Consider the following 72089-nt stretch of genomic DNA (forward strand, 5'->3'; position numbering starts at 1 on the left):
AAAAGCAATGCTAAAGCGCATTGTAGCATCATCAGATAAGACAATTACAAATTTTCGAACGTCTGGATTAATCTAGATCCAAACGCCGTCCGACATATAACGGCGGCCTGCGAGTACTGTGGCGCTCGACAGTTCCTTCAGTAAGCACTGCAGGGCTCTGAAAAAAGGCACTTCCTTGTGCAACCAATTAAGAGGCTACTGATTCCAGGAATAGAAATGTACAGTCTTCGTCAAAAGTGTAGAGCCCAGGGGGTCCGCTTCTGATTCACTTCGTGCGGCTTGTAATGAATTTCCACTGTTCGTAATTTTTTAGTGGTAAGAAAATTTTTTGTCCCACCTTCTACAATATGGAAGACCTCCACTAGTGCTAAATCGGCGTCACTGCACGGCTCAGAAGCAGGCCCCCCGGGCTGTACACTTTTGACAAAGGCTGTACATATTGAAGGTTGAGTTTAACGTCTCGAAACACCTGAGCTATGACAGACGCCGTTGAGGGCTTCGAATAGGTTTCCACCAACTCACATTCTTTAGCGCGTGCTCCCTTCGTGCAATGCAGAGGTGCATTTTCTTGCGTCTCGTGGTGGGTAAAATCCAGTGTACAAGAGCGCAACTCGCATCTGCAGAACTTATGAACGTGTATCACTAATAAAGACGTTCAAAAAAATTAAGGTTTCAATACAAATGTAGGCGTCTGTCACGTAACTCGGTGTAACACACAAGGCATCAGAAGTCTTCCAGATGGCTGGCTTTCTTATTGCTTGTCGGCGTGCGTTCACTCCCTCGCCGTCAAAGGTACGGTATGTATGTCGATGTCCAGAAACCAGAAACTGCGATCACTGATTAGATTAGACGAAGATTAGAAGTCCGCCACATAGCATTAGGGTCAGCATGAGTTTAAGTCGCAGTTTTGCAGTTTGCCTTCTAATATCATCGCTGCCGCCTTGCTGCCAATCATCATGGCCGGTGCGTGTGTGTTGGCGCTCACAATGTCGGGCATCACAGAGGTGTCGGCAACTCGTAGGTTCTTCACACCACCTCGGACCCTGCGTGTAAGAAAAGAGAACCGTACACTGTTTTCTGCGTACACTAAACGGGACATAAGGCGCAGCGTGGAAAGATTACGGTTATCACGGTTATTTCAACGAAGTGTCTGCTCATGTCAACGTGATCAGGTCGCACTCTGCTCCAATAAAAGGCCTCACTTGTGTACAAAACTATAGGGTCTGTGCTTTAATATAGGGCCGGCAATATAATTTATAGGGCAGGTAATTTAAATACCCGTGACTGCGATGAGATCTACGTTATTTGCAGTGCTGTGAGCCGCAATGACCTCTGATCAAACGTGAATTTACGCCAAATTTCATTATTCCCATTTTGTATTCGAAGGCTTTTATCAGCTTCAGATCAAATGGCCTCGGGTAGGACATATTAAGTCCAGGAAGTAAGCCATAAAGTCTACCCAAGATCATTTGCCAACTAGATCATTTGAGCAGTGCGTTCAATTACTCAAACTTTGCCTTGTTCGACCTCTACTTACCTAAGCCGCTCATCTACAACTGCCTCGGGATGGGAGCCCATGGGTGCTGTGCAGCACACATGCCAGGAGGGTTGTGCCCAGTGCCGGAGCACACACTCGATATACTCCAGGCTCCAGAGGGGCCCTTCTTTAGCGCACGGAGGAAACGTGATGTTCCATGGCTTGGCGCCGATGCTCTTCATTGCTTCTGTGTTCAGCATCTTGTCGATGAATATCTTCGCTCCTGCGGGGAGGTGCATGAGTTTGTTTACGTTGAGCTGCTCTGAGTTTTGACTACATTCTGTCGCTACAATTTTCGTGCTTTAGCACATCGGCGTACGCAATGGTTAAAATAAATATAAATCCTATTTCGCCGCATTTTTGACAGGTAGTAGATTTAAACTCACAGCCAATATTATTTCATCGATCTCGAAATGATCATACAGTACTCACCAGACCACTAAAGCTGCACTGACATAAAGAGGGGCCCACTGGTGCACTAGCTTATTGATTTCGTCCCTCAGAAAAAAATCTTGGCCCAGTAAGTAGTATTTCCTTTCACTGAGTGGACATAGCAGCACAATCGTCTGTCGATTTATAGTTACTTATATGTTCCTGCTACAATGTTTATTTTATAGTTTAGACCCACACGGAAACTAAAGAATAAGTGTATCGACGCGCAAGAGGTTGAAGCTTGCTTTGATGGCCTAACTTTTGTGACTGCCCTGGAATTCATTTTTTGCATAACACGGCGACACCCGACGCAGGCTATTCATGATTGCCACTGTGAGAAAGTAAGCCATAGCCAATATTGACTGCCCATTATTCAACCAAAATGTATATACTGTCTTGCCGCCCGGAGCAGGCTATTTGTGACATAGTATCTAGGCGTATCTAAAGGTTCAAGGTCATAACGGAGCAGTGAGTCGTCAGCTGTTCTGAAAATGTTTGGACATGCTTTTGAGTCATTATTACTGATAGTTGTGCAAATACTAAGCAGGTTCACTACTGACAACTTCGCAAGAAGGGCCCATGCAGCACAAACGAAAAGAGAATACAGAAGCTTCGACTCACGACTCAAGATTTATTATTTGTATAGAAGACGTATATAGTTCTCAAGATTAATATCAAGGCTATCAGTAAATAATCATTCCGAAGAAACAGTCGTCCTTACGGAGAAGCTTTCAAGTTGACTAACCAGCAACTTCGGCAGGCAAGGCGATAGATGGGGTAGCCAATGCGTGAGCTACCGCCATAAATTATAGGATGTGAGCGCGGACACGAACTTTCACCTCTTCCCCCTGTATATTACAATCACCTTCAGCCCTTACCGGTGTTCTGAAGATCGTGCTCAGACTTCCAGCTACGGTCTCGAATAAAGACGTTTGCTCGAGTGTCACGAAATCGGCGCCCATTTTCATCAAGCCGGTACGGCGCGAGGCCCGCGCGGCGTCGCGTGGAAAGCATGTAGAGAAAAGCCCCCTTCCCCGCGCGGGAGAGCGCGTAGCTTTGTACGCGTTGTTGTCACCCTCTTTCCCCTTGCCCGGGGAAGACGGTGGTTCATCGGCCTGGAATGCGCCAGAAAAATCGAGCATCTTCTATGGGACCTGGCCAATGACGACGCGCGGCTCGACTGGAGGAGAAGAGGGAGCTATAACCAGCGAAGCTATGTGTGTGTGCGCGCTAGCTTTGACGCGTGCTAACAAACAGACGCGGCGCGTCCTATTTAAAGAGACCGCGCCGTTTGATGAGTCAGCCGGTCAGTCAGTTCGTCAAGTGTTTTGCGACGTGCTCGCCTGTGTTTCGACTGGACTCCCGGGGATCACCCACTGCTGGCAAGCCCACGGACTTTCAAGGGAGCGGCGCTCGTCTCGTATGGCGGCCACATCGTGACTCTTGAGGCGTCGGACTGCAACAGTGTCCGGTGAACAATTTGGTGTTTGTTTATGTACTCTCTCGTGTTTCATCTGTTGTAAAGCCTCTACGTTATTGGACACCTGCGTAATTGCATGCTTAGCGTTTGTATTCTGTGAACCTCTCATCTATGTATTTCAAGTGATCTTGTGTATTCCTTTGTATCGTCTCTTGCTGTGCATAAATTGTGTTTTGTTTGTTACTTCTGACTCCGATCCTTTCTCTGGTTTGAACCGGCGACCGCTGGGCACCAAACGACCACCCCCTTCTGTCACCACAAGGTAGTTGAATTCCGGCTGAGCTTGCCACGCAGGTCGAGGGCATCTCCTTTGCGACCGGAACAGCTACCCCCACTCACTCAAAGGGTGTCTGGGAGTGTGCGCACCGTTAATGGCGCATCGTTAATAATACCCCTATAATTATTAACGGGTGACAATTATTCTGGCGTCCGCGACAGGACGTTTGGTGCATTCAAGCTCAGAGGACGGAGAAAGAGTTGGAGGAATTTACGAAGAGGTCGTAAACAGTGTAGCAGCAGAGCGGTAGCGAGAGGTAGTGCCGCGCGGAAGCGTTTAGGCGAAGTTCGCTAAGCAGTGTTTAGGCTACACCCAGACGGTTCGCGCTGCAGATATGAATCTGAAAGAGTTGATTGAGGCTGGCACCCAGCTGGGATTGTCCGGTGCCGAACTGCGCAAATGGGTTAGCCAGAGAGAAAAAGAAGAAAGAGAGAGAGAAAAGGAAGAAAGAGAGAGAGAAGAAAAGGAACGAGAGAGAGCAGAAAAAGAACGAGAGAGGGCTCGAAAGGAAGCCGAGGAAGAAAGAGAGAGAGCAGAAAAAGAACGAGAGAGGGCTCGAAAGGAAGCCGAGGAAGAAAGAGAGAAGGCTCGAAAGGAGCGTGAAGAGGAATTTCAGCGAGAAAAGGAATTACTTACTATAAAACTTCAGCTCCAACACTCAGGGAACAACAACGGTTTAACTGAAGTGCATAGCTCCAGTGAAGGACATAGCAGCTTGCGGATAGACGCAAGTAAATTGATCCCGAAATACGACGAGAGAACAGACGATCTCGACGCGTTCCTCTTGCGTTTTGAAAGGATCGCCATAAATGCAAATTGGACAGACAGTGAATGTGCTACCATCTTGAGCACTTGCCTTAGCGGCGAAGCATTAAGTGTGTTTGGAAGACTTCCTCCTGAGGATGCAGGCAGCTATAACAAAGTGAAAGCTGCATTACTTAAAAGGTTTAGATTTACGACGGATGGGTTTCGTGAGAAGTTCAGGACTGGAAAACCTATGGACGGGGAAACGGCAACACAGTATGTTGCGCGATTGAGCCATTATTTTGACCGCTGGACTGAACTCTCAAAAATTAAACTTGAGTATGGCGCACTTCGCGAACTCCTAATTAAGGAACAATTTCTGGGTAGCTGTCACCCTGGTTTGTCGCTTTATTTAAAAGAAAGAAAGGCACCTACATTGGATGAAATGATGGAGCTCGCAGACCAGTATTTGGAAGCCCAGGGAGGCGAAAATTTGAGCAAAATTGTAAATTTGGAAACCCCTCGAAAGCCCGAATTCCGACAGACACAACCTATTGTAAAGTCACCCCCGAGGTGCTATCTCTGCGGACAACTAGGCCACATCGCACCTAACTGCCGTAAACTCGTAACCAACAATCCATCCTCGTGTTGGAAATGCGGACAGAAGGGCCACAAAGCAATGTCGTGTCCCGACGCTGACAAGGCAGCACCGCAGGCGGCATGCGCGAGGACTCCGTCAGAGTCGGAATATCGCCTAGAGGAAGAAGATGCCGATGGCTTTGTCGAGCTTAAGAACGGCAGGAAAGTCCGCGTGGTGCACGACCTAGAGGAGGAGGAAGCAGAGAAGGTTGTTAATCGGAAGGACAAGAAAATCCGGGTGGTGAACGCCGTAGTACATGCACAACCTGAATCTGCGGTGAATCGGATGCCGGTTTCGAGGGGAAAGATAAAAGGAAAATCAGTCTCTGTGCTACGAGATACAGGTAGCAGCGCCGTAATTATTAAATGCAGTTTGATTCATGAGAATGATCTAACTGGCGAGAAATGTCCTGTGAGACTAATTGACGGCTCAATTCAATTACTCCCTGAGGCAAAATTGGAAGTGCAGACGCCATATTATTCTGGAAAACTGACAGCCCTGTGCATGGAACGCCCTATCTACGATTTGGTGTTGGGAAATATCAAGGGCGCAACATTTCCCGAGGATCCTGATCAAAGTCCCGCGCCGGTGCGCTGCAAGGAATCTAAAAAGAAAAAGGCAAGGCGAGGAAAGCAAGGCCATGAGAAGCCGGAAGAAAAGCCTCGAGACATGAATAAACAAAAGGAAGTCCCTCAGGAGGAAACCGATAAGAAAGAGGCAACACAGGAAATAAAGTCAGCAATGCCTAGGCCGTCGTTGATGCAGGTAGCCCAAGTGTTTGTCCTACTTATGGGGGCGTTACTTGGGATATTTCACCTTCAGCGGAAGGAATACCGGTGCCCAGGAAAGAACACTATTACAGTGATTCTTTTTGTTGGTCTGTGCGCATTGGCACAGGTACCCGTGTATCCGTCGGCGCTACTGGTGGTAGGGGCAATTATCGGCACACATTGGTTGTGTGATTTGCAAGAGGATAAGTCATGCCTCTGGGAATTTTCAGTAGCCCGATCGGGGAACATAGAAGTGTCTCAAATGCGAGAGCCTAGAGCGAAGGCAGAATCTCTGGCGGACAGAAGCGTGTCACGCACTGACCACGGGCTGTAATTACGCTCAGAATTTAGGTTCGTGCGCTTCGCATTTGAAAAGCGGTGTGTTGTTGATCCTTATGTGTATCTGACGACAACGTGGGGCTATGTTTGTGAACATCATGGCATTGATGTGTGAATTTTGTAATGGGTTACTACAGTTTGTCAAATTTGTGCAATGTGTGTGATATGGTCATTTGCCCCATATATTTGTGAGCGCATGCATGTGCGCGCGATGTTCGTGGTTGTTGTGAATATTGTGGGACAATATTCTTTAAAGGAGGGGCAGTGTCACGAAATCGGCGCCCATTTTCATCAAGCCGGTACGGCGCGAGGCCCGCGCGGCGTCGCGTGGAAAGCATGTAGAGAAAAGCCCCCTTCCCCGCGCGGGAGAGCGCGTAGCTTTGTACGCGTTGTTGTCACCCTCTTTCCCCTTGCCCGGGGAAGACGGTGGTTCATCGGCCTGGAATGCGCCAGAAAAATCGAGCATCTTCTATGGGACCTGGCCAATGACGACGCGCGGCTCGACTGGAGGAGAAGAGGGAGCTATAACCAGCGAAGCTAGGTGTGTGTGCGCGCTAGCTTTGACGCGTGCTAACAAACAGACGCGGCGCGCCCTATTTAAAGAGACCGCGCCGTTTGATGAGTCAGCCAGTCAGTCAGTTCGTCAAGTGTTTTGCGACGTGCTCGCCTGTGTTTCGACTGGACTCCCGGGGATCACCCACTGCTGGCAAGCCCACGGACTTTCAAGGGAGCGGCGCTCGTCTCGTATGGCGGCCACATCGTGACTCTTGAGGCGTCGGACTGCAACAGTGCCCGGTGAACAATTTGGTGTTTGTTTATGTACTCTCTCGTGTTTCATCTGTTGTAAAGCCCCTACGTTATTGGACACCTGTGTAATTGCATGCTTAGCGTTTGTATTCTGTGAACCTCTCATCTATGTATTTCAAGTGATCTTGTGTATTCCTTTGTATCGTCTCTTGCTGTGCATAAATTGTGTTTTGTTCGTTACTTCTGACTCCGATCCTTTCTCTGGTTTGAACCGGCGACCGCTGGGCACCAAACGACCACCCCCTTCTGTCACCACAAGGTAATTGAATTCCAGCTGAGCTTGCCACGCAGGTCGAGGGCATCTCCTTTGCGACTGGAACAGCTACCCCCACTCACTCAAAGGGTGTCTGGGAGTGTGCGCACCGTTAAGGGCGCATCGTTAATAATACCCCTATAATTATTAACGGGTGACATCGAGTGATGGTTCACATGGAGAAGTGTTTTATTATCTCGCAAAGGAAGCCTGGCCTTGGTAGCACACTTAATTCCGCCTTTAATAGTATGGCGCGACAGGATTAATGGCACCTGACTGCGGCTCCACTTGTGGGTCCTCGTTCCCGTGCATGTATTGTACTTTGCTACACGCCTAATTCCTAATCCTTTATTTGGGGCCTCTAATGCCGCACATGCCGATTAGTGCACAGTCGTAATCGACCACATTAAGTGAAAAACCACCCAGTATAGATAAAAAGCACCACTGCCATCTCAAAGAAGCTCTGGAGTCTGCAGTTAATGCCATCTCGGCCATTTTATGAGGTCTCGTATATATTATCACACAAATCGCCTACCAATCGGTGCGCTACCATGTCACGTGGCAACTACTTCCTGTCAGAGGCATGCATGTGAAGTTTCGCTCACAGCACTGACACCGCCGCCAATGAATGTTCTGGAGTAGAGCGCTTTAGCGCTATCACTTTAAAAATCGTAGCAGCGCTAAAATACAAGCGCACAGAGTCATGCGAGCATTGAGTTGCTATGGTTTCAGGCATTTAGGCGGAGCATATAATTCGAGTGTTTCAATCACTCCACATTCAGGCAGCATGCAGTCTGTTCGATGCAGGATATAGCCGCATGTAAGCGGTAGTTCGTAAATAGCGTTAGAGCTGTCACAGGCTTTCTGGAACATGAACCTGTTTCTTTTAGACAGAATACATTTAGAAACTTTTGGGGGAGCAAAACACAACGATGGTGCCATACCTTCTTTCTACGCTATTTGTCCTTCCTTTACTTTTCGCTCACTTTGTTTTGTACGTATATTGTCACGACCTCAGGAACGTCTTGAGGGTCAAGTGCGTCGGCAGCAGCTCCTTGGATTAAGGGCAGAGCAGTAACTGAGGCGGCGGCGACACTTCATCCAAGCACACAGCTCGAGCGAGAGCCAGCGACTTCTTCGTCGTCGGTGCCAGGCTGTTTGCGGGCTTCGAGGCCGACACGGGATAATATATTTTATTTGAATCGCCAGTCAGATACTTCCCCGTAACACATATCTATTTATTTCTGAAGTATATATATACCCTTCGTGCGCCCTTGTTAGCATTCATATTTTGCATCCATCTGCATGACCAAATAAAAAATGGCCGTCCTCGTATCGACAGCCGACCTGTCAGCAGGGAACTACGAAATAGCAATGTAAATACCCCCAGTGCACCGGTTTCAGGTTTACAATCTGAAGCGCTTCTATTTACATGAGTGCGTTTCTATACAAGCTGCGAGCATTTAAAAAATGAAGATTTTGTCTCTGTTAAAGTGGTTATATTGTGAACGAATTACTTTCTTACGTCTTACGTTTTTAGACTCGGTGTAATTGATGTTTTTACTCGATATATATACTTACTTGATTATTTAACATTTCCGCAAGACACTCGACGAACCAGTTAATCATTCTCTTTCCTGTAATGATGTCACGTAACCTTCAAATATTTTTACCAAACGGTGTAAGATGCTGTGTGGTTATGGTGCCTGGCAATTTCAGCTATACTCATGCTGCCCTCCGGGAGCTGCTGCATCAAATGGCTGAGGTTTAACCCTGGGCTCCGTGATCAGCTTCAGTGGAACGGCGCACTTGATCACGGAGGCCACCGGTCTAGCCATACTTGTGGCGCCATCTGGAAGTACGCGTGAGAAATAGCGGATGTTTAACACTACTTAAACATGGTTATAACAAGCGAAAGCATCCGTCGAGGTGGCTCTGTTGTTAACATGCTCGACTACTCAGTCCGAGTATCCGGGTACCAACTCGACTGATTCGAATCTGCTATGATGGTTTTCTTGGTGTGCGTGTGTGTGTGTCATGATTGAGGTCACGGTTAGTCATATGCTTCATGATTCTCTCTCTCTCTCTCTTGGCCGGCGAACTTACAAGACTCATCGGAGGGACTCACGCGTTAGAGCCGCAGTATCGGACTCAGTTTGAGTTACCAGCGTGAGGCCACACGTTTCTAAGGTTGTGACCTCACGAAACAGCTCAGCCAATCAGTAACAACACAAACAAGATCGACAGGAGTTTTGGTCACTATAGTGAACATACGAGTGCTTTCGCACTAAAATCAATTACTGCAAACAGTACCCGGACCTCATAGTTGGCAGAATCTGGACCGGTAGAATATAGCAGCCATTTTTGGCATACCTTTTTTACTGTTTCATGTCGGTTTCATGTATCCGCAATGATTGCACTAAGGCCGGTCCCCCCCCCCCCCCCCCCCCTCCCAAAAAAAAAAAAAAAAAAAAAAAAACCGGGCGTGATGTCATATGAACGCAAAGAAAAAATTGAAATGGAACCTTAAAAGGGCCGTAATTTTCACCTACGCGGACCCTGATCGTACCCTGAGCAGCCGCTCTGACGTCGTCTGGGTGTTCGAGGAGGTGGGGGTCTATGTCAGGATGATCATTAGCGTTCGCCGTTCGCAAAGTAATGCGACCTCTTGACTTTGGACGGTTGTTGATCACCGCCACTCGGAACCCTGGCTGGTCCGTTCCAGGCCCGAGGTAGCTGTCGTAAGCCTGCAATAATAACTTATTTGGAAACCAACACCGAGACATCTGTCTTTGTCAGAGCCAAGATGCTGCTCTGCTGACGCCTGCCCATCGAGATTTGTCATTACGCGGCCTCTTCAAGCCTGCTTCTTGTGCCAAGACCAAGCGTTTCGAAAAGCGCGGCGTCTGAGTGCACTTGATGACCACGCAGCAGGACATGCCACGCCTAGCTAAAGTACGTCATTCGAAATGGCGCCAGAGATTCAAGTCACCAACATATCATTTGCGAACGTAGGACTTGAGTCCTACGGACCGATTCACTACGAATACGTAAGTGCAGGAATTTTTCTGCAAGTAACTGAACGTTATTATGCGCTTTGCACTAGGAGTACAAAAATATTTCCAGGCTATCAGAGGGTTAGTCCAATGGTAAAGTGTGACCACGGCTCGTTGGCACTGCATAGCTCGCCCCATAAGCTTTCTTACATAGTTTGATTCTGATGCAGTCGAACGCAGCTTCGGTAGAGCAAGAACTCTTTGTTTTCCAACTATACTCTGTGATGCCCAAGTGCCCCTTCACTGAGAAATTAAACGAAGGCGTGCATAGAGTCTCGTATTGTGCCCTTATGCGCCACAGCGCACTAAACATTGCACTGATACTGTCTTGTCATAAGCGTACTATACAGAGCCGGTATACTCTCCCGTAGACATCCATGCTTGGATTGGTTGATGGCTCGAATCCTGACAGTTGGCCGACGCAAGTTTCAACTAGCGAATCTGTGCCAAATCTCCCGCAGATTCGAAAGCAACTGGTCTTTCACTTGTGCGACTTTGATGGGGCGCACTTTCTTTCACCAAAAAACTAAAAATCATTTCAGCAGATGCGGTTGCAGGTCGTTTGTTGGTGAGAGGGGTGTACGAATCAGACAAGATTATTTTAACAAAACAATCCAACAGCTTCTCTTCAAACTAAGTCTATTTTCCATGATAGTTCTATTCCGAATCATACTTTTTCCTTACTTCACCCCTCCCCATCTTCCGTTGTTCGTTTACCCCCTCCTTCAGGCGCAAACTGGTAGACTGCAACGGACACACTTATTTACACAAAGGAATTTACTCTCACAATATACTCTTTTGCAGTTGACAATGATATCGACAGGTGCACGTTTCGGCAAAAATGACAGAACAATTACTTGCGCATTAGTGGTTCCCAAGCTGACACCTCTGTAAACTATGAAATGTCCTACAAGCTACTTAAGAATGCCCTTCAGTAGTACTGCTGCTTCTTGAAATGAAGTTTCGCTTACTTAAGCCTGACATTTTTGTGGCTTTTAGTTTATGTTATGTTGCTTCTATTTTTCACCGACGTTTACTGTTATGACCACAATGTTTCCTTGGTAAGCTTTATCCCAATCCACTACAGCTGTGTAATGGCCAAGTAGGTATTAGGAATATAAAAGTAGTTGTGTGGAAGCACTGATCCTTTAGTCCTTTAAAAATATCACTCAAAGTATTACCCATTAATTTTACTTTACTGCACTCATAGTTGTTTCTCTGACACAAATCCTCTCTCGCAAAACGTTTTAGACATGCTATTAAACCAATTTTTCACAAAACAACAAGCTCGTTGCCACCTGGAAAGTTTAAGGTTATGCCGCTGAACCATGACTCATTCAAGCAAACAAATATCTGATGGCACCAGGTCGGGGCTGTGTAGAGGCTGCGTTAGCACAATCCATGTCAGATAGCCTATTGTATGAGCTACTCGTGTGCAGGATGCGGTCGTTATCTTGTTTTCGTGTTATTCAACCTCACAATTCTCTTGTGCCTCCGGCAACTTCGTTCGTAAGATATGCTGGGGCTTGTCCAAGGGCACACAATAAGTTTACTTAGTAATTCTCATTACACGCTCGGAAAGTTTATGTACATCAGCCCTTAACTGTGATGTCAAAAGTGGTGCCATGGATGGGCTGAGTGACCTGAGAAGTGGTGGCTTTTTCCGACGTAGAGATTCTGAATGCTTCCAATCAATTAACTCATGTTGGAATGGAGGACCGAAGTATTACAGGAAGATTTCATCTCATGTGATGACACCAGATAAGCTTAGTAGAACAATGCCACACACTTTCTTCCCAATTTTCATCGTTACGCTTCTAAACAGCGGCGCAGCCATGTAAGCACATTTTTTTTTAAGCGAGAACTTTACTACGTTTTACTGTAGCTTGATCGGCGCGTGTTTCATATGGCTTTGAACATGCTTAGCGGCGCGTGGCCTTCGCGCCGACCGCTTCTTCTTCGCACGAGTGGGGAGCGGAGCCGGTGGCGCTCTGTTCTTCTTATATTGCTTCACTTCTTCATCGCACACCTGCTTCTTCTTCATATACCTAGGAAACTTCATTCATACCGGTACATACCTCCTCAAATATAAAACATTGCCTAGCCGAATGCCACACAGTCTTCCAGCCCTTTACCTGCCCTTTCCCTCCATCGCCACCTTTGCTCCTCTGCATCTCCTCCTGGGACCTCCGGCTTCAAAACCCCTTCACCCCTTCGTGTCATCTAGACCCGGCTGTGGTGTTCTTGACGCTCGCAGACATCCATAGAGGATGTCGCGCGCTTTCGTTTGTCTATTCAGGTTTAGCCGCATTAAACTATTCGTCATTGTTTTTGTATCTTCCTCGTTAGATTAGCATGCAGAGAGTTTTTGCTATACTTAACTGTGTGCTGTATCATTGCTCTTGTGGTGATGCATACGTCATTTATGATCTAATATATCAACGGCTGGTGCTTGTTCAGCGGTTGTTGCAGGTGGCAGTCTGCATGAGTGTGATTGGTTCTGGATGCTGCAACCCCAACGCCGAACCACCTCGAATAATCAAAATAAATTACTTCGAATCGTATTGTCCTCGTAAACTGGCAGGCGCCTACTGCGAATTGTTGCTGAATTATCCCCGGACATATGGTGGAATTCGATCACTGCACATTGAAGCAGTAGAATGCCATGTTTATCATTATTTGTGGCTAAACCAAAACCAAAAGAAAGAAAGAATTACGCACAGATTAGATGACAAAGTGACAACCCATCTTTCGACCTACAAAATTTTATATTGTCTGGTGCTTACCATTCTCGAGCAATAATAAGCAGTTCGTGGTCGTAATCGTAGTATACAGGCGCGCACTAGTTGGAAGCTAGATACTTAATAGAAACTGTTCTATGTAATGTCGGTTATGTTGTATCTGTTGCACTTGGAGAGCTTTACAACGTCAGAAATACCCTACGTATGAGCCAAAAACCGCCGATCTTACCTCTGGCAAGAAGCCTTTCTTTACCACCTCGATCCTGGCTAAGTCGTTGGCGGGGGGTGATGAAATCACACCCAATTCAACGTCTGGGCTATCGGGGGCAGGAGCATAGTCGGTGCTGATGAACTGCAACACTTCAACCGCTGCCGGGATAGCGATTGGACCTGGGCCGAGATTATCACAACCAAACGCTTTAGAATTTTAAGACTCTCGCACGTCAACACGCCTTATTCCCATTCGCGTGATATTCCACCTACAGATTCGAAGCGCATAAAAGGACTAATACTCTCGTGTTGCATGTCTTGGCAATGTCATGTCGCCTACTTTGGTGGAAAATATTCCTAGTTGCGTGCACAAAACATGTGCCTCGCAAGCAAAACGTTCCTTCATCTTCCATTGCTCTATCTTGTTAAAAGAGGCCCCACAAAAGAACAGGCAGCTCCTTGTTACAAGCAACAAATAGAGAGGGGGGAGGGAGAAGGGCACAGATCTGCCTTAAGCGGCCGACAGTGCTAACGATTTTTTCTTCCGGTCCTTATTCACGTTCATTCATTTTGCTTCCTAATCACAGAATCAGCAATATTTTATTTCTTCCTCTATTATCCCACATATTATGATTAGCATACCATCATAAGCTACCATATTATGTGAAACGTCGTCCGACGTAGATATTAATTCCTGCTTTAAAAAGCCGTACAAACACGCCTGCGTGGCCTAAAGGCAGAGTGCCGGATTAAAGGGTTCGCCTGCCAACTGGGCATGGCGTAGACTCATGACGTCACAAAGTCTGACTACCGGTCATTGCACGGTTACGTGAACTGTCAAATTGCCCCTGCAAGAGCCATGCCAGTCATTTATCGATCACAACGCCATCCCGTATTTCCTGGTAAGCTAGGCCTTTACCGCTACCTCGCATTGAAACTCTTACCGGCCCTTTCTCTGTCGTACTTTTCAACGTCGCTCAGCGACGGAGGTGGCACAGCCACATAGGTTTCCGTGCTCACAGGCACTGTGGTTAACAGCAGCACGTGGTCTTGGAGGCTGCGTCCAACGGGAAGATCGGCCACCACGGGAATCTGCGCACCGGATCGAATTTGAACCCAATGTAGTTGTTCGTTGTTACAAAGGTATTCAGTTTTCTATTAAAAACAGCGAAAAGTGTCGCGACTTCGTAGTTAAGAAGATTTGCACCAGAAAAAAAAAACAGAAAATAAACGGAAATGTATTATGCTATGCCACACTGTATACAAGCATGCATTCTAAGTTATGGGGAGCATACTGCGCATAAGGTTAAATAATGCCGATAGTTGGGCGGGTTGCTGAACGTTCATGATGAAAAATAGCGCAAAAAGTACACGAATGAGGACGGAAGGACGACACGGACGAGCGCTTGTTCGTGTCGTCCTTCCGTCCTTATTCGTGTGCTTTTCGCGCTATTTTTCTACATGTGCGCATAAGGTATTTCCTAAAACTGACCTCGCATCCAACAGCTTAACTTTCGCTCAAAAGCGCTGTGGATAGGAAGTAAACAAAGAGGATACGTACAGAGATTGCACGCACCACCAGTGGCCACTGCTGGCAAACATCGGCCCGGCAAGAGCGCTATGAAGCTTTATGCTTGAAATCGTGCCCTGAATTGCGCCAGCTTTTGTGGGGTTTCTTTACATCATTCTTTCATTTGTTTTGTAAATCGTTCTCTAAGCTGTCCATAAAAACTTCATGCATTTTCTTTTAAAAAGCCGCTAAGTTTCCTTCTCATGGTTTTAAAGCTAGCAGGTCTTGTCATACTGGGTGTCACAGCTAAATGCAACCAAGGTGTTCACGAAGATGGATTGTGCTTGTACCAGTGAAACCAGTTGATGTTTATTAACGTGACAGCGTTAAAGGCCACGTTAAAAGAAAATTCAGCGTCGGAGGCCGTGCGCCAGCATTGGCTTTGTGAGCGAAAAAGCACTAGCATGGAGCTGGCAGGCGGTAGATGGCAGCTGACATAACCGAGCACTAACTGGACGTAGGGTTGCCTGCTATTACGCTTGGCAGGAAATCTCAACTCGGGCCTCTCCTTCACAATGGGAGGGGGATATCATGCGGCTTGGTTGAATCGGGGCTTCATATAGCCTACGTTATCACTTCATACCCTTAAAGTCGGAGCTTAAGTATCCCCCAAAATTTTGAGGGTCGCGTGGCCTAGTCACTGGCACTTTTTCTTTCATATTCGAAATAATATTTCAAAAGGGTACTAGCTAACTTTCTGATTATTGATTTCAGGAAAAAATTGGCAAATCTGTAGTTGCAGTTCCTATTAACGAAAAACAGACTGAAAGGTTCGCGCCGAGCTTTTCCTTTCGTAAAGTAGCTTTTATAACAGCAATATAAAGAAGCTTTCATGTGGCAGTGGGGCTGCCTTAGCGTCCCAAGACGCGTCGCGCCGATTAAAATACTCTCTTGTTTTTTTTTTTTTTTTTTTTTTTTGTTTAGATGGTAATGGGACAGGTTTTTGAAGGCCAGTAAAAAAAAATTGCAGATATGCTACTTTGACGGACATGTTAATTTGACATTGCATTCAGTTTTTTTTTCCAAGATGAGTTGCGACTTCTGAATTGGAACTTTCTTCTGCAAGCCAATAAATAAACATTAGCTAATTAGTCCCCTCTGATCATTAACGTTTGGAGAAGGGAAAATACTGAAGACAAGGACACGACTCTCAAAAGCTCTAGTCAGTTCTACTGGCCTAAAACACGCAGTCTCGTCTAAAAACAATATAATGACATTTAGCCAGCACACCTGGTATATCATAAACCATTTTTCACACTGTTAAAGCTCCTTCCCGGTGTTCTCCAAACGTCATTAACCTGTTGGTTTGTCATGAATGGCAGCCTTATTTATCATTCAACGTAAAGCACCGCCCGCATAAGGCTGCGTGCAAGCAGCCTTAATGAATGGCTAACGAGAGATAATTTTCAAGAGAACTTCAGTGTCCCGGAAGTGCTTAAGAACAAGAAAAAATAGGTGTTATTGAAAGCTCATGATTCCAACCGGTTTCTTGAAAGCAAATTATCAAACATTTTAAAGATGCATGAAGCACTGATATTTCTAGCGGTGCCGTGACATTAACCAATGGGAATTTACATTTACTTCAACCAAACCGTGGCTCCTTTTATTAGAGGACAGTCGAAGCTGTACACATTGTTCCATGTATAGAGGATATAGAGGAAATTTATTTTTCATGACTCATGTCACTTGAAAGGCATCGTCGCAACGAACTGTGGTAGTGCAGGTGCGCCAAATACCTTAGGTTGAAAATCACCGTAATGCGGTCATCAGAAGTTGTGAGCAAATGTATGGAAAAGTCAAATCTGACGGCGATGCTTTTTATTGTGAAGCTCACACCTTTCTGACGTGCCAATAAGGAGCACACCTGCAATCGCTCGAGGTCCTCTCTGGGGCCCACTCCGGAAAGCATCAAAATCTGGGCCGATCCCACTGCTCCCGCGGACAGGATCACTTCCTGCCGAGCAGCGACTTTCTCGATTTCACCGTATCTTGTGAACGTCACGCCCACAGCACGGGTCCCTTCGAAGTTCACCTGCGTCACGTAATAGCGAAAGGAGGACGATGTGCGCGTCGTTTTCTCAGATAATGGGGAATTTAAATGGCAGATATGGAACAGTGCGGGTTCACCACGACACAACTCATGGTTACTTCGGAATGCATACCCCTCGAATTAGCATTGGAACACCCATATTCCGCCGTAGCATTTATGACGGTCTCAAGCGCTGCTGGTGCAAGAAAATTCCAGCATCCTTTGCGCTCAGCCGGGAGTGTCGCCTCAATGAACACCATGAATTTAGTCTCATAGTCCCTTAAACGGCACCCCTAAACGATGGATCCTACGCGTGGGCATACGTCTGTTCCTATACTCACTACATTATTTACTTAGTAAACAATTACACGAATCTGCGTGCACGTTAAAGCTCAGCTACTTTACTCATCTGATGAGAAGAAAGGAGTCGCTGGAGAAAGATTTGACGTTGGGAAAGATTGAGGGTCACCGGATTAGAAGTAGGCAGCGAACGCGATGGTTAGTTGGCATCCTCGAGGCGCTGTAGATGAAGTTATGTGATGTTAGGAAGATAGTGAGAGACCGGAAAGCGTGGAGTGACATGGTCCATAGGGTCACGAAGAGTCGGACATGACTGAACGACTGAACTGAACTGAACAGCGTACACGGAGACGGTGATGGTGGGGGGGAATTTCCGAAACGATGCAGGATCACGACTACTAGGGGCCCGTCATCTTCGCAGATTTCCTGCCGATTGCTCGAATACACCTGGTGGAGACTGACTGTTCCTCGGACTAGATCCTGATCGGAAACCACTCAGTCTATTGCAACATGCGGTGCCCAAAAGCGATGCGCCGTGGGGTGAACCTTAACTAGGAGATAAGAAGCAAAACAGCGCGGAAAGTGCTGCAAATATCTCAATGGAATTATTTACACGTATCAAACAACATTTGGATGACCGCAGTGCTGTTGGGATTCATCAAAAATGTTAAACCGCTAGGCCTAATCCATGCATAAAGGCCAATTGCATTGCGCGACTTAAAAGGAGGCAAACACAGGTACAATAAACTTCCTGAGGTACGAAAGACACCTGAAAACTCTATTTCCAGACTTCTCAAATATATTTAAAAGCAAAGTACGCATACTTTTCCTCAAGTAGGCCATTGGGCTTAGTCTAAATGACGTAGTGGGGCTTTTGTAGCATGGGCGAAAATTCTCAACTTTCGAAGGGGGGATGACATGTCACCTTCACATCTTCAAGTGGTCTGAAAACTTTGCGATTCGTAACATGCCACATAGCATACCCCACGCACTGCATACGATTCACAAATGCCGCACATGTGTGAACAGCATATCGTTCTTCTTACGTTAGTGTCAAAACATTCAAAACATGACCTTTGTGCGTTTATATGGACCGCACGGGCTAAGCACTCACCGCTGGTGGGGTTGTCAAATAGCTGTCACGAGTATACGTCGACTAAGGAGGGGTCACAGTAGCGTGCAGAAAGCGCGCTCCTCTGATGATGCAGCATATGTTGCAAAACTGCCCTGATTGCCACGATATCAGAACAACAACAACAACAAAAAAAAAAACCTCTGCAGTGTATATTACCGCATCTAGCGCTTGAACTACCTCAATCAATGACGTTTGGGCCCGACTCACGTTAATTTCCTCTGTGAGTTGGGCATAGACCAACAGATTTATTCTACCTATCCATACTCCGCCTCTCCCTTGAGTATGCCATCGTGTCAGCCCACTTAATAAAGTTCACTCAACAATTTCGTCGGTCTCATGTTTCAGGCTGAAAAGATTCAAAACTAAGTACAGGTAAGAATATCCACCATGTAATGCCCCTCTGGTAATCTGTGGTCAATATCTCCACTAAATACACTTTTTTTAAGGCGATTAAAACTAGGCAAGCAAGACTGAATTCATGGCATAAATAGTTTGCAATCACCGGCATGATAATGGTTTTGCTAAAATATTAGCTCTTAATTCACTCAGTGATCTAGCTCTGGTTCGTCACAGTCACATATTGCAGATAAATAAAATCTCGCATAAAGGGCCACATACCTTAGTGACTTGGCTAAACAGCGATACATGGAGGTTATTCCTTGTTCGCAAGATGGGTTGAATGAAAGCCTTGCTACTGCTGACGCGTTCGCCATCCCTTAGGTTGGCCTGCAGGCGAGAGCAACCTGCATACGAGCACGGTCGTCTGCGTCACGTTATGCAAGTAAATCCTAGTTACAAACACTGTACAGGGTCGTCTACTTCTAACTGTAACACGGTCGATGCTTTCAAAGCGCCATTGCATGCGACCGGTCCATACAGTAAAGCCAAGGGATATAGCCTATGCGAAGCGCCACCTAGGGGCTCCAGTGTGGGGGCATCTCTTTTTGCTTTGATATGCGATAGCTTCGGACGCCATGTTTCTTAGAAATCAGTGACCGTATTATAGCTAGATGTGGATGACCCTGTACATTGGTTTAACCAGGGAGAAGGTTCGCTCGCATAATCCCACGTTTCTCACCTGACTGCGATGCGCCGTTGTAGTCGACAAGCGGGTAGCCGGATTCTTTGCACGCATCGAGAAATATCTGACTCAGAGGCGTGCTGCCGTTTGCGTAGTCCACTGGTACCTCGCCGCCGACACCGTGGTACTCTGTGAATAAGAACAAGCAAACGAAGCACAAAATAAGTTCGCACGACTACTGTATCACTTCTGTCCACCCTGAAAATAGCAGTTAGTGATTAAGTCGCTGCTCTGTCAGGTAAAGTGTGCAAAGGAAAGAGGCATGTAGTGCCCGAAAGAAAAACATAGCTCCTGCGTGCCAGCAGGAAACCATGGGAAAACCAAGGATACCTGTCAAAATCGTCAAATTTAGAAGGCAGACCTCTAACCATAACGCTGTGCACTAAATTATATAATAATCCGCCAAGTTGACAACAATACGCTGGCAATTCAGCACCTGCGGCCACTCTCCACTAATATTTCTTGCATTATAAGCAAGATACCCTGCAGAAAGTAAAAATTAAATAAAAAAATACAGGATTACACTTAGGTTCTCTTAAGAGCTAAATGGCAAAAACTTTTCTCCTTCTTGTCTTCTATCTCTTCTTAGTGCCTCTTTTGTCAATATCTTCTCTTCTACCTATATCTTGCTTGTTTGTGTGCTTGTTAAAATTTCATTCCTTTCCTTCTTTTCTTTGGCTTCGTCGTCGGCAACATCAACATCTTAGGATATGCCTCTTTTCGACTTGCGAGAGTGAAGGTCTAACTACCTGAAAGGGGAAATTATGCTGACATTCGACTCGCGGAGACTTCTCGCGGAATCTTGCGAACAATTCTTGCTAAAGCACGATTTTTGCCATGATATTGGAAAGGTTTTCAATTTAATAAGGCACAATATGGCTAACACAAGCCCTAATCGTAGCTGCAGTTTTTAATTCCAACGAAATACTAATAACGGTAATAACAACGGCGAGGTTTTCAGGAAACAAGCGCTAAAGAAATTTTAATTCAGTGATTCTAGTGTGAACATTGCTATTGGCAACCATTTCCGCCATTTCGAGATGTCCTGGCTGCGACCAGCCCGTCTATTTCTTCCCTGTATTTCGTCCCTTGCACGGTTTTCGTTCTAGGTTTATGCATTACCAACTAGAGCGCCTCATCGTACACTCTTTACGTGTTCCTATGGATGCTCAAAATGCAGGGCTCCGTGCGTGATCTGATGGGACTCAGTCATGTCATTTGTATTAGAGCATGTCGGCGTGTCTGTAAACAAGTCCGTTAGATCCTGTCTATATAGACTTGATGGAGACTTAGGTATCATGCTTCGCCTATTAGTAATAAAATCGGATGCTTTTTTTTGATAGTGCTGCTACTGTGTGGATTTGATGAGCACTAGTGAAATATCTGCCTTTGAGTGCTTGTGCATGAGGTCACCCCTAGCCTCAGTAACGTGTGGCTTCCTGCTTCGGGCTGTGAAAGCATCGTTTTGTGGATCATATGACGCGTTTAGATTACTTCTTCCAGTGTGAGGTGAATGCACACTCAATGTGTTGCTTTCTAACTGGACAACTACAGCATTCTTGCTCATATGATCTCCATATAATGACGTTAAAACGTACTAAAGCGAAATTTGAACATTTGAAGAAGATGCTCAAAATAAGCTCTAAATACGCAATTTTGTGCATTGCGCGTTTGTAAGTAAAATTAATATATTTTAACGCGATAGTATTAAAGTCCTCGCTATCCAGAAAATCCGGCGTCTGTGTTGAGAGCGGAAAAGCACAGGCATGGCTCTGGCTGGTGTTTCTCATTTTATTAACGCACTTCAAACTGACACTCTAAGCACTGTTGTGCCTGGCCAAAGCCGCCCAGAAATTCAGCCGGACGCCAGACTTCTTCGGCTAACGCCTCTTTCACAAACTCTGGATACTTCCTGCAAAGCACCAGTGCACTGGAGGCGAGCCGTACCAAAGGGAGAGAAGCGACGTGTTTCAACATGAGCTGAACGTCTAGACAGCACGGCGCGCCGTGGCCCTGACGGTGAACCCCTTCTCGCCCCGCGGCATATTTGAAGCGAGAGCGCAGCGAGCTCTTCCATTGGCCCTGCGAAAGTGCTGCCGTCGGATTGGACCATTTTGAGCGTCAACGGTTCTCGGCGACGGAGTCTCAAGTGCTTCCGTTCGAGACTCCGAGTGTGAGTTCGTCGCGAGCGTCCATCGGGAGCAGTTCGCCCCCTGACAGTGCGGACGCGGCGGAATCTCCCCGGCCGTCGCTGCGCGAGAACAGTCGCACATGGCTATGTTAGCTTTCGGCCCCAGAGCCGATCTTGTTGTGTAAATACCTGTAAATAGTGTATAAAGCCTTTTCTTCATCTCACCAACGCCGACTCGGATTCATCGCTACCGCCCAGGGAGCTGACAGCCCTCGTTCACGAAACGGGTGACGAGCGCTGCGTTACCAACTCCTTGGCACAACCCTGTTGACGGTGGGCTACTGTGTGATAGCCCCACCGGCACAACATTGGTGGCAGCGGTGGGATACACTGGCACAACATTGGATGGCAGCTGCGGGATCGACCGGCGTCAGGCACCTCGGCGCGGTGAGTACCTGAAGTTTCCCTAAAACGCCAGACTTCTCTAACAGACAGGGTAGCTTAGAGAAAAGCTGAGCGTAGCATTGTGTTAACCTTGCGTGTTTCAAGCCTACAGGAAGTGTTTTGAAAACCAAGGGATGCTGAGAGGGGAATCAGTGTGAGAAAGGCTTGCGCATCTCTTGCTAGGAGCGAGATAGCGAACGTATAGTACACTATTCTAAAAAGGCAAACAAGAGGCCGGTGTAAAGATGGAGAGTTACAAGGTCAGAGAACTTTTCCAAATTTGTGATGAGTTGGGCATCGATTTGGGCTCAAGAAAAAGAAAAAAGTAAATTCTTGAGATCATGCAGGCAGAAGAAGTGACGGTTGAGGAAGCCGCAGAGGCCTGGGATGGTATTCAAGAAAGAAAAGGGGAGGAGGAAGCCAAAAGGCTAGAACTCCAAAAGCGCAATGAACGTGAAAAGCGGTTTTCCCGCTTAAAGAAGCTTATCCAGCTCGAGCGTTCGGCAGATGAAAAAAGTGTTGAAAGGCATGACGCTTTAATTGCCATTCAAGGTAACAGTTCGAAGCCGCGAGAGTGTCTGCAACCATTCCTCATTGCTGAGGATATGGCAGAGTATTTGGCAGATTTCGAGCGTGTCTGCAAAAGTAAGCGCTTCGAGCGAGATACTTGGGCACAACAATTGGTGGCTCTTCTCTCCGCCGAGGTGTCGGAAGAAATCAAGCGCGTGTTAGGCGTTGACTTGAAAAACTACGATTACTTGAAAGAGTCTTTACTGAAAAGACATCGGCTGTCACCAATAGAGCTTGGGGACAGGTATCGGCGTGAGAAAAATTGTACCAAAACGTTCTTGGATTTGGCGTATCAATTGAAAGCCGATGTAACCGAATGGCTAGACAGTCAGGAAGTCTCGGAGCAAATTGTACTTGCACCAGAGGATGAGACACAGCTTGGAGAAGCGGCCGAGCAACGCGATAGCAGCAGCGAGTCGATCGAGCCTCGAACGGAAGTTTCTAGGGTTACCTTGGTCGAGCCACTGGCAGCTGAGACTGTTGGAGCCGACTCCATCGGCGAGAAATCCGCAGTGACACCGTCCTGCCCGCCGCCTCACGTAGCTGTAAGCAATCCGACTCCACCAATCGAGAGTGGAGAAATGGCAGTAAATCAACCGCCTGACAACTCAGAAGCAGCAGTTGTACATCATGGCGGAGATGTAGTCAGGCTAGTAGACGACACATTGCCGATTTCCTCAGAAGCAGCAGTTGTACAGCGTGGCGGAGATGTAGTCAGGCTAGTAGGCGACACATTGCCGATTTCCTCAGAAGCAGCAGTTGTACAGCGTGGCGGAGATGTAGTCAGGCCAGTAGACGACACATTGGCGATTTCCTCAGAAGTAGCAGTTGTACAGCGTGGCGGAGGTGTAGTCAGGCCAGGAGACGACAAATTGGCGATTTCCGAAATCAGCGTTGTCGTAGATCATGACAAACAGAAAGACGAAGTGCCGTTCATGGAAACTGCGCAGCCCACGAGTGGTGAACAGCGAAGGCAGAACCATGACGCGCACGCTGTCGAGAACCACACCTGTGAAGTCGACAGCGAGCGACTAGATAGGAGCCATGAATCTTCCTGTCCTGACGTGCTCAATTGTGTTGGCGAAAACAACCCTAATGCGAACATGGACCTCACGCGATCCGAAACGCCCCAGCTGTCGGACGAACGTGATCGTGAGCCGGTTAGCGCTGAGCGATGCGGCACACCGGCAGATCAGTGTAACTTGAGTGAAGAGCCTGCAGAGGATATGCCTAGCTCGGGGGCTGGCGTGAGCGAGCCTTGTCCTTGTTCGGACGCGACTGGCAGTGAGTCATGCGCTGCTGGCCGCGATGGAGGCGCGGCGCCGCACTCCGGCGCCATACTAGCTCCGGTTACCGGCAGCTTGAAAGAGCTAGCTCCAAAAGAAAGAAAGAAAACATTCAAGTGCAGCCGCCGAAAAGAGCGGAAAGGCAGGTGCATGAAAGAATGCTGTCACCGAAAGGTGAGAAAACGCAAACGATCGCGAAAGGAAAAGAAGCGGCGATCTCAGCGGCACAAATGCACCCGCGCTAAGAAAATGCGCGATTGGTGCGCAAAGCGTAAGGAACGAGACAGATCGTTCAACAAAGCTAGTAACTTATGCATGTCTGTTCTTTCACATAAAAAATGGAAAGGTTCGTAGAGAAATAGACAGCCGAGGCTGTAGCGGAGGGAGGAGAGCCAAACCGCCCGAATACTGCTTCGCGTTCTGCCGCTTGCGGAAGAGAGCAGCGCAATGCGAACTCAGATGCTTTGAGTCATGTATTCAAAATATAGCTACCTTCGACGAGCGTTTCGTCGCTAACGGTAATGCTCTAGGCAGATCGGGGCAAAATTGAATGACCTCCCTGCTTCCTCAGTTGTGCCTTACGGTCTAAGTGATTTCAAGGAGACATTTTTCCATTACTGATTATTAATCTTCTTTGCTGTTTAATGTACCATTAATGTGCAAAATTGTTGTTTGAACCTTGTGTACTGCATCCTATACACTTGTCTCTTGTTGTAGTGGGAGCAAAAATGGGACAACAATTTAGCTAACTGAATTTGAAATTTTGCCTCTGTCTGGTGTTTGATGGGTGACCGGGGGTACTTGCTTGTGTTGGGTGTTGCCTGTTGTCGGTCGGTTTTGCAAGCCGCAGAAAAGTCTACCGTGACCAGTGGCGAGTGCCAAGGGCATCGGAGCGACCCGAGCGAAGTTGATCGGCGTGGCCCGGCAACAAGGCTGTCGGCAGAGATCCTGACCTGGCGAGTGGAACCCGAGGAACGTGAGGCTTCCTGGCGCCCGGACACTGGACGTGAGCTTGGAGGAACCTGGCGAACGAGCGCGCCCGGCATCCGAGCCACATGCGAGCAGCTCGTCTTCCCGGTGCATTGTCTGATGGCGGGGGTGCTGTTGTGCCTGGCCAAAGCCGCCCAGAAATTCAGCCGGACGCCAGACTTCTTCGCCTAACGCCTCTTTCACAAACTCTGGATACTTCTCTGCAAAGCACCAGTGCACTGGAGGCGAGCCGTACCAAAGGGAGAGAAGCGATGTGTTTCAACATGAGCTGAACGTCTAGACAGCACGGCGCGCCGTGGCCCTGACGGTGAACACCTTCTCGCCCCGCGGCATATTTGAAGCGAGAGCGCAGCGAGCTCTCCCATTGGCCCTGCGAAAGTGCTGCCGTCGGATTGGACCATTTTGAGCGTCAACGGTTCTCGGCGACGGAGTCTCAAGTGCTTCCGTTCGAGACTCCGAGTGTGAGTTCGTCACGAGCGTCCATCGGGAGCAGTTCGCCCCCTGACAGTGCGGACGCGGCGGAATCTCCCCGGCCGTCGCTGCGCGAGAACAGTCGCACATGGCGCTATGTTAGCTTTCGGCCCCAGAGCCGATCTTGTTGTGTAAATACCTGTAAATAGTGTATAAAGCCTTTTCTTCATCTCACCAACGCCGACTCGGATTCATCGCTACCGCCCAGGGAGCTGACAGCCCTCGTTCACGAAACGGGTGACGAGCGCTGCGTTACCAACTCCTTGGCACAACCCTGTTGACGGTGGGCTACTGTGTGATAACCCCACCGGCACAACAGCACGGAGTTGAGGCAGATTTTGCGGCTGTATAAAACTTTCATTATACTAGTGGAACTATTGTGCTTTACGACGCGGTTTGAAAACTACCCATGCGTTTACCGTCTCATATCACAAAAAAAGTATCGAAGCTGCATCTTCTTGTCGGCAAAACTTAAAAGCACACTAACGCGAGTGCACATACATTATTTACTACAGTGTTCAAGGCAGAATTTAGTGCTACACGTCACCAAGCTAATGCGAACACACGACTCGAAGCTGCTCTGAGTTAAATATTGCAGTAAGGTACGCATTGTTCTTGACCATACTAGCCGTACATCGCTTTAGATACGAACAACGAAACGAACATTCTAACGGTGTTGTTACTCCTTTTGCTTAGCGCTATTACTGTGAGCCTTGTGTGAGAGTGGGACAGCAGCAAGAAATTTCCCATTCTTTTGAGGCCAAGGATAAGCCCGGGAATGAAAAATGCATTAATAACTTGATGTTTATGTATACTATGAAAGTGGTCATAGCCACACTGCCTTTTCTTAGCACTACCAGAAGAGCAAAAACCACGTCCACCTCTTTTCCACTTATCCGAAAAGCGTGCCTGGTCCTCTGTGCTCTGCATTTCCTTGAGAAGACAAGCATAGCAGTGTCAAACTTTCGGCGTCATCTCTTCAGCGCCATGCCAACAAATCTCAACTGAGTACAATTAGTTACGCAGTCCAAGAGGAGCAAGCCTTTTGAAACTGTCGCCAGTCGAAGGCTTCAAGTTAAATTATTCGATTATGCGGCATCGTATAATATCCCTGGGAGTTTTTCGTCACTGTGAATTGCATATGAAGGTGTGCCATAGGCGGTGATCATGTCGGACGTGGAAACAGCCTGTCATTTAGTCATTTTGTTTCGCCGAACTCTAAACTTCATTGCTAAGAAGTCCGCAGGAAACCGGGAAGACAGAAAAAGAGCGTACATGAAAAGTGGTGACACGTCGAAAACGTTCATATTGCCGCGAAACCTTCAAAACAGTATTTGTTGTTTTTTAACGGCCGCCGGCATACAGGCTTATCACTCTGATTCTGGACCGCGTATCAGTTCCGTAATCTTTGTTTGTTAATGCTCGATGTCGCGAGTTACACCTTTATCAGTTTTGTTGTAGCGCAAGATGCACCGAGATCTGTTTCGAAGGTTCCGGCCACTCGGGTGTCTTACAATGTTCCAGCCCGTGCTGGTAGCTGTTTGCGACGTTATCTAGATTGTTCTGTGCAGCCTTTAAATTGAGCGTTGACGAGTGTGACGGGCATTCTTTGTTCGACGATCGACGAGCACGTTTGTTTCTATCACCGCCGCCGAGTTGCTTAGTTCTTTTGCGGGCGCAAGTCAGCCCAAATAAAGAGTTTCTTTAGTGCAATCATCGACACTTCATTTGTGTCGTCGACCTCGTCACCACTACGTGACATCTGGTGGAGGTGCTGGGTATCGATCGAGAAGGAGTGCCTTGCAATCATCTGGGCCACTTCTAAGTTTCGTCCATACCTATACGGCCGACCATCCACTACGGCGTCTCTCATAGCCTGAGTTGCTTTGGGACGTTAAACCCCACAAACCAACCAACCAACCAACCATTCAAGGTGGTAAGCGACCATCACGCGCTCTGCTGGCTGGCTAATTTGAAAGATCCTTCCGGCCGCCTTGCCAGATGGAGCCTACGACTTCAAGAATTTGACATGACTGTAGTCTATAAGTCGGGCCGGAAGCATTCCGACGCAGACTGCTTATCCCGCGCTCCCGTCGACGCTCCCCCGAAGGACGATGACGACGACGCCTTTTTGAGACCGGTAAGCGCCAGCAGTTTCGCAGAACAACAGCGATCAGACCCTGAACTGAAAGCGCTAACCGATTACTTGGAAGGAAAGACAGCTTCCCCTCCTGGTGTGTTCAGGCGACATTTATCATCCTTCACGTTAAGCAATGGCCTCCTCGTGAAGAACTTCGCACCCAACAAGACCGCACAGCTTCTCGTAGTGCCTAAAACCCTTCGGCAAGAAATTCTGCAGGCGTTGCACGATGAGCCCACAGCAGGCCACCTCGGATTTGCGCGCACATTGCGTCGAATCCAGGAGAAGTATTACTGGCCGCGACTGCCTGCCGAAGGTGCCCACTACGTGAAGACGTGTCGTGAGTGGCAACGACGCAAGACGCCGCCGATCAGACCAGCAGGACTACTAAACCAGATTCCGCCCCCAATCCTGCCCTTTCAACAAATTGGGATGGATCTCCTCGGCCCCTTTCCATCTTCGTCTATGGGTAACAAGTGGATCATCGTGGCCACTGACTACCTTACCCGTTACGCCGAAGCAAGAGCACTACCAAATGGTACCGCGGCAGAAGTCGCCAAGTTTTTTGTCGAACAAATTCTCTTGCGACACGGCGCCCCAGAAGTGCTCATCACGGACAGGGGAACGGCGTTTACGGCAGAGTTGACGCAAGCCATCCTGGAATACAGTCACACAAGCCATCGACGAACAACTGCGTACCATCCCCAGACCAATGGCCTTACGGAGCGCCTGAACAAAACGATCGCGGACATGATCGCTATGTACGTCGACGCCGAACACAAGACCTGGGACGCCATCTCGCCGTACGTGATCTTCGCGTATAACACGGCAGTCCAGGAGACGACAAGAGCGACCCCGTTTAAGCTTGTGTACGGCAGGGAGCCCATGACGACGCTCGACGCAATGCTGCCGCACGCAACCAGCGAAGACAACCTTGACGTCGCCGCCTACCTGCAGCGTGCAGAGGAAGCCCGACGACTCGCACGGCTGCGTATTAAAGACCAACAATGCATCGACAGCCGACGATACAATTTACGACGACGCCACGCAGAGTGCAATCCAGGAGACCAAGTGTGGGTTTGGACACCAATTCGCCGTCGCGGAATAAGTGAAGAGTTGTTGCGTCGATACTTTGGACCATACAAAATCATTCGCCGCGTCGGACCACTGGACTATGAAGTCATTCCCGACAGAACGTCAGCATCACAAAGGCGTCGCGCACGCCCAGAAATTGTACATGTTGTACGACTGAAGCCATATTACGCTCGTTAAAGAATCTGTGGTGTTTAAACTTTGCAGTGTTTATTTTTAAGTTTCATTGTTTTGGAACATCGAGGCGATGTTTTTTTTTAAGGGGGGAGTAATGCCGCGAAACCTTCAAAACAGTATTTGTTGTTTTTTTAACAGCTGCCGGCATACAGGCTTATCACTCTGATTCTGGACCGCGTATCAGTTCCGTAATCTTTGTTTGTTAATGCTCGATGTCGCGAGTCACACCATTATCAGTTTTGTTGTAGCGCAAGATGCACCGAGATCTGTCTCGAAGGTTCCGGCCACTCGGGTGTCTTTCCACAATGTTCCAGCCCGTGCTGGTAGCTGTTTGCGACGTTATCTAAATTGTTCTGTGCAGCCTTTAAATTGAGCGTTGACGAGTGTGACGGGCATTCTTTGTTCGACGATCGACGAGCACGTTTGTTTCTATCACTTCACCGCCGCCGAGTTGCTTAGTTGTTTTACGGGCGCAAGTCAGCCTAAATAAAGAGATTCTTTAGTGCAATCATCGACCCTTCATTTGTGTCGACCTCGTCACCACTAAGTGACAATATGGCGATTTGAATTGTGCCCGGACTAGCGGGGCTTTTAGAATTTAAAAAGCGCGGGTTTTATAAATTCTAAACTTACATGGCAATCTTCCATTGTCTTGGTTGAGGTGAGTGGTCGCTCAAACGAAGAGAATATCTCAGGTGCGTGCACAAACTTTACCTCAGGGCCAATGAGGGATAATCACCCTTAAGCTCCTATACGCATGCTAAATTAGATCTGATAAGAGAAAAAAAAAACTGTTTGGGCACCCGGAAATAACTTTGCACACGGACTTTCTTCTTGGAAACGTCATGTAACTCGAACGAAAGGAGGTACAGTGGAGTAACTTCATGAATTTACTCCAGGATATTACTGTCTATTATCAAAACATTAGGCGCAATGCCTTAAGAGAAGGGACACAAATTAAATCCTCAGCCAAAATAGACGAAACTACACTTACATTATTCGCACAGTATCAACCTCCTCAGCAAAATTCTGCCTATGTTACTAAGAAATAAGGAATATTTGCTAATGACTTTGCATTAATAGGAACTCTGCCAGTTTACCGCAGTCAGTCTTCAAAATATTATCATTAACCTACCTTTATATTTCTTGCAGTTCTATCCCATTTTTGTCGAGTAATGCACTCGAAGCTTTTACTCCCTTAGCGTCAGTCAAGTGCGTGAGCAAGCTTGCAAGTGAGGTATGCTAGCAGCTTTAGTCTCTCAGGCCAGCAGGGAATGACATGACTAGATTTTAAACACACACATGTATACACTGTGATGAGGAAGAAGTACACGTGGAACATTCCAATCAATAGCATAACTATCGCTGCGCGTGTTCGACCTTTATATCTAAGGGCAGTGTTCGCCGCTGGTCTTTGGGTCCCAGTACCTTTTAATAAACCCTAGTCCTACAGTACTTATAACGTGATTGTATTTTTAATATGCTTTCGATGCGGGATATTTTACGAACTTTAATTAGTATCGTGTATATGTGTAGTGCATTCAAATCTCCGATGCCTTCAATTAACCAGAACACAAAACTGGGACCTGAGACCTTTCTCAGCGTCGCCCAAAGATATATAATTACCGGCCCTATTCACACCTCGCATACCATATCGTATACTTCTACAATGGCTGAATCCGCTCCTTCTTTACCTGAATCATCTTGGACAATAATTGCGAAATCTGTCAAACATGATTAGGTAGGAATACGAAACTTTCTCACACTTTCTATAGGTGCAGTAGTCACTTTTATAAAATTGCAGTACGCTCCACAAACAGCTAGCTCGTCTAAGAAGTAAATTCTCGAAAATGGAGGTAACGTCAAGATGTTGTTTAATATTGCACAAGTACTCACTATATAGAATACTACTGCATGTGCGTGTGCATGGACGGCGGCAACAGACGGCTGTAACGTACTTCCAGAAGATGCCGTTGGATGCTTTTAGTGATGCACGGAGCTATAATATCTGTTATATCCATCATGTTTCTCACTCATGCCTGAGCACGTCTTCTGCTGTTTCCAGCAGAATCGGAAGCCTTGCCGGCTACATTTCGAAATTTGCACTAGTAAATCTGGTTAAGATATTCACATACAATTCGAGAGAGAAAGAAAGAACGGCACGCGCATGCACTGGAGACAGCCATCTAGTTTCTTGGCGACGACAAATAGCTTAGTAAGCGATGTCGCCTGTTAACAGCGCGCTACACACTACCCTCAATAAGTAAACGATGGCCTACACTTGCGTCTCAAGCCACTCACCATCAGCTTTCTCAGCTCGAAAGTCTTCTATACTCTTGAAATGCGGCAGCACGTCGCTGTACGCCCACCCTTTGGCGCCGTACTCTCGGGCCCAGCGATCGTAATCGTGCTTGTTTCCACGCACGTAGAGCATGTAGTTCAGCACGCTGCATCCTCCGAGGACTTTACCCCGCGGCATCGTGATTCTCTACACGTGAAAAGGAGGACATAAGTGCGGATGCCTCACAGATGCTCTTATGAAAGCAAGGAAGATCCACTTCCATCTCCGACACATATGTTCACACAACTGAGGTAATATTTGACGATTGAAAGCATCATAAGCTTGAATGCTTTTTACTGAGCTTCACCCAGATGCAACCTTACTACAAAGCCACACTATATATTCTCTCTCCCTCTAAGAGCCTTTTCCCAAAAAATAGAAGAGTCACTTTCCAAGTTCCGGGATGCTGGTGAGCAGAGTATAATTCACAGCAGGTACCTGGTATTACCCTAACTAGATTTCTTAATTTCATTTTATCCCTGTCCTTTTTTCTATTTTGCCTTTGCGGAGAAAGCAGTAAGCGAAACGACATTTATATTCCGTAGCATAAATTTGGCCGCAATTGGTGTCTGTTTTGTTTGTTTGTTTGTTTTTTTTTTTTTTGCAAAATAAGGTACAACAAGGATGTATCGCACATTCCGTCAGTCGTTATTAAAAAGCATTCTGATTTGAATTCCACATATATTCTCTAGAGTAAAAGTGTTGTATACCGCTCGGATTTGGGTGAAACTGCATTTACAGGCAACTTACCGGCAGCGCCTACTCTCAACGCCGGTGAGGACGCTATTGTTTCTACCTGGAAGCACGTAATTAAACATGTTACGATCCCCTGTGCTACTCCTTCGTAAAAACCAGAGGCGCTGCAAGAGCAGCGAGCCATGTAACCGTGAGCGGCGCGCACTAAGCGCCAGCTTCAGTGCTACCGCTCCGCTGAAAAGTCTGCATCGGCGTTCTGTACAAAACCCAAAACCCCCGTCACGTTTGTACAGAAAAACCTACTTCACGCGTATGTAAAAAATCTGCCAAGCTGCCACTTTGACCAGAAACCCTCGTCAAGCCGGGATGTCTAGAAGGCAATAATTAAAATTGTTACAGAAACAGTGCATGGATTTTGTTAAGGGTGGAACAAATTACATTAAGGGGGTGTATCAAGTAAGATTACGTTGTGTTAGGAATGGATTAGGTGAATTGGGGAGAATATGTTGATTTAACGATGGATTAAGATTGGGTTCAAGCCAGTTTTGGAGGATTAAGTTAGGCTGTGAGAAAGTAAGGATGACTAAGTTGCTTTGGGGTTAACTATAGGTAAATAATGTTTATTAAGCTGAGTTGGTTAAAGTGTGTTAAAAGAAGTGTGAGGTAGATTGTGAAGGATTACGTTGCAATATTGCTAAGTAAGGTTGTGTGTGCTCGATTAGCTGGACTGAGGGTGGATTTGTATCGAACAAGAGTTGTTTGCGCTGGACTAGGGTGGCTTTTTTTCAGATAGTGTTAAGTGGTTTCGCATTCATAGCCTGCAATTAGTTTAATTAGTTTAAAGTGTCCCTGTATTTTGCGACCCTTGTGCTTCCGTCCTTGTGTGGCGGAACCTGCGTTCTGGTGGCCGCTCATTTTTCTTTAGTGTTTTTATATAAACGTCGCTGTTCGCAGTATAAAATTCGCGCCTTCCTTCAATATGGAAGCACCACAGAGGAGCACAGGCATGTAGATATTGCGTCATATGCACCCCTTAAGTAAGGAGTCAAGTGTTCCCTTAGTTTTGGTCTCGACGTTACATATGCAATCCATACACGAAAACTTAGCAAAGGGTGCCGGCAACAGGATTGCAGAATGCTGTCGATAGATGGGTAGTATATGCAATTAAAATAGACCACGTTGCGATACGGCTGCCTGCACAGTTGGGGACGTACATGTCGCACCTATGAACCTTGAAGGGTTTCCGAACGAAATGTTAACATAAACCAATTCACCTAAGGTGAGGGCACTTCATGCAAGAACCCTACTTTGAACGACCCCGCCTGGGTGGCGCAGTGGTTACGGCGCTCGACTACTGTTCCCAAAGACGCGGGATCGAATCCCGGCCTCGGCGGCCGCTTTTAGATGGAGGCGAAAAGCAAGGCGCCCGTTTACTGTGCGATGTCAGTGCACGTTAAAGAACCTCAGACGGTCGAAATTTCCGGAGTCCTCCACTATACGGCGTCTCTCATAGCCTGAGTTGCTTTGGGACGTTAAACCCCACAAACCAAACCAACCAACCTAATTTGAACGAAAGTGTTTATGGCGTTTTCGCTTCGTTTACTCAACATTGTTGGCGAAGTCCATTTTTACGCGGGCTAGCATTCAAGGGTTCCGAACCACCAGGTGTTCCAGCTAGAAATAACCAAGCTATAAAAACAACGCTGTATCATATTGTCCCAGTGAAATCACGTAAGGTTGGTTAAGAGCCGCGTGCCCTAGTGTGCAATATTTATTTTGTTTTCTGAATATAATAATGAAATAAATTATAACTTTTTGATATCGGCTGGAGAAAAGTGCTAATGCGGATCTTGATCGTTGTTTGGGTTAACAGCGGAGTAAAATGTTTGCACCAAGAGACTGTTTACATAAAGTAGGTTTCTATTGGTCTTAAAAGATAACACTCACAATAAAAAGCCGCCATGCGACAGCGGTGCTGCTTCAGTTCAATTCAATTCAATTTTATTTATTCAACACCGTGAAGACGTTAGGTGCACCGACAAAAAGCCAGAAAAAGGCTTGACAGAGGTCGACGCACCCTACAAAGAGTTGGCAGCAGTATGCACAATCAAGCATTAGTTACATAATAAGTAAAATCTCTACAATACAATAATAGCAGCTAGGTGTATATGAATAGTGTATAAAACAGAACGTGAAACACATTACCAATAATACAAAAAAAAAACAAGTAGAAATCACAGTGATGCAACATTGTTGATAGTGTTTTGTATATATTAGTTTATTTGTACATTGTTTAGCAAATAAGGAAGAGTATAGCGCAACATTTGGCGACCATAATTGGTTCTAGTTTTTGGCACAGTCCATGTGAAACGAGCGTGAATAGAATAATTTTGGTCTTTTGCTTTTAAAAGAGACAGCTGCGTCATGAATGAGCTTTGTTTTAAAATATTAGTCTTGTACCTCCTAAAAAGTATGGTGTCATACAGTTGGTGAATGGAGATGATGCCAAGTGCCCCAAAAATCGGTTTAGTGTGATCAAATCGCGAAGAATTGGCAATACTACGAACAATTTTCTTCTGAATGAGATGCATCCGTTTAATATTGGTAAATGACGTGGTACCCCACACCAAAAAACAATAATTAATAACAGAAGAAAATAGTGCATTGTACAACATCTGTTTAATACGCTGCGGCAATAAAAATCGCATTCTTTATACAACACCAGCAACCTTCGACAATTTGTCCCCAACCATTTCGACGTGCTCATCCCATGACATGTTTTCATGAAAAATCACACCTAAGCTTTTGACCGAATGGACTATTTGAATCAGCGATGAACCAGTGTTTAAGTGGAGTGTGAGACATGGCGGACACGAAATCAGTTTATTTCGAGGCCTAAAGAGTACAGCCTTGGTTTTTTCGGTGTTTATAATTAGCGAATTGCATTCAGACCATTCATAAAGAAGGTGCAGACAAGCTATGGCTTGCTGTTCAAGGTCTTGTATGTGTGCGGCTTTAAAGAATAGAGTTGTGTCATCAGCATAAATTACAAAGCTTGGAATCTTACTTACTAATACGATGTCATTGACATAAAGGAGGAAAAGCAACGGTCCTAAAACGCTACCCTGCGGAACTCCAGAAGAGAGGCGTTTGAAATTTGATAATTCATTGTTTATGGTCACTTGCTGCGCACGGGAACTAAGGTAGGAGGTAATCATTTCAAGAAATTTCCCGCGAAAACCATAATGTTCAAGTTTGGCTAACATTGTTTTGTGATTGATTCTATCAAAAGCTTTTGAAAAGTCAACAAAAATGCCGAGTGTAAGAAGTTGCTGTTCAAATGACTCTAAAATTAGTTCTTTTTGGGTTAGAAGTGCGGTCTCTGTCGAAAAGTTTTTCCTAAAGCCATGTTGAAAAGGTGTTACTATGTTATATTTATCACAAAAAGTGGACATTCGCCTATACAAAACTTTCTCAAAGCACTTCGAAAATATGGGCAGAATAGATATTGGACGATAATTTGACAGTTGATTTTGGTCTCCACCTTTGAAGAGAACGGTTACCTTGGCAATCTTCATTCCTTCGGGAAAGACTGCATGTTCGAGGCAGCAATTAAAGATGTATTCCAATACTGGGCTAATTATATCGACTACATATTTTACCGGCAGAATTTAAGGTCATCTATGTCCCGTGATCTGCTGTTGCGCAGAGCCAACAGGCAGTTCTTAATTTCAGTGGCATCTGTTGGCATCAAGTATGCTGTGGAAGGAACACGCGAGTCAAGGCACTTCACATTCTGCGGGCAAGGATTATCATCTACCAGGGACACGAAGTATTCATTAAATTTATCTGCTAGTTTTTTCCGCTCAGTCGTTTCTTGTCTACTAAGATATCCAGCATGCCGCCAGTTTGTCGACCACGGTTTAAAACTTCATTTATAGTTTTCCACACAAGGTCACTCCTTTCTAGTACAGCTGGATTAAATAATTTTCCATATATTCTTGTTTTGCTTGACGAAGAAAGGACGTTACTCAGTTTCGATACGTCTTAAAGCTCGCTAGATCATCCAGATTTCTGCTTTGGATGAAACGATTATAAAGATCTGTTTTTCGTTTTATCATCCGAAGACATTCAGTTGTTATCCAGGGCTTACGTGCTTTGGAAGGTTTTTTGAAAGTTACAAGTGGAAAGCTGCGTTCATAAATAGACCTAATGTAGTAATAAATGTATTATAAGCATTTACTGGGTCATCTTCGCTGAGCACAACACTCCAATTCACGGCCGCGAGTGTTTCCCTAAAGGAGTATAATGTGTCATCGTTTATACGCCGATATTGTACAGCAGGAACCGTGCACTGTTTTTGAGGGGATAAGCGGTCTACAAACATGAATATGGGCAGGTGATCACTTATCTGGGCATTAATGACTCCTGAGTGAACACAGTCAACTGGAGAATTACTAATGAAGACATCAATTGCCGTCGCTGTCTGAAGCCGTGTTGGTTTATTTATGGCATTGGTGAATCCATTGCTCTGCAATATGTAGTCAACCTCACGTTTACTTGCACAAGAAGATAAAAAATCTATGTTAAGGTCCCCACCTAGAACTAGGTTGAGCTTGTTTACTGTTATCCATTGCAGGTAGTCATCAAGGAAGACAGCGAAATTCGAGACGTTTCCTTTGGGAGGCCGCTAAATAACACAGAAAACGTTTCTGCCACTTTGTAGCGAAAGCACTTCGTAATCTTCGTGTGTTACAGTAAAGTCATCCAGAATGCTGCATTTGAAAGATTTTGCCAACGCTATCATAACACCGCCTCCTCGTTTATCTGTGCGGTTCTGCAGGTATGTGTTGTGATCAGACAGGTGCATAGCTTCGCTACTATTTTGATACCAAGTCTCTGTTATCATTATAACGTCAAAACGAAAATTCAGTGTGCAGAAAAACGCTTCCAACTCATCACCTTTGCTTCGCAGGGATTGCGCATTAAGGTGAAAGAAAGAGACAGCTTTCTTTTTCTGAGCAGGCAGCAAGAATTTACACATCTTTTCGACAGCGGCTCGTGGTTATGTATTAGAAGCGCAGCACTTAAGCTATCTTATCCAGGCCTTGGATACAGCAGATACGCACAATCGTCAATGTTTCAGTTTTTCTGGCCAGAATTGGCCCATTCTTTGTCCAAACAAATTTCCAACCATGTTTATTTTTCCGTGCTACTGCGCTACCCAGCAGTTTTTTGAGGGACGGACACAAGTGCTCATTTACATACACAGTGTCTGAACCACTATAGCCAAGTTGTCCTGCTGTAAGCTGCGCCTTTTTCGCTTTCGCTAGTACAGTGTCGCGCTTTGTACGAGTTTTGAATTGGACAACTATATTTGAGGTAGTCTTGTTCGTCGTCTGAACGCGGTGGCAAGCATCAACATCACTTTCAAGTATTGGCTCATTGATCATTTCTCCCATTTTTTTTCCAACATGTTCGGAAGGTTTTCTTGTTCTGCAGCTGGGAGGCCCTTGATCTCGATGTTCTTATTTCTGGTGTACTGCTCCAGACTTGTTAATCGTTGTTCAAGGTCAGAGAATCTCTTTTTCAGTTCGTCCCATTCAGATGACATTGCAGCGTTTTCAGATTTCAGTTCCTTATTTTCTTCTTGCAAGGAAGAAAACGTGACTAGCAAATCATCATACTCCTCACTGCAATGCTCTACACTTTTGGTTAGCTCTCTTGAGTCATTGCGCAGATCACGTTCTAGTGAACTGCGCATCGCTGCGATTTCTTTACGAAATTCTTTTTTCAGCTCTTCTCAAAGTTTTTCAATTTCAGAAGGCATAGTAAAGCACAAGATAATTGGCAAGAACAGCAGGGAAAACACGGTATCAATGTGGTAGCAGTGACAGCAATAAGGCACAACTAGTCTCACTTAACAAGAATGCTGTAAACTAACCTGCAAATAGACAGGGTACGATGTAAGCCAGTGCTCGCAGTGCCGTCACTGCTGCCAAGAAGACGGCCCAGGCACAGAGCCAAACCCGCATTTTTCTGTCTTCTACCACAACCCGATAGGGATTTGTGAGAGATATGTGCCTGCAACAGCACACATTTTAGCTTTTTTTGCCAGGGCTGTAATTACGGCTATGAAAAATTGTGCTCTGGTTCATATATTTAAGTCAGATATTTTATATGACAATCTACAATCTCTGAATTTGCACTTTGTTCAAGAAACTCTCGGTTAAGTTAAAAAGTACAATAACGTTGGAGAGGAAAAGAAATACCAACGAGTAGGGTACGCTTCTTCTATCAGCCCTCATTTGCTTAAACTGGGCTAGTGAACTCCTCATTTTTAAAGGTTGCCCACATATACCTAGTCCATCTTCTAGATACATCTCGACCCAACCTGCGCGACAAAGAGAATGATAAGGCAGCATATCGCGACAACGAACATGAACAAATAAAAAATACAGAATCGATCCGTGCGGTAGAATCACAGTGTTAAGGCCGCATTCTGGTTGCTGTCGACAAACAACAAAGATTTTAATTGTTCGCTGCAGTGCCAAAACGGTTAATCCAGAATTGAGACATTAATAAGGAAACAGAACACTGAAAGGGAGCGCGCTGATTTCTAACTCTCTGTTCTTTCATAAATCAGCACTTCAATGAATTATGATTACTGACGCTATATGCATTATTGGCGTATGTGGCATATTTATAGTTAAAAGCTAGTGGGACACTTGATCACTGCCTTTAAGGTTATGACGCAATACCTTTGGATGTCTGCGGTACCCCTTGCAGATGCTTTCTCACATATATCCACATTGCTAATCGTTTAATCACAAATTCTTCAAATACGACCACTATTATCTCACACATACTCATTACCACGCAGCCGTAAGCTATCTGTTTACCGAGCCACACGAATTGTCCGCATAGCTTAGGAGTAACGTGTCTTGCTCAAGGTCCAAGGGTATGGTGGCTTCGATTCTGCTCTGAGCTTCCCATCTCAAATATGATGCTGGAGTTGGCAGCTTCTGACAAGTCATGTGGTCTGGTGACGTCACACAGCCTGACTACCAATCACTGCTCGGCGATGTCGCCTGCCGAATACCACCTGCCAGCGCAATGCCTTTATTTGTCACCCACAACACAGCGAACTTTCTGGAGAACGGAGCATTCAACGCTGTCGTGCTATACACAGCACTGGCATATAATGGTTACTTCTATGTACCATGTACTCAAAGCTACATGGCGTTCTTGTTTACGAAATAACAGAGTTGGTATTCAGTGCGCTCTCTCCGTTGTAAGCTCTGTTTCGCGTCTTCCAATTTACACCTTCGCACTGCGTCAATCCAATGTTAGCAAACGAGCCACCAGCACGGAAATACGTTGCGAGTCGACGAATTGGATAACTCGGCATGCCTCGTTGTCTTGTCTACTCTCGCTTGAGCACCTATACCTTGACCACGCTATTTACTGCAAGGCGCACTACATGAAGCCACTTAAGGGTTCCGCGGTAATCTAAGGCAATGCAGAAAGACACAGCGCAAAAGAAATGGGGACTCAATAGAAGACACGCAGACCACAGCACAAGCGCAATGAAGAAGCCCAGTGTAGGAGGAATGGTGACTAATAAGTTGACGGAGGCTTGTCGGTGATTAGTCCTAGAAAGAAAGCAGCCGAATGTAGAAGAAATTGCGTCTACTAATTTGTTGGTGTGGGCCAGTGCAGGACAAGTGGCATCGATTAATAAGCTGGTGCGTCGGTGATTCATCGCGCTCGTCCTGTGGTTCATGTGTCTTCCCTTATGACCCCGTTCCTTTTGCGTTGCCCGTTTATACGATGATCAACCTACTAGTTCGCACCAACGTATCAAATTAATACAAGTTCTTAGAATATAAGCTGCATCTCATTGCACGTTCGCTATAGTTAAAGGCTCCAAACGGCTGACGCCTTTCACGCCGACGCTGACGCCCTCTGACTTTAGCAATTAGAGCTGAGCTTTGCGCTCAGCTCTAAATGGAGCTCTAATTGAGCTCTAATTAGAACTCACCTGGTCCCGGTACGACAGGCATGCGTTCTTTTGAGGCACTGTCTCGTAGGCCCAATCGTCGTGTCCACCTAGGTTGAACGGTGCGGCTAAAGGGATCTGACGGGAAGCTGTCTCCAGGCCGCCAGCTTCCAGCAACAGCACCGAGACGCTTGGGTCAGCAGACAGTCGGTTGGCGATCACACAGCCCGCCGAACCGCCTCCCACTGCATGAGCAAGACGTTTAAATAATGGTAAGTATAATAAGCTGAATTAGTTTGAAACGGCTTCAAAGGACTAAGGCTATTAGGGACTCTGTAGGAGAGCGCTCCAAAAGTTTCCTGCGACCTGGGGTTGATTAACTTGCGCTGACATTGCATTGCATCATAAAGCAGCCGCGCACCGGGTATTTGACCCTGCATCCTTGGGTTCAGCAGTCATAAAACACATTCGTGCACCTTATTATTTTGCCGCGGAAACGCTTTTAAAAATGTATGCAGTGAGCATTCCTGTCGCACCCTATTATGACGTTTGGGCTGGTTGGCATAGATGTATGGCAAATAATAGAGCAAACTTAGAACACTGTAAACGAGGAGGAAGACACTAAAAGTTTTGTGCACGCAAAGCCGCACTTTTAGCCTGACAAAAGACAACTTGGACCAGCAAGCCTGGATCACCCAGATATAGTCCGCATCTCAGCTGCCGCCAGTGGAAATTTGGACTAGGGGCACCGATCATCAAGTTCGTGCTAATTATTATATTTGATAAAAGTTTCTTCCCTTCTCTGCTTGTTTTTCTTCTAAGTTTACGCGTTGTTATTCATCATGAATGCAGCAGATGATGGGAAACAAAGGACAACACGCGAAATTTGGAATATTTTTCCCTTCTGTGCGGACGACATCCATCCGGGCTGATGCAGAGGTGTTTGTGTGGGCACGTGCAAAGGAGAATGTCAGTGGCATTCAGCGAGACGGAAAGAAGTACATCAAGCCGTTCTTACGCTTCAAACTGGAAGAGGCGCTAGCGAATCGTTTGCGTATAGAATATTCCTGCAGGGCGCTGAGGAGAAATAGGTTCCTATAAAAGTGAAACGCTCCAAAAACGAGCGAACAAGCAAATATATATCGCCATTGCCTCATTAAGCGGTTAAATACCTTGAAACAGGACTAGATAATGGAACCCTTTATTAGAAATAAAACCGCATGATTATTCTTACTTCAATAAATTCGAGGTTAAAACCTCCCCTTGGGACACAACTTGACAATATTAAAGAGACAAGGTTTATCTATCTTGAGACATCTTTAACAACGCCTCTTGCCACATTATTCTTACGAATCGCAAACTTCTATGTCGTCTAAAGGATAGCTTGTATAGCAATTTGTGTGTTACTTTGTTCCGAATGTGATAGCATTCAAATCATTTCTCTCTATTATATTTTTTGCTTCCCCGAATTCTCTAAATGCCCTTTCTTCAAAGTTCAGTCTAACAACATTGACAATGCAGCATCTATTAAATCTGCAAGAAGTCTTAAGATCCCGCATCATAGATGTAAAATATAAATAAACTAAATTGAGTGACTTCAAGTATTTCCAGCGGAAAAAAATTAATACAGGTCTTCCGTTCATAGGTAATCCGTCAACAGTCTTGGCACACTACTCAGTACGCGCTTCGGTGGTTATTTCTTCCAACTATCATGATCATCTGGAATTTTGAGGCCGTTTCTGCTATTTAGAGCGCACCTCTCTCAATCTTGTGTTCTTCTTAAATACCTATTTTCCAATTCATAAATAGCTATAGGAATCCCCCAAAAGCGCCCGATTTACGAACGATGCGCGAAATGAGCTGCACAGTAACTAAGGAAAGATCAGGGAAAATACAAGGCGTTTGCACCTAAGAGTGTTAGATGCATCTTTGAGTCAGAGTAACGCTTCCTTCTGTATAGTACTGTCAGCGGTTATGTGCATCAGAATTACAGTTAGGACAGGTAAACTAGCATGCTTCCTAAATGAAATTATGTTGTTACCATTTCATCAATTAGTTAGGCCCTTTGTTATATTGAGAGACTTGATGGCTGCCGTGAGTAGTAGTTTAGCTTTTCGATAATGTCATCTTTGTATCCGCTGTAGCGCAAGAATTTTGACAGCCGCACTTTGGGTGTGCAGCCAAAAAATTTATCTCCCTGCGGCAGCTACAAAAATGGCATATTAGAAAATCTAAAAATTGCTATTGGTGTCATTTCGGTGGATCACGCTCATCTCAATACACAAAGATCCTGACATTCATAGAAAATTAACTAGCTAATGTTATTACCCAGCCTGCTAGCTAACACGCCATAGCTACGTTCTGATGCACATGGCTACTGATAATGGTATGCTGTAGAATTGGCCCTTCTTATTCAAAGCGGTTAAGCTTTTCCGTGAGACTCTTAGGTGAAGCGACCAGAAAAATATAGAAGCATTTTCAAAACGAAGACGCTTGCAGATGCCTGCGAACATCGTTAGATTCAACACTGGAGATTGCTTTTATTGCCTTCGAGAAAGTCGCTTTCTGAGCGCCTGCGCAGCACGCCACGGAGTGAACTCTGTTGCTAGTTTTGTGCTCCTGGAACTGCCGTCAAATAAGTGGCCGAGTTTCAATTCCTTTCAGTAAATAAACTTACTTTTCTGTGTGAGCTTATTCGAACTCAGGAACAAAAATAAAATGGTTAGTTTGGTTTCTGGAGTTTGTCCTAAAGACTCAGGCTATTAGAGACGCTGTAGTGGAGGACTCCAGAAATTTCGACCACCTGGGGTTCTTTTACGTGCACTGACACCGCACAGCACACGAGCGCCTTGCTTTTCGCCTCCATCGAAAAGATGCTGCCGAGGCCGGGATTTGATCCCGCATCTTTGGGCACAGTAGTCGAGCGCCCTAACCACTGCACCACCCCGGCAGGGCAGAAAAAAAAAATAAACTGCCCTACTTATGACATGGACAGTAAGTAACCTTAGTGATAGTGCTTAATGCTTCAAACTATGCTTTTTCGTATTTTTGTTATATCTTGTCATCATTCAGTTAAAGAGCTTAGGTGGACACGTATATTATTCTGTTCAGACCGAAGAACAACTAGTAGAAAACATAGGATTAGTGGTGAAACATAAGGTCACCTTCATGAGGTTTTTGCTAATGTCGAACCTCCTGACTAAATGCTCTGTGGGCAGATGAGAAGCTGTTGTGCCGAGTTAGACATTAGTTGAAAAACTGAGTAGCTTTGCACGGTAATTTTGAAAACCGACATATTCGCAGTTCCAATCACTGTTCTTATACTTCGCAAATAATTATTATAGCACCCGTTTCTTTGTACCAAGTGCTACAAACACGGACGACAGTAGGAAAGACAATACCCGAGATTATTCAGTGCATCTGGTATCTTTCCTTCTGTCTGTTTGTCCGTCGATCCACTTGGCCCCTTGTTATCCAACATAATTACACAGCCCAGAATTAATTCTTTATCCGGACCTTCTCGTAGATTTTGTTTGTTAAACTCTGCGCATCATGCACAAGCTAAATTATTCTATGAAAAAAAAAAAAAAAAGATTATTGGTTTTAAAATCTCTGGCCCGACTAGGCTTGAAGCGTAAGGGTTCGATGAAAACGCTTTTTCCTGTTTGTGGAGGAAACGCTGTTCTTCGTGGCCGAAAACCGAAAGCACTCACCTTGAGGTAAACTCCTTCCTTGTCGTTAGGAATAAAGCAACAGCTAGACGCGAGTATGAGGGTGAGCTATCGTCTTAAATGGAACAACACTGAAAACAACAAACACTGGGGGTGCTTTTAAACGCACCGGCGTGCAGTTTTCAAGGACATTAAAGCAAGCCGCTTGTTTTCGAACTCACTGAAACAACACAGCGCACGCCACCTCTCAGACCTTGCAAGAAACGGGTCAGTGCCATTAGATTGTTTCCCAAGCAAAAGCTTACGCGTTCCAAACGTTATACGTTGAGAGATACGTGCAAAGGTGCACGTAAGTCTAGCTCGAAACAGTTCGAGTACCTCTCATTATGCATTCCAGGCAGGCTAGAGGAAACAAATAGCATTGCGCCGAGGGTACCGTTGCGAGTGTCGCAAGAGATTCACGCTATCCTTGAGCCGGGTTCTCCCGGCCGTTATAACGGCCGGGAGAACCCGGCTAATCGTCAATGCAGTCATACGCAAGGCATAAAAAAATGTATATTTATTTATTTATTTATTTATTAGAACTTCAAGGATCCCCATGCGGGACCTTATATGAGGTGTGGGCACTTAACGGCTAATGTTCCTGTTCTGATCTTGGGGCATACCTGTGTTTTGTATTTGCGTCACACATTTATAGCATTTCGCTCCTATAACTGGCTTTAAATGTTTTGCCTATTTGTGCCTGAGTATCCCAGGCTGACACGTTGCTTCAAAGGGGCTCCTTTCGACCACGGTATGCGATGTTTACACTGTATTTACGGGCTTCTTCGACCCGTAGGTGTGTGCACCTGGTTTATAGCCAACCACCCTTGTTCACGATGATAATCACTTTAGCAATACCTGTTCTTTTTGTATAGAGCGGCACATATTGGTTTTAATCATTTGACATTCGGTGAAAGGCCGATGTATGTCATTTAATTGCTAAAATGTTTCTTGTTTCAAAATCTCGAAAAGTAAATTATCCTCGATTGCCGTGCCCATTATTAGTTTTCACAATGGCTGCATAATACGGCGGCCTAAGTATTTTATATGCAATCTTCTGACTACGTCTCTCATATAAAGACTTTTTATTTGCATATTATCACCGATTTATTAGTATGTACATAGCGTCGCTTTCTGAAAGAAAGAAGCCCTGTTTGTGTTCTTACCAGCAATATTCCCGTTCTTGATGATTATAGACGAGATTTAGGCATACTGCGTTACAGGTAATTGATGACTTGTAGCAGTTATTTTTTCTTCAAATGGAATACATGGAGGAGGAGGAGGAGGAGGAGGAGGAGGAGGAGGAGGAGGAGGGGCGATGGCGGACATTATCGCTGGACCCTTGGACGATGCCCCGTACCAGCAACTAAAGCAGGGCCTTCTGGACCGCACCACGGCGTCCGAGAGTGCGCGTCTCCAGCAGCTGCTCACCTACGAAGAGCTTGGAGACCGCCGCCCCTCCCAGCTACTCACTAGCATGCGGCAGCTCCTGGAGGCGCGCACTCTCGAACGCCGGGGTGCGGCCCAGAAGGCCCTGCTTTAGTCGCTGAAACGGGGCATCGCCAAAGGGTCCAGCGATAATGTCCGCCACCTCTTGAGCCACTTCAGGAGGCAGGTTGGAAATTAAATGACGAAACCGAGATGCCTCCGAGGTGATGTGGTGCACATGGAAGATGGCTTCTACTTGGGTGAACCAGATCTGCGGGCACTTGGGCTAGAATGTTGGTATAGGCGGAGCTGGAGAGCCGCGACGTCCCGTTGGCGCAAGGTAGCGTCAGGCGGAAGGTCGCCTGAGGGCGGTAGGCTGCTGGGGTCTGTCATTTATTAGGCCGTAGTAACTCTGTTGCAAATTTGCAGGGTCGCAGCGGAGCACCAGAGCAAGATGACCAGCGTGGCAGGCTTCTCATACTGAACAGCCCGTGCCGAGCTTGCGCTCCGAGCCCGCGCTGTACATATTTAGTTTCCTTTAACACGGCTAGTAACGCTGATCTCAGCGCCTCTGCTTTATAGCGTCAGTGGGCGCTATAAGGTTAACCGGTAAAAGAAACCGGTTTGCTACACTGTACTGGAGGAAGGAGGTGAGTGGATATAAAAGTAGTGGCGCTATAAGGTTAACCGGTAAAAGAAACCGGTTTGCTACACTGTACTGGAGGAAGGAGGTGAGTGGATATAAAAGTAGTGGGTAAGAGAGGGATTGGTGAAGTCAGTATAGTCCCATCAAAGTCATATCACGTCACATCACACTACGTCACATAACAGCAAAACACAGCCTATCGATCAGGCCCGTGGCTCCGCGCTATCGTTATTCCTGTTCTTTCTTCACTACATTGTTATTTTTAACCCGTTACAGTGTTTCTTTAAAACATTGTAACCTATATTTCAACATCCAGAATCTGATCTCGGTGGCAGACGCTGTTGTATTGAGGGATTCGCACCAGTTAAAGCAATTATCACTGTTGTGCTCACAGTTTATGTGCAGTAATAACCGCTTCAACTGGTCTACTCGATGTGTTGGTGTGTTTTGTACCTTGTGCTTTTATGCTTTTTGTACTGTGAAAAACTGCGCCGAAATAAACACACCACAAGTGTTTATTTCGGCGCAGTTTTTCACAGTACAAATATGAACCAACTAGCCCAAGAAACGGTATTAATTTTATGCTTTTCTTGAATTTTATGTAAATGTAAGCCAATTCTGCTTGGTCGCTCAGCCTGCAGTATGTTCAAAATAAATAAATAATAAATAAATAAATTATGGTCCACCTGCAAAGCAGCCAATTTCGGGGCGATCTGCGCGCATACAAGCTCAAGCGGCCTGAATTTTGACTGTTCCGCGCATCTCATTCTGCCAATCGACGCGACGACAAAACAGGATGTTATTTTTAGAGCTCGCGTTTTGTCCCCTCAGAGCACGAACAATAGCTAATGCGTTTTGCTTAACTACCTAGTGATACACAAGATTTCTGCGTGTTAAGTTAGCGTGAACATTCAGGTACTCTCAAGTGTCAGCCCAGATGTGTCCACATGAAAGATCGCTAGAAATGTCGAGGAAGACCGTGAAATGCAAGTGCACCTCAATATACCAATGTATGTACTCTAACAGCCTCTAAATTAAGAAGCTGCAACTAATCATTCTGGCCCGCGTATGCCATAGCTAATAGGCTAATAAAATATAAATATACAATACAGATATAAATATATAAATAAAATATATTTTAAAATATAAATATTTAAATGATTTATAAATATATAAAATATAAATAAAATAATAAGCTAATAAAAGATGAAGGAAAAATCAAGCAAAGTTTTATTGTTTTTCCGTCTTTTCCCCGCCACGTTTCATAGTGTAACGGACCATTTCAAGAAGCTTTATTTTTTTATTTTCGACGAGGTAACTGTAATTGGAATTTCTAACTTGAACAGCGTTCTTATGAAATCATTGAACTGATGAACAGAACGACTTCTTTTCGAATGCGGTGTGGGTGTCTAAAATAACTTTTTCTCTTGAATAGCGGTTGCATTGACAATTCATGGTATTCATATGTCCGAATTTTCGACTCGGAATGCCAACCTCATGCCAAGCTAGATTTTCTTCAGAGTTCCAACTCTCCACCATCTACCCTCAGATAAAGCTGTGCTGCACTCTGGTTAGTTCTAACGTAGACTATGCACATGTCCCAAGTCCAGAATCTTGCGACACCTTTTAATTGAGACATAGTTGCAGGATATTGTAAGATACTGTTATGCACATCTATATAGTAATGTTCTAAGATTCTAATGCCAGTTCAAAATTTGTTTTTAAATCTTTTTAAATGCCCTCGCAGCCAGCACCTATATACTCACCACGGGAAACAAGTGGACCAAATTCTAGAAAGTGAAGCCGCTGTGTACTGTTGTAAGGTACTCTTACCCTTACAAAAATGCATGTAGGGTTTCTATAGAAATTCGAAAGCGTTGTGTCAATACACGCTGTTGAAAGTCTGTTGATAATCGGCAACATCTTGGATGATGCAGTGTTGACCTCTTGTTGAGCGCTTATGAAATAGTGGCCCATGTGTTTCTTAAGAGCGCTTTTGGAATTCGCGCAACTGAAATTCTGTTGATTTCAGGCTCAAATGCTTCAGAAACTCTGCAAGTGACGCTTTTTGATTTTCTGCTACCTTTCCACTCCTGAACAACAGAAAATAGTACACGACCATCGGTTTGCCAGGAGCAGACACGGGGTGATTTTCATTAATGCAAAAGTAGTACAGTACATCTCCTAGCTGCGATAAGTCACCACATTCTATGTTCTGCCCGACCAATCAACAATCCTGTCTGATCAGTGCTGGTTAATGATAAGCATAGTGAGGCATAAAAGAACAAAACAGATCTTGATCTTTTAAGCCCCATTATACTTACTCACTCATTAACCTACACTAAACTGACTAAATTGTTGATTGATCGAGCAGAACATAGAATGTGTTGACTGACCGCAGCAAGGATATGTGCTGTTCTACTTTTGCATTAATGTAAACCACCTCGTGCCTGCTCCCGGCTAACCGTTGATCACGCAGCATTTTCTGTTAATCCGCAGCGGAAAGGGAACACAGAATAAAAAATGCGCGTTAATGAGAAAGAAAAAATATGCATCTTTGGTGAACCCATAACATGAGCTGGGCTGTTTATTTGCTTTATTTCAATTCATATGCAAGGTATGACGCCAGGCTATTCTTTGCGTAAAACGCTGATACGTCCGGGAACTCCTCGCATGTGATGCTGAAATAAACAATATAAATCATAATTAAGTTGCGGTATATACTAACTTAAAAATAGAGGAAAGGCATTTGTGCGCTGCTCCACGTAATAGCTCAAGAAATTTCTTGTCTAAAATGAGTTGTCACTGTCTTTCACTGCTTAGACGGCATCGACCGCCGCTTCCACAGCTCGGCAGCACTGCCACATCGTTCATTTCTCCCTGATAAACAATATATGCTGCCGTCAAAGATCCTATTGTGAATATAAATAGCAAAGTGCAAGTCACAAGCATTACTACCCAGAAAACTTGAAGCAGAATTACCAACTATAGGCACCAAAATGAGTGGAAACAAAAACAAACACTGCAAAAATGGTGGAGCTGCACAGATTCAATAATCCACAATGTGTGACAGAGGCATATTATGATCTCGATAATGTGTCCGTCTCAGCGCGAGTAGCGTATCGAAAGAGTACAGCACTGTGCCGAACAATCCGTCAAAAACGGTCACCTTGTAAAAGAAAGAAAATGTCGCCATCCCAACTGGCGTTCCATCGGCCCCAGCGTCCGCGTTAGAGACAAGCCTGGTTCTCTCTCTCTCCCTCCTTTTTTTCCGACGAGGCTGGCTTGCCTGCTAGAAATATTTACATGCTCGCTTCCCCTTGTAGCACACACTGTACAAGACTGGCACAAACACGAATAGGAAAAAGTAAAACTCTCACCAAAGTGCAGACGCTCCCTCCGCCCGTGCCGGCTTTTCGCCCAGAATCCAAAACGCCTGCGACTGTTGAACTTCTTAAACACGTCCTCCTTGCGCAGAAGCTGCCACCCAAGAGCGGATTCCTCCGAAGACTTAAATGCGTACGTTCGCGCTCAAATTTGAACAAAACGATCTTCGTGATAATCACCAGCGAAAAACCTACATACGGTGCTTCGCTCACAGTGCAAGATGCGACCACGGTGGCGGGAAAACGCCAACTGAACTGGCACATCGCCGCACTCAGCGTACCCGCGTCCGCGTGCAAAGAAAACAGGGCGCGGAAGAACAGCTTCGGTGAAAAGGGGGAGCCGCCGCCCCCGCTGCGCGAGCTATGCTGCAGCCAAGGTCATCTCCGTGAAGACAAACCACGGAGAAGGCAGAGAGCAGAGACCCAGAGGGAGCAACCCCTCCCCCCCTCCCCCTTTTTCCCCCCAGCCGACAGGAAGTAACTCTCGACCCTCCGGACATGCTGGCGCCGTTCGCGGCACGGGGGAAAGATGGGTGTGGACAGTAGCAAGGCAGTGGCCGAATGCTTCTTTGAAAAGACGAGTCGCGGATAGAAGACGCGTGTAATCCTATTTTTTTTTCTTTTTATTTCATACGCGAATGTTTTTGCTATGCGTGTTAACTCTATAGTATGCGTGGGATCAATCCGTCATTATTAGAACCCCTCAATGTTTAAAGTGACTTCATTTTAGCATGGTGTCCACTTTAAGAAAGGAAGGAAAAGAAAAAAATAACAGTTAAATTCTACAAAGACATACAGGATTCCAATACAGACTGCACCTCATTTTGCGGCAAAAGCTACGGGCAAAAATACCTAGGCTTGGGCAGAATGTCAGACCCTGAAGCATATATATAGTGAACTTTGCAACTGGTTTAAAAAAGCTTTGTCCTGCCCTACATGGTAGGTTCAATCTAGGATCCTGTTTGTTAGTATGATGACTCACTGAACTTGTTTTATGATAAATATAAAATATGTCCTACCACTAAAGTTACCTTCTGCGACATACAGAAGCTGATTCATTACGGATTCTGACTGACATTCAACGATGTATTTGCATTATTAGTGGAGGCTTTGCCATCATGAAGTTTTTAGGGCATATTTTCACTGTGTTGCGAAGCTTGAGCTAAGTGTGCACCGTTAATATGTACTTTTATATAACATGAACGAGCACGCAACTGCATGCTGCTCTTATATTTCCCTTTGCAGAATGTGGCCAATAGTTGATTACAAGTGAGACCAAAAATTCATAACGAAATTGTCACATCATGTTCTTATCATTTGTGCCTAAAACTACTTAAAAACATGGGTCAGCTTGAACAGTACACGCTAATTGTTCGTGAACGTTGAAAACTGACAACAAAAAGCACATAGAAAAAATAGCACAAAAAGTCTATTGGGTAGAACACAATGAAAATTCTGTGGGCCCTGTAAAGATTGCACTCAGCTGGGATTGAATGTCTATCGAAATTCAATAAATTCAAAAGGCGGTCAATAGTCCAACAATAGAGTTTCAAAACTCATTTTTGTAAGGGTAGACACACGCAGATGGGAATTGCGTAAGTTTTCAATAAGTTGTAAACAATAGTTTACGATTATTTGCGTTGCAGTGAGCATTTGTAACTACCACAAAAACAATGATGTTTCTGAAAATAATTTCAAGGCACTTGTATAATGTAAGGTATTTTAATGAACACATTGGTAGAAACTTTCTAACGTTTCGAATTTTGACGTTTCGAGCAAAATTTGGTTACGAAGTTTGTTCAGCGCTCACAAACAAAAAATAACGCTATGTTAGAAAACCGATGGGATGCATTTGTGTAGCTAGAAATTACAAGACTACCGAGAGAGAATCTGCAGGTATAAATTGGTTGGCGTGGAGCAGGAGCGCAATGTGTTCAAATATTACGTTCAGAAACGTTTTTCTGGCAATTTATATAAAATTTCGCTACACGTATGGGGCTCGAGTAAAGAGGGCTGAACTGTTGGCTTCGAAAACATTAAAAATTACCTCTCTCGATTTATTCTAGCAAGTACAGACAACGTAATATCTTCAAGTGCATAGGAATAACCCTCAACTTGCTAGCCATTTAGATAGTATCAGCTTTTATCACCATCAAAATCCCCTGTGCTGAAATATATTCTTTCCGTTCAGTAAGCATCTATCCATCCCGAAGCTATTATATATCATGAAACTATGTACGCCAATCTACTGCGCGGAAGTATAAAATGTAGGTTTTACATCTCAACGAGCCGCATCAATTGGAATTGTTTTTTTTTTATATCAGGATCATTCGAACACTACGTATTAATGCGCTACCATGAGAACTCTTAGCCGAACAAAAACCTTGCGGCGGCCATCTGTCGATGACCAGCCTCCAATAACGCAGAGAAAAAAAATTACAGAGACACCTAGGTGACCTAAAGAGTACAATGCGACACCAATAAACTCAACGTTGTTGCTACAGGTTATCTAAAGAGTGCAACGTTGCTGATGCACGCTCATTTGTCTGTTCACTTTTTTCACCGCATATACATAATGTTTTAACTAGAATTATTTGCACTTACGCACTGTGCGCATTTATACACCTATGCACTGAGTATATGTATATTCATTTCATCTTCATGCGTTTCTTCTATGGCCTTCCGAGTCGATTCGTTACAGAGTCACCGTTGCGCTAGGTATGTACCTAGACGTGAGTCTACTCCCCGGGACTGCAGATACACTAATTTAATAGTAGGTAGTGAATCCATGGCAAATGGATCTGCCCGACGCACGTCAAACCCCTATGACAAGTTAAACCTGGAAAGCGCATAAAAAACACACGGACAACAGCAAGAGACAGACACACGAGCTCGTGTGTCTGTCTCTTGGTGTTGTCCGTGTGTTTTTTATGCGCTTTCCAGGTTTAACATGCCTAATCAACTCGCCCAAACGCTGCCATTTATGACAAGCAGCTGCACATCGAAGCGGGGCGGCCGCAGCCGCCGAGAACACTATCTGTACTGCTTCCGTAGCTTTTTCTCGGTTGAGCGCTATATAAGCAGCTTGAAATGCGGTTTCCTATGACGATCGCCCGCCGTAACACAAAACAAATATTTTTGAGGCGGTTTAATAGGGCGTTTTCATGCCAACTGCATGAACTTGCAGGGATCAGATTGCACGCTCTGTCGAAGCTTTGCATGACGTGTGTCAGATAACTGGGCTATATAGAGAGCGCCTAGGTAAGGACGTTATCTGTCACACGCTTATCTATAATGATGCCGAATATTCTCGGTCGTTTATCGCGAACCAAACGGCTAACAATGTCATTTTTTAGGCGCGCTGTGGAACAATTGCAGCGCCACTGCAGGTTCCCTATAGTTTTGACTTCTGGAGCTTTCTTCACACAACCTTCTGACGTAATTGCACCCTTGATCAACGAGCAACTTGTAAAGTGACGTTGCGACACTATTCTCATCTCGACCAATCGGCTACTTTTGTGCGTAACGCAGTGCGCTAAATAGCATTATGGGGAGTCAAATGCTGTCACTTTAAAATCTCCATGAATAAGGCCTCGAGAGGCTGACAAGAGTGGAAATTTCTGCAAGTCGGTATTGATCAGTGACGTAAGAGAGAGCGCGAAACCAAGGCAACGGGCAAGCGATAGAAACACACAGGGGTTAACTTCAGGCTAAAAGAAATTCAAAAAGACCACGGCGAAAGAGGACCGAGCGGAACAACCAGAGAAAGAAAAAAGACGAGCGAAAAAAAAAAAAATAGGGTAGGGGGCAGGGGAGCCTACCGATGAAAGGTTCGCGGCTTCGTTTAACTCAGGAATGCTACCTCGCCTTTGGTCAAGTAAATTAAAGTGGTACAAGCAGTTATCTTGCACTGAGCGTTCTGCGCAGCTCCCACGATTTCACGAGTTCGCGTATCTCTACTATTTGCAACAGCTAAGCATTTATTCAGAAAAGGCACGACGCACCCGTTCTCCTCTCATTGGAGAAATAGATTACCCTCAGTGTTAGCCTTTATGTTGTTTTTGTGTTCAGGAAGCCTTTCTTTCAGCCACATGCCAGATTGTCCGACATACTACTTGCCACAAGTAAACGTCTAGTTGTAAACCATGCCCTCAGGGATATTTTTTTCGGTAGCGGTGGTATACTGCTGCTTTTAGGGATGTTTTACGTGATCAGAGTTCTATTTTTTTGAACAAAACACGTATTTTTTCTGGAGAAAAAAAAAAGAAGCGAACATTTTTCATCTTTTCCATTTTGTTAGGATTGTACGAAAGACAGTGAATGGAAGGGAAGGGACTGTTTTTTCAGTGATCTATAGTTCTCGCTCGGAAGAAACATTCCCGAAAAAGAAACTCAGCAAGTACGAGAGAAAAAAAAAAACGCGGAGAAAGTTATCTGTCATCCCTTACATTCATTGTCTTTCTCAGAATCTCAAGAAAATAGGAAAAAGGCAAATGCTCGTGTTGTTATTTTGGCCCTAAAGAAACTATTTGTTTTGCGCACAAGAACTCTGCTCACTCTAAAACCTGCCTAAAACCAGAAGTGTGCCATCCACCACCATGAGATTTGTTGAATGCATTGAGATGAGTGTTTACAACATCCCGCTTTCTCGTGGTAAACAGTATGTCGGCCAACCCAGTAAATGCCTCAACGAAAGGCTTTGTCAGCACAAAGCCCAATACAAAGAGATGCACAGGCAATAATCTAGCTTTACATTACAAGCAGCGCGGGTGCGTTCCTGCTCTAGATTAATGCTCAGTTGCTGCGAAAAACCGAGATAAACTAACTCATGAAATCGTGCGAAATGCACAGATCGCTACACGGCGAGATAGCTGTGTTGGCACCCGTTCAATTAAGCCGTCCAAAAGAGAGCTAGCCTTCCTAACCTTCACACGAAAAGCGGGCAAGCGAGAGTCATTTGACGAGCTTGTATTCAGTCATGTGGAAAGGCGGGAGATTTGAACCATCGCAGCGGAATAACAAAGGCATTGAACTATCACTCAACTGTGAATTCGGTCTATTCATCAACCCACCCAAAGCGCTTCCCGAAATCGGAGCTCACATGCTAGCTCTATCTCTCAACATAAATCACATTGGTCACACTTTGTGTCTCTCTAATTCTTATCGTACTGCACTGTTGCGGGTATACAAACACTTAAAAATGAATAATTTTGTACATCTCTTGAGCGCAAATATTAGAAGCAGAATGTTTGCTTGATAGCGAAAAATTCTCTGCAGCCAAAAATGCTCCTCGCCATTCACTCTTTCATTTTCAATTTTTTTCCCCCCGCGAAGAATGAAGCTTGGTGGCGCCCTCCAAAAGTTTCTCTTATATCCACCCTTGAAGCATATATACTGGTCGTTAACATCATTAACTAATTTGCGCTGCAATAGAGAATTACGCATCGCCTTACCTATCACGTAGTCGTACTGCTTGCGAAGCTGCCCCAGTTCGTAGTCCCTGAGTACGGGAAGGTCCGTGAACGGTACGTGGAGCACCAAATTGACGAGTGCCAAGAACAGGCCCAGAGCACCTTGAGGCGCCGCGCTTCGATGTAAGCCTTCCATAGCGACTAGGCCACAGCTACCTTCGTGCACACTGCCGTAGGCTGAATGAACGCCGCCTCCGTAATGTCACTGCTTTCACAACTGCTCGGGACTTCCTCTTTACGCTGACAAAGGGGGAGGAGGAGTAGCTATCGTCTTTTAAGTATCGGCTGTCTCTTATGCAGCAGAACCTGTTCGGAGCACAGCAGGCGCACGGTCTACATGCCTGTCTTTCATCTACCGGTGCAGCTACGCCGCTTTAGATTCACTGGGAAAGGGGAGGGGGGGGGGGGGGTCTGCACTACTCGCTCGACACTCGCCACCTGCTGTGCGACCTATTGAGCTCTCGCTGTAACATATTAAACTCTCGCAACTGAATTCCATTAACAATTAGACAGTCAGCTGTGGCAGTGTGGGTCAAGGTGAAATAAGGTCTGAATGTGTTGGTCGCAGGCGTAGTGTAGGATGACAGCTGATGGTGTCATGACTACAGCTGAAACGGGAAAAAAGAAAATTTGTAAACGTGACGCACGATCCGAGCGAAAAAATGCAGTAGTCCGTGCCAGTGTTTCCTAGCGCGGTGGTATTCCAAAACAGGGATGGCTTCCAGAAAGCAGCCCTGCGCACATGAAACTTTTCTTTGCGTGTTTTTTGTCAACCTTTTGTTGCAGTCAATGGCATCTTTATTGATATTTTTTGAACTTTTCTTTGCGTGTTTTTTGTGAACCTTTTGTTGCAGTCAATGGCATCTTTATTGATATTTTTTTCTTCAAACAACGATTTGCTCATGTGATGCACTGTGGAAGGCTATGCGCGGCGTAAAAACAAAAGTTACCATAAAGGAACACTTGCTTTGAAGAGGCAGGCTTATTAGCGCACAACACAAACGCAGCACAATTTTAATCCTTCACTTTCCGTTTAATGACACGCAATTAAGAAAATAAGAACACTAATTACGAAATAAAGAAAAAAAGCAGTGGGCTTATAGAACTGTAAATTAATGAAACTATGGCAGGCAGAAGCATTAATGACGGCCAAACGTTCCCCCAAGGCATTGCGACATTCCTTACGCGCATGCATTGAGGAATACAGGCTGCTGATGAAAGAAGGGAAACCTCGATCTCGCTTTCATTCGTCCTCCACAGCCTCCTAAAGCTGGTCTCCGGGTGACGCCTCAGGCATTTCTCGTTTTCCCCGTTGTTGCTTCATAACGCCCCACACGTTCACAATCGGCTCTTTAAAGTTATTGAAGGCCATGGTAGCTACTGAATGCTGAGTGCCGAGTTGCTCACGCATTTGCTTTGAAAGAGAAAGAGCATCTTTCTTTTTTTTTTCTTAGTTAGAAAGCTAATAATTTCTTTTAATAGACTTTATGTACCAGCTTGAAAAACACAGTGCATATAAGATATATCGTCATCATTACAAGATATATCATTATAACCGAGCGGCGCATTGCTTTCGTAAAAGATCGCGCAAAAGAAAACATCTAAGAAAAAAATGAATGAGACGTCTTTGAAGTATTTCTTACAAATGAATCTTTGAAAGGAGTGACACCGAAGAATGCAGCTTAGGGACTACCATCATACATTCACAGACACGTAAAAACATCGTTAGCATGCGTGCGCATCCACCCTTCATCGAAATAACAAAATTGGGAGACATTTAAGCTTCGCCTTCAAGTGTATAACGGGACAGCTTTAACAGCTTACGTCGGCGGCTCCCCTTGTTCCTGTGCTTACACTTTGATACTCGTTTAATCACTAACAAATTTTTCTAATTTCTTTATTTATTTCGCGACTGCTCCTTAGAATATGCAGTCACAAGCCCATACATTAGGTTAAACAACACCAAGCACATATACAAAGCCTGCTTTATAAAGTGACACGAAAATGCCTGCGTGGTAGCACGTTTCACTCGGAATTCAAGGGAACTGGAGGGTATCAGCCTCCCATCCAATCAAAGAAGGCCGAGTTAGTAGCTACTGTCATATCGGACCTGTCCGTCGGAAGTGGCACAATCTTGTGACCAATGTGTGTGCTGCAGTGTCAGCTGCCAGCTACCACCTCACCATGTCCGTGATTTTTCGCTCACAGCGCCGACGCCTGATTTTCTCGAGAGCGGGACCGTTAACGTAGAGTCGTCCGCTTGAATGCATTTTTATCAATTAATTGCATGTGTGTATCAACTGTAATGCGAAAAATTGCCCAATTTATCTGTGGGCGCGCGCGCTTGCGTGTATGTGCGTGTGTGTATGTGCTTGCGTGTGTTTGTGTGTGCGTGCTCATGTGCGTGAGTGTGTGTGTGCGTGCGCGCGCGCTTTACACGCAAATTGCAAACAACGCTTAATGAAGGGTGCCCGAGGTCTGAAACCAGCAATTGAATAACTCCCAATGGCACATAATATAGTACTCTGCATGAAATAATCGTCATACACATAATAGACTCAGTGATTGGGGAAGGCATAGTGAACGAGTTCTGATAAAAATTCCTTTATCAGTCTAAGCCCATCTCCGTATTTTACGAATGAAGAATGCTAGCCTGCTTAATACCTCAAAAATATGCGCGAGTGTTTGAGATAGCATTCAAGCTCTGATCATACCCTTCTACACAAACTGAACGTGTCACTACTTTAACCCTTGATGCACAAGCAAATTGAAAATATTAACGACTAAAAAGCAGACAAAGCCGCGCACCCTAGAGGTGGTCTTTTTATATTAGTTTACTGCGACAGCTTCAAACATTCAATGAGCGCTGTATAGCATAGCTTCTTTAGGGTTAACAAAGAACTGCAAAATCAGTGTACTATCGTAGTTGTTAATAAACTCACGCACTGGCTAGGCAGAAACGACTATGATATCCGAAGGGAAATAAATGTGCCCGGCGCGTCAACTCGTGTGACCTGGCTATGCACGCCTGCAAATTTCGAAACAGTCTCAATTAACGAGGGTCAATTCCCTATAGCGTTTTGTCCCTTCGCAGTTGGACACCATAATCAAAACTATGCACTTGCGGTCGCTAGTATGCGGCATGCACGTGGTCAAAGAGGGATAATTAATCCATCACCTATATTGAATTGACAGCCTCCGTGACAGTTGTCCATAAGCCATTCTTCAGCATGTATAGGGATCAACACCCGCTAGGGTGGATCACATGCAGCTTGCTTTCGAATGCTGACCCGAAGGTCACAGGGTCAAGTCTGGGCGCGGTGGCTTAGTCTTGATAACGGCAAAATGCAACAGCGTTAGTATGTTCTGCCAGGCAAGCGCAAATTCAAGACGAAGTATAGGTGGTCTAAATTAACACGAGCACTGCTGCATTCATTTCAGCTACCCTGTGTCGCTTCAGGGAGCTAAGCCCCACATACTACCCCTTGAGTGGTAGACGCCGATAATAAATTGCATAGAGGATTTTCAAGATTCTAGGTAAGGCCGGTTGGGCTCAGGCCGCTTCCTATGAATAAAGAGCGGACGGCAGAGATAGCGACAGCATCTGGAGGACAAAGTGTCAAACGCGCGAGCACGGAATAAGAATAGGCATTCGGGGATGGAGCCAAGGTCTAACAAAGGAAATACAGAGACAAAAGGAGCTTGAAAGGCTGTGCTCACGTCAGGTACACCTGATGCGCCTAGAAGCTTAATCCGAACCTCATAACCTGACCAGTTTGCTTGATCGGCGATGGTGGGGTTACGTACACACTTGTGAGCCCTCACTCGTACCAAAAGCGGCTCCGCAGTACCCCTAGTCAAACACATGGCTGGATGCCTTAAGAGGGGGCTTGGATTGGGAGACTTGGCGAAAAATCAGATTCACACTTATTTTCTTCATAGAAGGATGAAATGTCGAAGGTTGTTACACGGGGTGTACACAGATCTAAAATTAGGGAGGCAGACGAGGAGACGGTCATGTGTACTTTACAAAGAGAACCACTACCGGAAGCCAAATGAAGGAGGTTGACGTGAAGCTGTGTTACGTGTTTACCAAGACTATGGGCGCACAAGCGCTCACACTTGAGTACAAGATGAATAAAAACGTTTGTCTCTATATCTTTTCAAATATTTTTGTCGGTTCAAGAAGTGTAAAATGCTTTCAATGGTAACTTTTATTGCTCACAGATTAGCATTTCTGATCCGCCTTATAACCTATTGCCTGGGATTTCCTCGGTTTTACTTTGGACACCTGTCGGGCCTTTGCACTTCATGTTCTGTCATGACAGGCGCAAAACCGTGTAGCGGGCAAAGGCAGTTATAAACAGCACGAACACGTTACAGTACTAAAAGCATTAAAAACAAATAACCACGTTTCTTTTTTCTCTGCAGTCGTTTTCTTAGCCTGTAAGTGAATTTACATTCCTGCGAACGTTTAGAGTGCCTCTTATTGAAGACAGTATGGGTTTTAAAGGAATGTAAACAATATAATGCCAGGAGCTTTCCTAAAATAAACGCGGTATATGTACCTAGCGAATACATTGACACAGAGAAATATGAATTTCTAAACTATCACAAATGGCGAGATTAACGTTCAAAACCACCGTTTCCCCGAATTTTCTCATGCATATGATTCGCACTGGTACAGTCGGGTCTTACGGCGCCTATGGAGCTACCAAACACGCCATGGTTAGGACGAGAGAGGCCGAAAGGGATCGGAGGAGTAATATCAGGGACAAGGTCCCGCAACAAACTCCTCCGCTCATGTTTAAGCCGCGTGATGAGAGAGTCCGGCATGATGGAGACGGGAGAACAGTAAGGGTGGTCCGAGTTGGACGGGCCCACATCAAGGCTATGCCGGCGGTCTTCCTCTAGCTGCGCGCCAGCGGCCTCGTAGGCCGTTCTGTTCCCGGTTCTTTGTGCGCGATGTCCAGGTGTCCAATGAAGTCGTACCGGGACTTATTTAAAGATGTTTTGTTTGCGATTTAAGCCGCCGTAGCGCGCCACCTGTGCCCTGCCGCGGTTGTTTAGCGGTTAGGGCGCCGTCTGCTGAACCCAAAAAGACGCTCGTTATATGCCGGCCGCAGCCATCGCTTTTCAATTGAGACGAAAAGCAAGACGCCTGTCTACTGTGCGATGCCAGTGTACGCGAGGGAACTCAAGGTGACCTTTCCACAGACCTCCACTACAGCATCACCCTTAATCTCAGTCGCTTTGATACATTAAAATCTTTAAACTGATCGGAACTAAACTCATCGTCATGCTCAAAATAAGACCCTGTGCTCTGGGAATGCGTGACCAAACCTGTACATATATGGCGGTCTCAGAGGAGAACCACGTAATGAGCCTCAAAATATAAGCTCCTGATATTATGAGTTGTCGAAACTCATATGAAAGGACACACTTTAAAAGCGTGCATCCAAACTCTCTTGGTATAAATAAGAAGAATCCTTTCGTTTAAGTGCAGCCTATTCTAGTTATAACAATGTTGGTTAGAACAATATATCAAATGTACAATTGACCAGTCCGTTACCTTTAGCCTTTTCATGTTTTCTACGATACGAAAAAATATTTATAACAAGGCTGTCATAGTACATTATCTGTATTAACACCTTATTTTGGGCTACTTGGTGCATACTTGTATTGGTGAAAAAAATTGCGCTGAACCATGAAAACCACAAGACAGAGCGAAGACGAGACACGGGTGCCTGTGTCTCGCATATTTGGGTTCAGTTTAGTTTCACAAGATCAAATAATGCATTATCTCTTATATTGTCATATGTATTGCAGAACTGGCGGGACCCCTCGTGGGAAGACGAAGAGACAGAAGTGCGCTGGTGATCATAGGCTGCCGGAAGAACGGTTGCTGTTCTTATGCTTTCACCCGCAACATTTGGTGGAGAGGCTGGGTAGATCTATGCCCTTTGTCCCCTACGGAAGCGACCAGCGTAGTAACGACATCACCGCCCCCAGCGGCCTTCGAACAATTCGCCGCCTGCAAGCCTTCCACCCGAATCGACTGTGAACCTGAGCCCCGCCGCTAACACACTGCATTTCACAACAGTCACTCAAACTACTGGCCTACCGGATGCTACATGCTCCTTGTTCATCATGAATTCACCACGAGTTCCAAGATCCTTCCATGGCGACTATTTTAAAATGTTCAAAACTGGCTCGACCACAACGATCGCGTCGCCGCCTACAACGACTGGAACGACCATCGTAAGTTGCGCAACGTCTACTTTGCTTTTGAGGACACCGCCAAGACGTAGTTTCAGAATCATGAGTCAACCGTCACGACTTGGCAGGAGTTTCGTAGTCAGCTTCTGCGTGACTTACCGAACGAAAAGAAAGGGCTGAACAAGCTCTCCAGTGTCGAGTCTAGAGACTAAATGAAAGCGTCATAATGTTCGTTGAAGATATGACCCGACTTTTTCGGCGCGCTGAACCGAACGTGACTGAATCCAAAAAGGTGCGTTTTTAATTAACAGTGTAAAGCAGCAGCTGTTTGCTGGCCTCGCTCGTAGCCCCAAACAACCGTGGATGAATGTGTCCTCGAAGCTACCGCCATGGAACGGGCACTACAGCAACGCTGCCGTCCAGAATGACCTCACGCTCCAACTCTAAGCCGTAAATTGCCCTAGCCTGCCATGAGATAACGATCATGCACTCTGCGAGCTTGTGCGCCAGATTGTTCGGGAGGAATTGCAACACCTCCACACTGAGTATCTCCAGCCGCCGCCTCTCGCCTCCATTTCCAACATTTACGCGATGAGGTGTAACAAGCAATGCAGCCACGCGTACAGCCGCCAACCAATCCTCCAGTCCTCTCGTGTGCTGAGATTCTACGCTCACCTCTGCCCACCCCGACCCGCCTTTCTCCAGAGCCCGAACCACCCCAGCAGCGATTCTGGTCTTTTGCACCCTGTGACCACTCCTGGTAGACTACCAGTCCGCGCCGCGGAAACTATAAACAGAGACCTCCGGGATGGCGGCCGCTGTTCATCACACTTCCGAACAACCTCCACCGACGCCCAGTACTACTGCTGCCACCCTGTCCACGTTTATCGACGATACCGAAATCGTTTCTGTCGATCTGTCAGTGTGTGTTGACGGCCTTGCAGTGAGTGCCCTCGTGAACACAGGCGCCGATTACTTAATTATGAGTCGGGCACTGGCCATTGAACTAAAAAAAAGTGATGACGCCGGGGCACAGGCCACAGATTTGTACGGCAGATAGTCATTCAGTGATGGCGGTTGGAAGATGCACTGCTGGATTCGGAATACGTGACGCTATGTTTCTAGCGTTCTTCGTTGTCTTGGGTTAGTGCATCAGGCCACTTATTCTAGGGATTTACTTTCTTCGAGAATATGAAGCATTTTTAAATCTCGGCGAGCTTCTATAATCCTTTTCTACTGCTCGAGCGCTCCCGACAGAAGATGACGAACGATCCGTTATGGCACTGCGCATCCACTATGATTATGTTCGCCTACCTCCTCGAGCCAGCAAGTTAGTCCCAGTTGGCTGTGACGACAAATATACCGCTCAGAGAATAGAAGAAGGAAACGTGTCCTTGTTCCATAGGGGACAAATCGGCGTCGCTTGTGCTGATGTAACGCTTCGTGCTGGGACTACCCACATCCTTGTTAAGAACTTTAATTCAGAGCACCATACACTGCCTAGACAAAGTATCATTACTTATTTCGAAATCGGCCACAGTCTCAACAAGTGTCCCTGTATCTGTGAAATTGCAGCCGATGTTGAACATACGCCATCTCCGTTGACTGTCAAGCTCAACATTAACGCCAAGTTGTCGCCATCAGAGAAGTCGAGCATTCTGGACCTTCTGCAGTTGGTCGCGGACTGTTTTGCTCTCCCGTCAAAAATCGGCTAGACGACTCTTGTCAAACATCGAATTGTTACCAAAAACACCAAACGACCAGTGAGGCAGCACCCCTACCGAGTGTCTTCAACGGAACGAGATGCCATTCACCATCATGTCCAGAAGATGCTTGACGATGTTATTATACAGCCCCCAATAAGTCCTTGGGCCTTTTCCGTTGTGTTGGTCAGAAAAAAGATGGCACATTACGTGTCTGTGTCAACTGCAGAAAGCTACACAACGTGACAAAGACGTTTACCTCTTTCTCCAAATCGATGATTCTTTGGATCGCCTTCGCCATGCACGGTATTTTTCGTCTATGGATTATTTTGCGCCTATGGGGCTGAAACGTGGAGGCTAACCAAGAGAGTTCTACTTAAGTTGAGGACAACCCAGAGGGCTATGGAACGAAAAATGGTAGGGGTAACATTAAGAGATAGGAAGCGTGCAGAGTGGGTCAGAGAAATAACTCAAGTTACTGACATTCTAATGGAAATCAAGAAGAAATGGGCATGGGAAGAGACATGTAGTGCGAAGAGAGGATAACCGATGGTCGCTTAGGGTAACAAATTGGATTCCAAGGGAAGGAAAGCGCAGCAGGGAGAGGCAGAAAGTTAGGTGGGCGGATGAGGTTAAGAAGTTCGCAGGGGTCAAGTGGATGCAGCTAGCACAGAATCGAGTTAAGTGGAGAAATATAGGAGAGGCCTTTGGCCTACAGTGGATGTAGTCAGGATGATGATCATGATAGTGATGGATTTGAGAAGTTGTTATTGGCAAATTGAGATTGACGAGTGCGATCGTGAAAAAACCGCCTTTATAACATCAGATGGCTTATATGATGTTAAGGTGCTCCCATTCGGCCTCTTTTTAGCGCCTGTCACTTTTTAAAGTATGATGGATACTGTACTCTCTGGCCTCAAGTGGCAAACTTGTCTCGTTTACTTAGATGACGTAGTTGTTTTTTCTTGGACGTTTTCTAAGCATCTGAACGGCCTTTATGCCGTTTTCAATGTCATCAGTTCTGCTGGCTTGACCCTTAAACTGGAGAAGTGGCACTTTGCTTTCGAATTGCTCACATTTCTAGGCCACCTTAGCTCCGATGGCATCCGCTCTTATCCTGACAATACGACCGCGGGAGCGGCGTTTCCGACACCAACCGATAAGAGCTCTGTGCGCCTATTTTTGGACCTGTGTGCATACTACCGGTGTTTTGTCGCTTATTTTTTCAGTATAGCAGAGCCCTTAACTCGCCTCACGAAGGATGCCGTTCCTTTTGCTTAGGACCGCGAACAACAACATGCATTCGCCGACGTTCAAGGGTATCTCCAGTCGTCACCGATCTTTGACCTCTTCGAAGAGAACGGCGCCACGGAAGCCCACACAGACGCGAGAAATGTTGGACTTGGCACCATACTAGTACAGTTTCAGGACAGCAATGAGCGCGTCATCGCCTACGCCAACTGTGGACTCTCTCGCTCCGAAAGTAACTATTCTAAACAAAAAAAGAATGGCTCGCTGCGGTGTGGGCGCTAACTAAATTCAGACTGTACTTTTACGGACGACCGTTCAGGTCGTCATTTACTATCATTCCCTGTGCTGACTGGCTAACCTCAAAGACCCCTCTGGATGCATTCCCCGGTGGATTTTGCGGCTTTAAGAGTTCGACGTTACTGTAGTATATAAGTCTGTCCAAAAAAAAAAAAGCACACCGACGTAGACTGTCTCAAGCGCGCAACGCTGCCAATCGAGATGGCTGACTCTGATCTGGATGTCGAAACCTTCTCTGAAGCAGTAACAACGTAACCCATGCTCAAATGCAGCTTGAACACCTTGGGATTTGACCGCTCATTGATTACCATTAAAGCCGAAAGCCACTACCACCTTGCCGTTTCTCGCGAGCGCTGGCCTTGTTTTCGCTATGCAACGAAGCCTTGTGCAAACGAACGTTCACAGCTTCTCAGCCTATGTAGCTAATAGTTGTTCCTATTGCTCTTCGCACTGAAATTTTGTGCGCCTGTCATGATGAACCACCGTCTGGACTTCTTGACTTCAGTCGCACATTGGCACGACTACGTCAGAAGTAATAATCGCCCAAACGTGCGGCCAGAGTGAGACAGTATGTGAAATTCTGTTGCGACTTCTAGCGCCGTAAGGCCCCCTCTGAAGTCTGCCGGTTTGCTCGAACCTATGCCTCCGCAAAAATCTCCGTTTCATTAAGTCGGTATTGAATTATTGGGGCCGTTTTCTAAGTCATCTCAGGGCCACAGGTGGATTGTTGTTGCCATCGATTAATTATCACGTTATTGCAAAACAAAAGCCCCCCAACATAGTACTGCTGCCGAAATCGCTGTTTTGTGTCGAATACTTTGTTCTTAGCCATGGCGCTCCAGATGTTATCACAGACCGCGGAACCGCATTTATGCACACCTCGTGCAGATAGTAATGCGGCTCAGTTGCACAGCTTACTGCAGAAGTACCGCCTATCACCCCCAGACGAACCGACAGACGGAACGCCTGAACAAAACCCTTACCGGTATGATCTCCATGAGCGTAGACGTCGACCACAAGAGCTGGCAAGCTATTCTGCTCTGCGTCATGTTTGTGTATAAAACCGCAGTGCAGGAAGACAGGAATTGACTACAACGTTAGATGCGATGCTCCTCCTGGATGGTGCACCTGCCTCCGTGTCCGACGCTGAAGAATTTGCCTAGCTTGCCGAAGAAGCCCGCCGACAGGCTAGACTTCGCATTCTTCAGACACTCAGTCGTGATGCCTAGCGATACACCCTCCGTCACCGAGACGTCAAATATCATCGATGCGACGAGTTCTGAGTATGGTTCCCCGTCTGACAGAGAGGTCATTCCGAAAAGCTATTGCGACGGCGTTTTGGTCTCCATAGGGTCCTTCGCTGTGTTAGTGTCGTGAATTACGAAGTCCTTCCTGAATTGACCGTCGGCTCGTCGCGTCGTGTTCCTCAGACTGATATTGTGCATGTCAGCCGACTGACATGACGCTTGTGCGTGCCGTTTTTTTCCTGCTTTGACATTGACTATACCTCCTTCACCTTTCATGTTTTTTCACTTCTATCCTTTTATAATCGGGACGATTCCTCTTTCGACGAGGGGGGTAAGGCCATATGTATCGTGGAACTGATGTTGCCCCTCGTGAAAGGCGAAGAGACAGAGGTGCGCTGGTGATCGTAGGCTGATAAACGAACTGTTGCTATTTTTCTATTTTTACTCGTAACAATATCAAATAAGCCTGGTCACTGGGGAAAAAACTCGTAAACACTCGAAGGAGTCTGTCTTCGTCGTCAAGAGAGTTGGGTGTCCGTTGGCTGTCTGCGCGGCTGAATCACAGCAGCTACCGGCGGTTATCCTAACCATCGCCTGATTATTTACCATGTGATGGTTCCTTCACGACTGGCCGACAACCTCACCAGCTTCATCAACTTCCATGCGTTCGCAAAAGTTCCAAAACCCGGTGTTATCGCATTTCCCCCTTTAGATACGTTATGCGGCCCCAAATGTTTATAGCGTGTTGCCACTAAGGCTTCTGGCCTCCATTTTGCAAATATTTGCCTGAAGCCTAACCTTGAAACTTATAGTCTAAAAACAAACACAAAGTGAAAATCTACGTGCAAGAACGCACACTTCACATTAGGCCAATTTAGCCGAATTGGCTATAATTTTTTTTTGCTTATTTCGGAGTCCGCTTATTTTTTGATACTTTGTTTTCCGATATAATTTGATATAATGAATGTGGCTGCAGGTCCAGATCTTTTTGTCATGGCTCAAACATGTGCAGATTATGCGAGTAAACAAACATATACTATACTGTTGTAGTTCATAACGTTATTATTACCATTAAGCACCATCATCATCGTTCCTTTGCAAAGCAGGAGCAGAACTTGAAAATATTTTTCGCACGCTTTGCTTTTCTGCAGCATCAGAAGCAGTTTCACTTAAACCTCGCTTTTTGAGCGCCATGTCTGTAATTCGTGAGGAGTGTTCTCAATTTTTTTTCGACGTCTCTTGGTAGCGTAAGCGACCATGCCAAAAATCATTCTTTTCTCTACCATCCCTTACGTTTAATCCGGGAGGCATTGCAAGGTGAGGCACTCAGTTATTTCCCGTCGACCTCTAAATGGGAAGCCCCTTTCTGCGCATGCCCAACCTGAGCTTGCGCAGCCGTTCATTTTCCTCTTGCGCTGCTGCTGAATTCAATCTGTGGAAAGTGGCAATAGAAAGTCTTCGAAGACAGCAGTGCATATGGGCGATTGTTCTCTGTGACCAGGAACATAGCAGACGCGCCGCTTTCTCAATGTAGGAAAGAGAAATCTGGGGCAGCCCTGCAGTTCCCTTCTCTACACTTTAGGAAAATGCTTCTGCTGGGCAGAAACGGACTGAACAATCACAGGAGTTAAAAACGACGGCTTAATTGTGTACAGCTAATCTCGCATCACGTTCTGCATCCAAGTTTTTGACTTCTCTTTTTCTCATAGCCACATAGAAAAGAAAAACATTTGCCAGAAAATGAGATTATTTACCCGGACCTGTAACAGGCGTGGAAGAATAGTAAACAGATCGCTCATAATCAAACCATGCATTGTTGCTAGCAAACGTTTTGTCTTTCTGCTCACTGTCTCTACTAACCTAGCGCTTGCACACTGTGACGTGCGTGTACGTGTGCGTGCGTGTGTGTGCGTGTACGTGTGCGTGTGTGTGTGTGTGTGTGTGTGCATTTGTGCTAACCAGGCCTCTAATTATCACCTCTGGAAGATATTCAAGCTCGCCGCTACTTTGCACTTATTAACCCGCACTTCGGGAAAACAACTCTCACTTTGCTATCGCTGTCGCTCCACCTCCTGTTTCGTTTGTCCATCTCGCGGTCCATGTCGCTGCACTTTGAAAATGTGGTGCTCGCACATAAACATCCGACACCAGCATGCAGTCTTTGAGGCAACTGCAGGCTTCACTTGTGAAACATGAGCGCAACAGGTATGTCAGGCCATTGAAATAACAAATATGCAATGAAAATTTCACAAACAGAAACAACCTAACTAACCATATCTTTTTTTTTTACTTTATGGCTGTGTCACTTCAACAAAGTCCAGAATAAACGCTGCGAGAGCAGCTTGACAAGTCCATCGACTCCTACAGGGCAAGGCAGCAATGCAGCAAAATAATCAGGTTCAAAACACCTGCGCAATGTTAGCAGCATCAAAACATGTCAATCATAATTTACACTGCGGGGGAAGCACACGACAAAACAGGAAAATGAAGTTATTTATGCAGAAAGAAGGAACTATAATGACGTAACAGTTGGAATGCAGTTACAGCTGTGCGTTCAGTTTGCAACACGAAGGTTCAGCAGTTTTTAAAAGACTAAGTGCATTCAAAGTGCGTGGCAATATGTTGTTAAGGCTTTGTATGCCATACGTAGTGCAACATATTTGAACGTACCAAATTTCAGTGCGCCTGCTGTGAAATAGACGAGTGTTAATACTCAGGTCTGCTAAGCGGCGGAGCTGGTTCACATTTTTACTTGTTTCATTTCTGTGTGTTTCAGGCAGCCCTATGTGGAACAGGTCACATATTTTAGCTATAGTATACTGATCGAAAAGCCCAGCTCTGTGGCCGAAGAAACGCTGGTACCATGTAGCATATAAAGCGTTTCTTCTGAAGCAGAGAAATCTGCTTTTTAACTGCGCTGTCGGTTCTCCACACAAGCTGACAGTAATTTAAGTCGGACAGAAACATAGAATAATACAACATATTTTACTTTACACGGAAGTAGACACCTATGCCGATTCTCGGTACCTTTTATATGAGAAAGCTTAGATATTACTGCGGTTACATGCTCATCTCAACTACACTGTTTCGTAAAATGGACAACGAACGAATGCGTTCTACATCAATTCTTATGAAGCTAAAATGTCTACATAAATTCTTTCGGAGACACAATGAGGAATAAGTAAAAGGAAGGAGCATATTCAGGCCGAAAAGTGTATCCGTACCGGTAAGGATATGACAACAGCATGATAGCCAGAGCAGGAACAGGGGCTTGTTGGAACGTGTTGCATATAGTTAACAGTGATAACAAGCCGGCCTCGCTGCGCATTCAGAAATACAGACGTACACTCATACATGTGCTTGATACATCTTTCTGCGGGAAGAAATAAAACAATCGCAATAAGTGGGATTAACTAGGCGATCTAATTAAAGGCTTCGTCATAATGAAGGCTTTGCGGGTGCCTCGTGTTCCGAGACAATCTCCGTAGACCTGGCAGCTGCAAGGCATCCGGCAGCAAGCTTCCTGTCTTATTGGCTGCATCCTGTTGTTCACCTGCAGTCTTTTGTGGCGATCCTTAGAATTGCGCTGTTGACCCAGCCTATGAATTCGAGGCAGGTACCAGGAAATTGTCGATTGGAGTACTCGGTTCAGTTGTGTCGTCTTCGTCGTCGCTGCTCGCCTCAGAATACGGCTCTCGCGTCTGTACGAGTTGTTGCCGGTTGTGCCGCAGCATTCGCCCATCTTCAGTTCGCAGCTGTAATGACCTCGGAGCAGGCTTGCTTACTACCGTCGCCTTTCGGGACCACGTTTTAGGTCCTCGTAACCTTACTACGTCGCCTCGAGAAAGCATCGGCAAAAGCTTGCTCTGTGCTTGCTGGCGACGCTTTTCTACCTTGCTGCATGAGACTTCGTTGTAGTCAGGAATGTTGGGTCGCAGGCTTCTCTTGCAAAAGTTCACCCGGGGAACGCCCGGCCTAGAGTGGTGTTGAACGATAAGCGAGCAAGCGTTGCCAGAAGTCGTCGTCGGAATACTGTGTTTTCTTTAAATTGCGTTTGACAACCTGCAAACCTTTTTCCGCCAGACCATTCGACTGGGGATAGTGGAGACTAGAAGTGACACGTGTAAAGTCGTACTTTTGTGCAAACATGGCAAACTTGTAGCACGAAAACTGTGCGCCATTGTCTGTGCAAACTTTTAGCGGCGCGCCATATCTTCCGAATACTGCGCTGAGTGTAGCAATTGTAGCTCTTTCGCTAGTGTCCTGAAGTTGCTGGACCTCTGGGAAGTTAGAAAATGCATCGTAAACGACCAGGTACGAGTCTCCGGCAAAGGAAAAGATATCCACTTCCACCCTGTACCATAGGCATCGGAGACCTAGTTGCACCAGAAACAGTTCCTTTGCTTGTGGATAAGCGAATTTCTTGCATGTTGGACAGCTGGCTGCTAGTGACACAATCTCCTGGTCACTGCCGGGCCAGAAAACAAGACGGCGTGCCATCTCCTTACATTTTCGCATGTCAGGGTGACCCGCATGGATTCTCCTCAGAGTTTTCTTTCTCATGTCCAGTGGTACGATTACTTTGGAGAATTGAAATAGTATTCTATTAACCACAGAAAGGTTTTGGGAAAAAAGCTTCAGTTCACCTTCAACTGGCTGGCCCCTTGACGGAATTTGCACCACGGCCTGCAGGTATTCATCGGATGCAGTTTCTGCAGTTCACACTGCGCCGCTGCCGTCACCATACAACCAAATGATTCCATCGCGTGAATTTCCCTGTCGTCCATGCCAGTACCTTGGCTCCTGACCTCATCAACCGTAGATCATGACAATATAACCGCCAGAACCAAGCTCTTGCGGGATGCGGGATGCAATACGAAGTCGTACTCAAACAGGCGCAAAAATCCTTGCAGTCGAGGCGGCATGTCATCGATTGGTTTTTCCGAAATTGATAAGAGTGGCTTGTGATCAGTTTGAATGAGCGGTTTTCGCCCATAGACAAACTGATGAAACTTTTCGCATCCAAAGCAAATGCCAAGGACCTCCTTTTCGAGTTGAGCATAACTCTGCTCTGCTGGTGTTAAAACACGCGAGGCGTATGCCACGGGTCGCCATTCCTTAGAATGACGTTGCAGAAGAGCCGCCCCTAGCCTATTCCACGATGCGTCGCATCCTATCTTGGCCTCTCTTCGAGCGTCAAAGATTGCAAGCACGGGAGCGGTGGTCAAAACTTCCGTTACGCTCTTCCCGTCTCCAGTATGGTTTTCGGTCCACTGAAAATCTGAGTGACATTTGATAACATCCCTTAACAATTGGATAAAGGTATGACACAGGTTGACTGCTCTTTTGACGAGCTGAAAATGGGTAGTGTTTCTTGATGTAGGTGCTTGATTGGAGTGAATAGTAGAATCGATGAAGAAGAACTAAACTGGCTGAATTTCGACGACGCTTCAGTAGGGTTAAGCCGGCACGGTTGTTTAATTATGTTACACTAGTATACGATGAAAAATCGGAATAGACAGATCAAACGGCGCGATTTTGAATAGTTTCAATACTGTCAGAAAGGTAGTGTTGACGTGGGTTCCAAACGGTTACGGTTACTTTCGTGCTTTTCATGCCACATTAGCTCAGTACCAGGCCAGAAAGAGAGAATAAACTTTATTATTATAAAATTGTTACGCAGGTGGTTTACCCAAGTACGGGAAACCATTGTCGAATACGGCACTCTAGGTCAGACCGATCATCTGGAGCTAAAGAGGGAGCACTGTGCGAGCCAGCTTCGTCGCCCTCTACTCATGGCCAAGTTCATCTAACCTTTACGTTTTGCGCTGTTCAATGCAGTTCCAAGCAATGTGGAGGATGTCGGAAATCTCTCCGCAGGCCGGACATGCATTTGTGGAGTATTGCGTGGGTCAAATCTTGTTTTGTCGGGCTAGGCTTGTTAGTGTGTTCTCTTGCATGTTTCGCCATATAGTGGCTTTCTTACGAGTGAGGTGTTAGTGGGGGGCTGAGTATTTCATGTGACTAAGTCATAGTATTTTATGATTGTTCCGTATCTTGGTGTAGAGGAAGATTCGAAGGTGGATGATGACTGAGCTTTGATTGAATGACCTCGAGCTATCCGGCCAGCTCTCATTGCCCTCTATGCCTTCGTGGGCTGGGATCCACAGAAGACTGTGCCGGGTGTGTGTAGCGGGAGGGTAATTGCTCATAATTTGGGCGGCAGAATAGCAGTTTACCATTCAGGTACACCTTGCAGGCTTACTGCGGTCCACCCATGATAGTAGTCATTTTCTCAGTGTAATGAGCGTACTTGATGGCAAGCGCCATTGTGACTTCCTCAGCGCCCGCTATGATGTTTCGGCTTTGCACCGTGGCGCCGGCTATCTCCCCACCGAGGTTGGTTGTGATAGTTGCTACCGCAGCCGCAACACCTTGGTAGGGGCAAGCGTCAGTGTAAGAATGTTTGCTTTGCAACGTATGACCTGGACTCGTTGTCCACCGGGTCCAGGTCATACGTCATAATCCCATCATAATAATCCATAAGCAAGCACAGTTAACCTCACAAGAAAGATACTTTCCATAGGACAGGGGTGTTTTTCTTTCACCTCAGCAAGGTCTTCCCAAAAGCTAAACGAAGTCAGATTAGGCCCGGTCTCTTCATTCTGGTTTTCTCGTTTGTACCTGTTGCTAGAAGTTGCGTTATTTGTGGTTCCATATATGAAGCAGGTTAGAATAAACTGCCCCCTCCTCCTATATCTTTGGAGACGAGATCCTGTGCTGCAGCCTCCTTTGCCGACTCCTTAATCCATCGTCGAGTGCAGTGGGCTTCGTATATATAGAGGATGTTTGCTTTAGTTCGTAGGATTTAATCTACCAAACCAACTGAGGCTACGAGAGATGTCGTATTGGAAGGCTCCGGAGATATCGACCATCTAAAGTGTCTTTTTAATATTGTTGCGTATATGCCACCGAAGAGGACGACGA

General features: G+C 45.7%; 1 protein-coding gene across 1 annotated transcript; it reads right to left on the reverse strand.

Moving 5' to 3' along the window:
- Positions 1-282: 282 nt before the first annotated feature.
- On the reverse strand, positions 283-54658 carry LOC146209313 (glucose dehydrogenase [FAD, quinone]-like). Its single transcript, XM_084599448.1, has 11 exons — positions 54368-54658; positions 39784-39986; positions 31004-31190; positions 19399-19530; positions 18939-19063; positions 16721-16888; positions 14231-14378; positions 13306-13466; positions 9849-10026; positions 1538-1760; positions 283-1043 (listed from the first exon to the last, which is right to left on the reverse strand). Exons 1-11 carry the CDS (start codon positions 54519-54521, stop codon positions 884-886), a joined length of 1839 nt encoding a protein of 612 aa, XP_084455574.1. The 5' UTR covers positions 54522-54658; the 3' UTR covers positions 283-883.
- Positions 54659-72089: the final 17431 nt, after the last annotated feature.

This window comes from Amblyomma maculatum, chromosome 1 (assembly GCF_055883805.1).
Source record: "Amblyomma maculatum isolate TAMU_Amacu chromosome 1, ASM5588380v1, whole genome shotgun sequence".
Taxonomy (NCBI): Eukaryota; Metazoa; Arthropoda; class Arachnida; order Ixodida; family Ixodidae; genus Amblyomma; species Amblyomma maculatum.

What these genes read in the sequence shown, in the direction of transcription:
- LOC146209313 (XM_084599448.1), bottom strand. Translation starts at nt 54,521, where the DNA reads ATGGAAGGCTTACATCGAAGCGCGGCGCCTCAAGGTGCTCTGGGCCTG. An exon ending in CAACGGCGCATCGCAGTCAG is followed by an intron (nt 19,064 to 19,398) that starts GTGAGAAACGTG and finishes GCTCGTATGCAG; the next exon opens with GTTGCTCTCGCCTGCAGGCC. An exon ending in CGTCAGAGCGGCTGCTCAGG is followed by an intron (nt 1,761 to 9,848) that starts GTACGATCAGGG and finishes ACCTCCCCGCAG; the next exon opens with GAGCGAAGATATTCATCGAC.